The sequence below is a fragment of the Hakea prostrata genome, chromosome 10 (assembly GCF_041222555.1).
Source record: "Hakea prostrata isolate BN-2017 chromosome 10, UWA_Hpros_2, whole genome shotgun sequence".
Classification (NCBI taxonomy): domain Eukaryota; kingdom Viridiplantae; phylum Streptophyta; class Magnoliopsida; order Proteales; family Proteaceae; genus Hakea; species Hakea prostrata.
In genome coordinates, this window is record NC_142609.1 from 14,681,289 (window position 1) to 14,753,377 (window position 72,089).

Below are 72,089 nucleotides of genomic sequence, written 5' to 3' on the forward strand. Positions count from 1 at the left end.
TTAAGGCCCGTTCAGGAACTAGTTCTTTGGCCCATGAATGGCTAACAAATATGTCGATAACATAATTCAATAATAATATTTTCGGGGGGTTTTGCACTTAAACCCCCTGGAAGAAAACCAACGCTTTTTCTGCAATTTTTGGTAGATCTTGAAGTGGAAACACTGTCTGGGCTAGAATCCGATCACTAAAATGCACTTGTAGAGTCTCAAACACACGAACTGGAAAGTAAACTGAGGAAGATGACGAGGCTTTAAATTGGAGGAGAGAGAAAGCAAAATTCAAATGGATGCTGGAGATTGCCCAAAATGGATCATGTTGATTCAACTTTTTTTTTTTTAATGCTTCTTACTTCATGAACTTAAATGGTTCAGAAGGCCAGCCGTTTGTGGCAAACCATGGCTTGCGACAAGGAAGCCCTCTATCTCCATTCTTGTTCAACCTGGTTCTTCAAGTTTTACAGATCATTTGAGTGCTATGGCTGAACAAGGGTATTTTGAGTATCATCCCCATTGTGCCAATCCCAAGATAACTTCTATCTGCTTTGCAGACGACATGTTCCTCTGGAGTGACCCTTGGCTGCCAAGTGGAAGGTTAACCACTTCATGCAACCAAATAGTTGCTGCTTTGGGGAGAAATATAACTGATCATGTGGCAATTCTACAGGACGCAAATGATGGGTGGTTACCAACTTCTACGGATCAGTTAATTTCTAACCGACTGATGGAAGTTATCAGCACTCACATTTATTTGCAATTGCAAGTGGTTGCAGAGATAATAATGTGTTACGAATGGAACTACAGGCCATGGCAAAGGGACTACAGACTGCAATATACAAGGGTTTTCAATCTGTGGAAGTAAGGAGCGATTCTGCCTGGGCAATTACTCAAGTTAACAATCTTGATGCGGTGCTCTAGTGTGTTTGTGATCTTTTGGAATACATTTGGGAGCTTTGCGAAGCTTTTGTTAATTGTATTTTTGTTCAAAACCTACGTGAGGTTAATGCTGCAGCAGACTTCTTGGCTAACCATGTCCAAGAAGACGCTGAGATTTCTTCGCTTGTTAGCCACCTACCACGGATTTTTGTTGGCGCCTGCGCGGATGGATATCCACGCAAGCGTTAAAATGTGACCACGTGTTTTTATGAAAATAGATGGCTGAGATTTACTTGATCATTAATAAGTTTCAAATATTACAATCATACATCCTTAAAATATTTTAAATTTATGAAGTTAACTCACATGAAAGGAGAACCTAAACTTGCAAACAACGGCCGATTGGAAAATCTAACGATCCATCTAAATGCTAGGAATCGATGCTGAGTTCATTGAGAAATCGTTGACATCTGCTACCTCATCCTCTTCTTCCTCTTCTCCATAATCTTCTGTCTCTACCTCTCCAACGAACCAAAATTTGGGCGTAACCATAAAACGATTAAGATCGAGTTTAACATTCTCTTCCATCTCCGGTAGCCAGTCCCATCTTCTTTGTGTTTCACTCTTGATCGACGCCTCTCTTTTAATTTTGTCTCATCTTTTCCTTCGTTTCTCAAATTTGTGTTTGGATTCCTAAGCTTGAACTTTTAACCAAAATCAAAGCGTTCCTCCTCTTTTTCATTTTCATCAATCATTGCATCAATCTTGGTTTTCTTCAGTAGTTTCTATCTTAAGTGAAGAAACATAACAAATTTAGGTAGAGCTAGAAATCTTGGATGGGTTTCTTGTTTATTCTTGTTGAGTATGTATATGAAAACCTAAAGAATCTGCTGCAACTTTTTTGAGTTAGATTTGGCTATCGAAATGTGTATTTTCCGCTGAAAGCAAAAGTGTCCGATTAATTTAAATTATTTTCTGTTTTGTCCCAAAATTTGGCCTTTTCAGGAATTTATTTTAATCAAAGGGTGGTTGATTGTAAATTAAAAAAGTTTTTAAAAACTAAAGGCATTTGAAACCACTCAGATTATTTTAACAACAGGTATCCGCAACCCAGTGCCACGGACGATATCCGCATAGGCGCCAACAAAAATCCACCTACCACACTGTCTGAGCGACATCGTTCATGATGATAGGAGTGCACATGTTTACTATAGTATAGTTTGTAATTTACTTTTAAATATATATTAATATATAATACCTGCTTTTTTTTTTTTTTTTTTTTTTTTTTGGGTAGAATGTTGATTCAACCGACAGTATATCATCACTAAATCTAACCATGTCAGGCAACGTGGCAATCCATCGTAGACCAACGGAACGATTAATAGTTAATTCAATGCTTGGAGACCAACCGAACTCAAATTTCCTACCGACAACTTATCTTAATTTCTCACTCAGATGGCAACCACGTTGGCTATTACAACCTAGGGCCTCTACGTTATTTTCTTGGTGGTTGGTGTTGACTCCATTTCAAATGGTCCTTCTCTCCCCCCTTCAAAGGCAATACCTCCTTGATTTATTGGCCAAGACAAACATGTCTACACGCAAGCCTGTGCAATGGCCACCACTTCCGTGTTCATTCAATACTCAAAGTGTGAGCTTTGTCGACATGTAACTGGTGCTGCTGCCTATGTCAAAACGTACATTTCATCCATCATGGTCTTCATGCAGCAATTAAATTTGCTCTAATGACAACAGGTACTTTTCCATCTTCTGAAGGTAATATAAAGTTTAGAATTTGATATCTGTTCTTGCTTTAATTCTTGTAGCTTCTCCCACGAATGCTTCTTACAATCAAGAGGCTGAATTGGTTTATGGTGCTGGTAAAATTGATCCATTGAAGGCTATAAATCCTGGTTTTTGTGTATGATCTCCAGATGATTGACCACATACAAGAGCTGTGCAACATGGAATTAAATCCAAAAGATATTAAAACCATCTCTTGAGAAGATGTCAATTGCCCGAAGGTTATTAAACAATCGAATTCCCTTTTAAACTACCCTTCCATTGGTTCTAGAGTTGAAGCCAATTCATCCTTACACGCTACATTTCCCAATGACAGTAATTAATGTTGGCATACCCAATTCCACATACAAGCTGAAGATAGGCTCTCAACCACTTCTGAATGTCACTGTTTATCCTAAAGTCTAGTCTTTTGAATCTTTGAATGAGAAGCAATAGTTCAGTGTCAATGTTAGAGGAGAAGCAATTCCCGATGGTTCAGTTGTTTCAACATGGATATTGTGGTCTGATGGGATGCACAATGTAAGAAGTCCCATTGTTGTAGTTTGGTCTTCATGAGACTCATGTATCAATTCTAACTACCTTGTTTCAGAAACCATTAATTTAATAAATTTCTTCTGAGTTGATTCCCCCTCTCCCAACTGTACAAATAATGAAAAATGGAAAAAGGAGGGTTGAGGGTTCTTCGAATAATGTTTGTATAGATGTGGTGGTTGTCATCTGTGACAGCAAAGTGGCAATCCATTTGTTAAATGCGATTGAATAACTAACAACAAATGCGATTGAATAACTAATTCACTTGAATCTCAAGCATTTTCAATGTTGTTGTAAGTTTTGTTTCACAGCCATCTACCCTTTCAGATCCTTGTTTTGAAAGAGGTAATCCATCTTTTCCAGGAGATCAAATCAGGATCGTGGTAGAAATGTAGATTTTTATTTTTTTTCTCTCTTTTCTTATGCTTTACCAAGTGGGTTTGTTTATATCTAATATGACATTGTGTGGTAATCTTATAGGGAGACAAAAGAGTTTTGAATGAACATACAGACCCAGTTATTGGGTTAGTGTAAGAAGAAAATCCCACGCTCTTGCTTTTTGACTCAATCGCACATCTTAGATTTGTGGAATAGAATAGAGAAACCAGTCACGCACAATGAACATAGAGATTTTTTAATTACTTGGTTTGGAGATCTTGCAATCCTCCATCCAAGGCAGAGGTAGAACTTCTAGTTTTCCACTATAAATCTAATAAAATATACTTTCAAATCACTCTTTACAGACTTCTCTTTACAAGGATCATAATGTATAAACCTAGAGAGATACAAGAATTAGCATAACAGCCCCAAAATACAAGATCAAAATAGCAAGAAAATTGCAGCAACAGAGAATTGCAACACTTCACACAAAAGAGAAGAAGAAGATGATTGCACCACACAGAATGATAGCAACACCTAATGCAAAGAGATAAAACTCTAAAACTAAAATACCTGGAAAATGACAATTATGCATCTAAACTACAATGCAAAACAAAATATCAAGAATGCCCTCAATTTAATGCATGAATGCCAAATATACCCCTATAATGATGCGTGGATTTAAACCACATTACAACAGTTAGTGATTGACTACAAGAAAAACCTAAGCTATTTTGTTGATGTGAGAAACATTAATGGACTATAATTTGTTATAGCCAGGTGGGAAATTTTCAATGTTCATAATTAGTTACTCCAATGTTTTAATGTTATTTTTTATTCTGAAGCCTCAACATAATTGTAACCTAAGGTAAACAATTTCTCAACAAAAATTATTACGTCAAGATAACATAGAAAAATCCCCCCCCCCCCCCTCGGGAGTCTACTTGTGCAGAATTCTTTGGCATTGGGTTTGTCCTTTATTGTTAATTTGGCGCATGAAAACCTAGCAAGCTTCTTATATATAAAATTGGTCATACCTAAGGCACATAGCTTAGTTTCCACGTTTCGAGAGCTTAATATAAATTAAACATCTTTTAACCAAAAAAAAAATCATTCAAATATGGATTCCATGCCCTATGAATGGTAGTCATTCTTCAACTATTGTAGTGCCATAAGAAAATTTAAGTCATTATATTCACCCACAAATAATACATTCTATTTTGACTGAAGCTTATAATATAACTAAAAGATCTAGATGTACCATTCATGTCCACAAACTTTGTCTAATTTGTAAAGTTGCACTTAAATACAAAGACTAGAAAATTTCCACCTTAGCAAAAAGAAAAAAGAGTTTCCTCCCTTTCGGTCAATCAGAATAGACCTATAAATGGACAATCAAAATTTGTCTCTTAATTTACATTCGTATTCACTTAAGGGTGTCTGAACCCAACATTTTTTTTTACCAAAAAATATCATATCCATCAGGTAAACAACCATAATTGGAATTGGATAATATCCAAAAAAAAAAATTATCCAGTTAGAACAATATATTAAACATTTTTCCCCCTAAAAATGGCTGATAATTGGATTCGAAACCAGTAATTCATAAGTGGAAAATCGAAAGTTGGAAATAAAAAAAAATGACAATCAGTTACCCCCGACACCTTTTCTCCCCTAAGTCTGAGTTGGGATTGTGCTTCCCTCCCTCACATTTCTCTACCACACGTTAGGAGCGTGGCCCAACTCTGAATTTTGACAAGAAAAACCGAAGGTCAACCTCCAATGGATCTTCCTACTAATGTGTAATAAAAAAGTATGAGGAGAATATAAATCTTTAACATTCTAAAAAGAAAATCTAGACTCTTTCAACTGTCTCTCTATAGGGAAAAAGAAAGTGATGCACCATTATTAAACAGCTTAAGTTTTGACATTCCAATTGCAACTTGATATAAATTTACTCAAATTCTTTATACGCGTATGCATTTCTTTATATACATATCCATTCATAGTCCGTTAGTGCAATTCGACAAAAAAAAATTAAAGCCTCAAAGCAAATGTCAACTCTAAATTCTAAGTTGTTTATTGGAAGATCAAACCATGCATATAGATAGAGTGAGTCAGGATCACCTCTTTTGTCAAGAGAGAACAATGAATTCTCATGATACTTCCTCACTACGAATTAATAGTGGGGTCCGCTAGTAAATATTGAAAAAAAGATAAGAACTAGAATTTTAGTGGAGCAATAAACGTGTTTGTTTGCATTTCCACTTTGTGGTGTGTTCTAAGGTTTTATTGGGTTTGACACATACCATAGCCTGGAAGACCTTGTTTATTACGTATATGACAGTTTGGTCAATTCATCTCCTTGATTTCAGATGTTTTGTTCAAACCTTGTATTGCATGCATTTATCTTTTCTTTTTGGCGTGTTTCTGTATTTTTCTTCTTTTGTGTGTTCCGTATTTTTTTCAGTCTTTTTGAATGAAGATTTGTTTTTTTTTTTACTAAAAAAGAAAAGAAAAAAAAATAATTAATGGAGTGTTTCCTAAATTATGTCTTTATTGTATATTTGTATTTTTCAAAAGTGTTAAAGGAGCACAAGAATTTGGATCCACATCATTTGTAATTTCATTTCCTAAAATACCCTACAATTCCCTTATAGGATTGTGCCATATGGCATTTAAGTAATCTAACGGTTACCTAACAAACTAGAGTTTAAATAAAATTCAAATTTAATTTAAATTGGATAACCATTGGATTAATTAAATGCCACATGGCACAATCCTATTAGGGAATTGTAGGGAATTGCATAGAAATGAATTACTGAGGATGTGAATCCCATGACCAATCCAAACTCAGAGTGTGAGTTTGGCTTGCCAGAGCAAACCTAGTCTTAGTCTTGACGCTTGACTCTTGACTTTCCTAAAGTTTCGCATCTTTTACATGGACGATAATGCCCTTGAGTAAAAAATGGTTTTTCAAAGATAGGTGTGGGACCCACTGTCATATCAATTGAAGAACGTGCAGAGATGATACAGTGGACAACACGCGAGCAACACGAACGCAACCAATTATTACAGCAAAAGTTTTTTAATAATTTAACTATTAATCGTTATTATCTAGTTGAACTTTGGATATATAAATCCCCCTTAACGCTTTTTCTGTTTCCACATATGTTCGCTTTCACTCTTTTGTGGCATTACGAGCAAATTTATAGAAACTCTTTCGAAACAAGGCAAAAAAGAAAGAAGAAAACGAGTTACGTATGAGAAATGCCAACGACCGATCTTTCAGAACCCACTATCTTCACTTCTGAAATCTGTTCTTAACTTTCTTCTTCATCTGTATTCTCCTTTTTTATCCAAATTTGGTCTGTTTCTGCAAAGGTATGTAATCTGCAATAATCATGCCAAATGATAATCATTTTATTGTGATCAATTCTGGGTTCTCATCTAATTTTCTTCAATTTTGCAGCCCCGGATTTCTGTACCTCCACATTTGGGACTCTTATTTCTTGCATTTAATTATCAGCCGGGTCTTGAAATAACAAGCTCGTGAGAAAACCTGCTTGCCCTTTCTAGAGGTGTTTTAGATGATTGGGTCTAAAATTCTTGGGGTTGTAATGACTCCTTCGCGGGGAAACTCAATTGGCAACCACGCTCACAATTCTTCAGGTGATTTTGGATGTTTTCAATTCTTCTTTTTGCATTTTCTTGAATATTTCTTCTTCTTTCGTATGCTTGTATTTCTCGGATGTGATTTTATATGAACTAATGCCAACAAATGTTTTCAAGTGGAAAGATATAGCAGAGGGTAGATGGATTTTGAATTTCCCAATAAATTAGTGGAGTTAAAACCAAGTTATTATGAAAGTAATAAACCAGTGGATGAACAAATAAATGCCAAATAGTTGAACAAGGCTGGGAATATTGATCACTAATTTGTTGTTGAGGTAGATAAGTTCTTCTGCATCATTGGTGAACCACTTTCCTTAGATAATTTTGGTTGAATTGGTAGTGGGTGAGTTCTTGGTGAACTTAGGACCAAACATTTAAAAAGTTGCTGAGTTAATGTTTCTCTCACAGTGACTCAAAAATTATTACATCAAGGGAAATCTTGAAGTGGCAGTGATACTTTGGCCGTATTTTTTTGGATGAATAAAAAAAATCCCTGACCACTGATAGAGGATGCTAGGTAAACTTGAGAAATAAACAGACTTTGATGGAAACTGAAAATTCTTGAATTTTGAGAGAAAAGTATGTATTTACTTAGGTGAATGATGGATGAATTATCTTCATTCACCATCCCCTAGCCCAAAGATTAAGGAGAGGAATTCTCAGGTTTATATTTAGTTTTGTGGTAAGAGTATATATTCATGTACTTTCATCCCATCCTTCCTCTGTGATTTCCTTAGTAGTGCAGCACAGAAAGCATCAAAAGGTTTGGCAAGGAATTAACAAACTACAGTTCCAGGATTTAAGAAACTCGTTTAGCTGTCATTTAGCCAACAATCTGTGTCTAGCTCCTGTATTTTTGTGAATAAGAAGCTGCCATTGAATTGCTTAATTATCAGAAATTTAGGACCACGTATAACTAGTAGATTTATGTCTTAAGAGTGACCAAACCTGCTTTGCTGTAACATTTCCTTTTATTTGTACTTTGCTTCCACCTAGTTCATTATGGAAGCTAGCTGGACACAGTATATTATTTTGAATGCTGTGATTCTGGCTTCACATGATGTGTGCATGTTGCATTTTATTCTTCTTTTTCCTTGTTAATATGAAAATCATGAATCAGCGGATCAGTCTTTTCTCCTTTAATACCCAAACTATCTATCTATGCAATATTTGATAAGATCCTATTGTCCACCAACCACTCCATTACTGCAATGGTCATTCTTCCAGCCTCGGGATTTCTCTAGATTGCTGCTTATCAATGACCATAAAACATCCAAGTGAAACATTACTTCTAACAAAACAAACACAGATTTAGATGCTTGTATCATTTGCACCATCTACACTTCATCTTTGCTAGAACTTTTTGGACAAAGTTTAGAATGTTTTTTCCTTAATTTTCCATCATCTGTTGGGGTCATTAGTCATTCATTCCTCTTCTTCCTTATTATCTAGTTTTCCAACTTTCGCCTTGGCTTCCACCTCCTTTTATTTCAGTTCAATTTTTGTTATCTTGGTCTTGGGTTATCAAACTTTACCTTCATTTCATAGGAATGATATACTTTGTACATCAAACTCTTCAGATATATCTTTCTTGGCAGCAAGATGGAAGCCTACGGCTAGCTCTTCCATCTTAACTTCTAGTAGGTGACTTTGATTTGACCTCCTTCCCTTTTTAATTAACAGGAGGTCAATCAAAAATGAGATGTTAATTTATCAAAGGTCCAACTGATCACTGCGTCTATATTATAGACATGCAACAACGATCCTTAGCCTATTTTCTTCCAAATAATTTATTTTAAAAGTATACTCAAGATATTTTATCTTTCTTTAGCTAACCAACTGTCCCTAACAATCTACTGCATTCCTGTGAATCAGGTGATGACTATGAATTTCTAGGTAAGAGAATAGGCCTTTCATTATCAGTCTATCATCTAGACTCATAATTTATTTATGTGTAAATGCACTGCTTTTTGAAGTTGATGATTCATTACTAGTCGACTAATTCTTCATATCAGACTCATAAAGATTCAAAACTGTGCTGCTTTTTGTCAATAACATCCATATAAGTTTGGGATTAATCGTTCCTTGGGATTAATTCATTCCTTGGTTGTTTTGTTTTTGAAAGCTCATTGCCCATTATCTCCTTGCAGCTGCCGACTTAAGTTAATCAATTAGCAACCTTTTTCGTTTTTAGTTAAATTTAATGGTGGATAGGAAGATGTTTTCCCATGACTTCTGAGTGCTTCACAAATAGTGACCCAATTAACTTTTAAAGTGGAAATATTAAGGTGAGCTTCTCTTAAACTGTTTTCATTCTGATCATAGGGTCAGGATCTTCTCTGCGGGACCTCCTGTTCTCAGACCCTTCAACAGGTTGGACTTCTGAAGATAGTGATCATTGTTCTATAGGTAATTCGCATAACTGTCAGAAGTTGCTTTTAATTTATATTGCATCATATTTGTCCCTAATACACTCTAGTAATTTCTCTTTTTGAGAAATTTGATTTTCCTTTTGACTCAATTTGTTTTTTATGTAAACTTACTTGAAGCAAATTAAACCAGGAAATTCCATTTTCATATGCACTTCATTTTAACCCCTTGTGCTATTGTTACATAGTCCATCTCCTTCAATGTGGAGACAAGAATTCAATATTCTGAACCAAAATATCTCCAGTTTAGAGTAGAGTAATCCCAAGTCATTGCTTGAGGATGTGTCACTGCGTTCAGCTTTACCTCAAAGTGGCCTGATTTGAAGCTTTATTTTTGTTGTCATTTGCTTCAGTTATGACATTTTTTTGTTGTTTAACAGGTCCACTAGAGAGACTTGAATGTTTGATGAATCAGTCAGGGAATATGTTTTGCGCAGATTGTGGCTCCCCAGATCCTAAATGGGTGTACGTATCTGACTTTGCATCATGATGAGTACTCTGTTCTAGTTATTATAATCATCAAGTCACTGTCGAAGTAGATTTGGAAACATCAAGAAGGATTCTAGCAATTGGGATATGATCTGCCAAAATCGTCTGGTATAGATCTGTGATCCCAATTCTAGTCAATTTGGAATGAGGTTTTAGTGCTTTTTGCCTGATTCTCCCAATTCAGATTGGAATTGGCAACAGAATTACTGGTGCTGATTCCAGTCTCTTGAACTCTGAGATCAAGTTCAGCTACTTATTCCATTAATAATGTTTTTTTGTTCCGTTATATGTACATGTATTTCTTCCTCTACCTAGCAGTGGAATTTTAGTACTGAAACTATTTTGCAAAATATGTTGGTATGTTTAAACTTTAAGAGTAAGCCCCAAATCATGTCCAAGACAAATGCCTGGATTCTTCTGCCACCTTGTCCCCATGTAGCAGTCAAGAGGCAGTCCCATGGCCTGATGGTTTACAGGCTGGAAGATCTTCATTGAATGATCACCAACAAAGAATATGGCACCGGTTTATGGAAGAAGTTACTACTGGCCATGGCAGTAAAAGAAAAACAAAAAATGAAATGTCTCCATACTTTTTCTAATCACCCAAACACACTTTCTCCAAAAAAAGATGAAATTGTACTTGAATTTTACAAATACTGTTAGAATCTCCATGGCTTTCACTTCGTAGGCATGAACTCTAACATCAATATTCAACCTTGACAATAACTATGATAATGAAATGATCCATCAGGATAACCAAGAGAGAAGGACCTATCCATGTACCATTGTCCTAGAATCTGAGACTATTGAAGTGGACATATGCTAGTAGTTAGTGTTTGGAATTTTGTAGGAGTTGTTCCAGATAGTCAATAATGCATCTCAGCTTGGAAGATTCTATGGGAATAATGAAAATTAACTAGACCTTATAGATTTGACTAATGAGTTCCCAAAATTAGAAATTGGTAATACATTTCCACCAGCATTAGCAGGAGTTTATGGTTGACCCTCTAAGCTTACGTAATTAAGTGTAATGGAAGCATGAAAACTTTTGGCCAACTGGTTAACCAGACAGACATAGTGATGAGTCAGGGACTCATCGTATCCAAGCCACAGTAGCCAACAGGTCACTGAGGCACAACGTTGGCATCCAAGCTCCTGGTTGAGCTTGCACTGATATAGTTTATTAATGTTAATGAATATGCTTATATTATATCCTGTTATTGTTTATTATATGTTGATTTCTCATTCTAGACCATTACTCACATAGTTATGTCCTATTGCAATTACATGAACATGCATTTCTTTAGTCATTTGCCATGTCTTTAAAAAATATCTCTTTATCTTGGTGGCTGCTTGGACCTCATTGTTCTACCACCAAGCTCTCTGGGGGCACTGCAACTACCCCCACTTTCCCTAGCACATCTTCCACCACCCTTGATACAAATCCTCATCTCATTCCACATTGCATTGGTGGCAATTGAGCTTCCATAATAATTCATTCCTCCTGGTAACCTAATTATGCATGCAGTATGATCAGGTATCCTATACAAAGATAATTTATATGAAATTCTGTTAAAGAAGACTCCAGATTTTATTAATCAGCAGATGATTTTCATGTATTGGTTATGTGAATTGCTTCATTTATTGTTGTGTCATCTATGCTATTACATTGTCTGATGAAATCAATTGGTGGTTATCAGGTCAATAAGCATTGGAGTATTCATATGTATCAAATGTTCCGGTGTTCATAGAAGCCTTGGAGTGCACATATCAAAGGTATAATTTAAAGTTTTCATGCATTGAGGTAGAAGTTGAAAGTTAGCACACACAAAACTTGGTGTTCCAATAAGGAGATATGAGACCTTTACACTGTTTATGAAAATTGGCTTAATATATTTCCTTCAAACCTCAATAATTGGATATTTGCTTGCATATACACATACGCGCACAAAGTTTCTAATAATAATTTTGAATGTCTAGGATCTTGATCATATATATGCATGTGGACTCCTAAGACATTGTTAGAATGATTATCCAGGCAAAGACTGCTTTTATTTCATCTTTAAAACCTCAAATAACTGGATATTCAAAAATGAAAAATCCTAATAGAAACCCTATTAATCCATGTTCCCTTGAATATGTCTAGTTATTAATCATACCTTTGCATGAGAATCCCTATGGACACTGTTTGGATGATTATCCCACTTGCATGGACATTAGTTCTAATCACTGGGCTAGTTTACTGAACTATATTCTTTAGTATGGATTCCACATCCTTTTGGTGGGATGGTGGCCTTTTAGGTCAGCTGTGCAGACTGTTGGCTTTCAGCTTCTGCTTTCCACATGAATTAGAGTGTCATTTATATTTGATATAACAAAAGAAGGAAAACTATTTCCATCTCACCTGAAACTTTTCAGCCACGTGGGCTTATTATTTGGCAGGTGGCTACCTGTAAAATTGATGTTCGATCTCAACCATGTAGCTCATATATATGGTTCTCTCATTAATCTTCAACAGTTTTTGTTTAAGTTGTATAGGCACATCGGCCACATAGCCAGTTCAATGGGGCTGAATTTTTTTTAGACAGGTAGAACTCTAGTACCCTGCTCATGTATCGAGTTTCAAGTTAGAGCCATAAATATCGTTCACAAGTGACAAAATTAAAACACTAAAAAAAATCTTAGACAACCAAGAGGCAACAAGCAATACATGAGGAGTATATGGTTCAATTGAGTATAAAATTTGACTTGTAACCGGCTAGAGCATCCCCTAAATACCCAAATGTGAGAATTCTCACCCTTATATGTGGTGGAACTAGGTATTCCATCCACATAGCTTATTGGCTATGAAACAATGTCATTAAATGAATAAAATTTATGTTCATCAAAACAACGTTGTTCATTCAGCATTTATTCCTCAGGTTCTATCTGTGAAACTAGATGAATGGACAGATGAAAGGGTTGACGCTTTGGCTGAAATGGGCGGAAACCTTGCAGTCAAACATGAAATATGAAGCTGTGCTGCCAGATAACTTCAAAAAGCCAACACCAGATTCAACCATAGAGGAGCGTTCTGATTTCATTAGGTAAGCTGAGTACCATAATTGCCTAATTGGACTGAGAAAACAGTTCAATATGAGAAAATCTGACTGCAGAAAAAGCTACATCACTCTGAATCAAAGAATTTTTTCTTGCCTAATCAGGAGAAAATATGAGCTACTACAATTTTTCAGCTCCAATCTAGATGATTATTCTACCATTAGTAGTATGAGCGACAGCAATTCTGACCCCTACTCATCGGATCTGAGTTGCCCTTTTCCACCACCTGCGAGTGTATCATCCTCTCAAAATAATAACTCATCCAGAGACAAGAGAAGTGAAGAGAAACCTCCCACTGGACATCGTATTCATGCACTTGGGTTTGCATTCCGCAACAGTTGGAGAAAAAAGGACAAGGAAAATGAGCACAAAGCTCCAAAGAAATCAAATGTAGCAGTATGTCTTCATGCTATAAATCTATTATATTCAAAACCATGCTTCAGTCTACCCTGTTTCCACATTTTATTTACTATTTAGATTCTGATTAATAATCTAATTACTATGAATTAACTGTTTCTAGGCGGGCATGGTTGAATTCATTGGATTGATAAAGGTCAACATCATTAGGGGCACCAACCTAGCCGTACGAGATGTAATGAGTAGTGATCCTTATGTCATCCTTACACTGGGATTACAAGTAAGTCAATTTTGCTGAAAATGCTGTCAGCATTATTAATGCTGTACTTGACAAATCTATGTGCTAACAAATGAAGACTTCTTCTGAACTTTGCTGCAGTCAGTGAAGACGCGTGTAATAAAGAACAACCTGAATCCAGTCTGGAATGAAACCCTAATGTTATCAATTCCAGAACCCATTCCCCCTCTAAAGTTGGTAAGTTTTGTATATCCATCTGAACACTGCAATTTGTTGTCAAATGAACGCAACAATACTTATAGACTGAATCACTGTTCTCAATTAGAAAAAAAAAAATTGAAATAAGAAAGGACCTTGACCATCATTGGTTAGAGAATCTTTTAAATTTCTTTTAAGAGTGAAATTTTGTGGGTTCACTTTCAGTATGAGTTTGAAAAGGCAACTTATATGTAACAGTTTCACTCCTCCAAGCACTTCTGACTTCAAGAATGACATTAAAAAGTCCAAATTGGAAAAAAAAAAAAAAAATTACTTGCACTGGAACACTGGTCAAGTCCATGATTAATTCCTCCATGCAAAGTGAAAAAGGCAATGCTTTTTTGCCACAAACTGTTGACAAGCAGTTTTGAGTCTGGCCGTCGCTCAAGCATGGAGAGTGACTGAGGAAGACACTCCTAATAGATGCTATAGAAGGGAAGATGATTGCTCTATGGATCATTTGAACAACTTCAAAAAGTCGGTCTTGATTTAGTAGAAGTGTAAAACAAAGCCCCTAGGACAATGCTGTCTCTTTCTCACGCGATTTAATGTCAGTCACTCTGTTGTATGAGATGCTCATGATTTCCCTTTGGTCTGGTACTTTTGAGAGCAGCATATTTCACCCTTTTTCAGTACAGCAACTTCCTCAGTTCTATTTGTCACCAGTGATGCCTCAGTATCCACCTATGACTCTTCCATTCCACTGGAAGCTAGCAGATCCACTGTCCAAAGGGTTGCAAGACTGAGAGACTAGAGAGCTTATTTGACCCTTGCAATTATCTAAATAGATAGTGGAGTCTTTTCAGAACTAGTTTTTAAAACCAGTTACTAGGAAGACTGAAACAATTTGAAAATGTGACTGTTTATTGATGCAATAAGTGTGCTCCACGGCCACCAATGAGAGGGGAGTTTACCCCCATAGCAGTTGAGTAGTACCTGGCAGTTTGGTTATGATCTTGGGAAGGGCCTGTCCAACTTGAAGCTTGGTCTTTTGGGCTGAACACAAGCAGTTTGAATGGTATGGTATACTGTGCTTGTGCTGCAATTAATTGGTCAGAGATTATATTATCATTCCAGAATAGTGGTAGTGGTTTCATACCCCAATGTTCTCCTGGAGAGATTGCCTTCATGATTGAGATCTTTATTGATGTACAGATCTTGAGTCTTCAGATGAGTCCCCCAACCACTCCCCCCCGCCACTTCTCTTTTCACTAGGAGTGCAGGCAACAAAGCAACTACAGAGGTCAAGCTTGGCTTTTAAGATTCTTTTTCTTCCTTATTACACATCCAGCTTTTTAGGTGATAGCTAAAAATCCAGTGCATCTTTGATACATTTGAGCCCTCATAATTTAGTAGGTGACAAAGAAATGACTAATTCTATCTGTGTGCATATGGCTGTGCCTTGTGTTTAGATTGTAAAATTACTAAATAAGTAACCCCTAGGGGTTATGTCAGTTGGCAGAGACTAATACCCTGTAATTTAGTGGTTATGACCCCAAATCTCCTTGCCCTCCTCCCCCCACCCCCACCCCCACCCCCCCCAAAAAAAAAGAACCCAAAACACACACACACAAATATATAAGCTCCCTCTTCCAAAAAAATGGAATTCACTGAATTAGTCTGACTCATTTAGTTGGGATAAAACTTGTGTTGTTGTTGTTGTTGTACTGAATGAGTCTGAATCAATGCTATTAGGCAGGCTAACAATAACAGCGTTGTTAAAGACAAGTTGAATTTGTTAGAACTTCCAGGTTGTAGTCTGTATTTGAGATCTCATTATTAAACATCACAAAACTGAGATGCAGAGAACCCTCTTGATAATCATTAACTAGATACCACGTTTGTTTGCCAACAATTTTTAACTGCAGATCTTCCATGTCATAACCAGTAAGAATGATCTATAACTCCTTTTTATAGTTTCCTGATATACCACATTGAAGAGATGCCGGGGGATCACATTTATCCAGTCCCTCGTTTAGATTTCTAAGCTTTGGCCTGTCATGGAAACTGGTTCTTTAAGCAATTGAACAATACCTGTCATTTATATGAGAAAGTGTTGTTCTCCTTAAAGCAAATAACTCCTTTAGCTTGATATTAACAACAGCAACTATGTGTATTGTCTTAGCATGTGAAGTGCTTATTCTAGATGCAACGCGCTCTTCAGCCCACCCCCACCCGGCCCCCGCTCTCTATTCCTCCTTTTCATGTTACAACATTCTTATCTGTTGATTTCATTGCTTCCCTTGTTTGCAGCTTGTTTTCGACAAGGATACATTCACATCAGATGATCGCATGGGAGAGGCTGAGATTGACATCCTACCCTTGGTCACTGCTTCCAAAGTTTATGAGAATTCCACCAACACCAACTCCATTGAGCTTGGGAAATGTATAGCTAACAAAGAAAATGGGTTGGTTAAGGACAGCATTATCAGCCTAGTAGATGGGACGGTAAAGCAAGAGATCAAGGTCCAGTTGCAGCACGTTGAGCGTGGAGTTTTAGAGATTGAGCTTGAATGTGTTCCTCTTACTCAATGAAGCCAAATGTATTATGTAAAGGAAGTCAAATACACAAAATTTTGTACAATGCTTACACTGTAATTTGCATCAATGGATGCGTTTTTTAAGATGAGTCGACCCTACAATTGTGTGCAGTTGAATCATATGCTTGTTTCTGTTCATAATCTTCCATTGGCTGATTGCCTCTAAATATTATCAACTAAACAGAAAATCAATTTTCCCTTTTAATCAGAAGTTCAAAGCTTCAGCGATGTACTCCCATGTTCTGTTTCAAGAGGAACTAAATAAGTAATACAAGTTCTTAAGCATTGAAAACAACTACTCAGCATTATCCAACCAAATAGGATGAGCTACGGATCATTGCCCTCTAATCAGCTCTATTCAAGGTCGTATTCGGTTGTGGTGCTTAGGCTATGCATGTCTTTTCTTACACTTCACCTTGCCCAAGGTCTTTTTTTATGGTCAAAAGGAAATTCATACAATAAAAGCAACAGGGGAAATCCTTGAATCAAGGAAAGAGCTGTTTACATAAAGGGAGGGGGAATGAATCCACCACAACCTGTTCAAACCTAAAGACCAAGCCCCTTGGGCAGCAAAATCTGCCAGAACATTTTTCAGTCCTAGGGACAAACTGAAAGAAAACCTTGCTGAAGCAGGATAAAGAGGTCTGAAATTACTCTGCACAGACATAGAGAGGGATGATCCAGAATTGACGGATACCCATTAAGCTGCTGAACTACACTTCTGCAATCTGAAAAGATTCTGCGTTTCTCAATACCCAGAGCTGAACCGAGCTGAATAGCATCGCGAATGGCTTCCACCTCGAATGCAGAGGTTGATGAACACAGGGATTACTTGCATTTTTCTGCCTCATTCAATAAACCATTTTTCCAAGGGAATGTAAACCCAAGGCTCAAGGTAATGTCAACCAAAGCTATCTTATTCAATAAACTATATTGCCACATAGAAATGATTCAGAATTTTGGATTCCACAACAGATTTAACTATCAGAGCAAATGAAAACTTCAATTTCTGTCTTCCAGGAATGGAAAACTAACCACAAACTAGTTTTTCATAATAATGACAAAGCCACTGAAGTGAGAAGAAAAAAAGAATTTATTTCTTTGATATGTTCAGAAAGATGATGAACAAGAATGCCCTGTTGGAAATCAATTTACACAGAGAAAGAGAAAACCCAAGAAAAATTCTAGTCACCATCCCAGATTAACAGAAATCCACACTAAAAGCAATAAAAACAACAATCTTCTTCTCCTTTTCTTCCAACATTTCTCAACAGCAATATAGAGCCATTAATTGCTAGAAGCATTCAAGAATAAGTGATATATACGCCATTAATCACTAGAATCATTCAAGAAGAGCAACTAGGGCAGCGTATCAATCCATTCTCATTGCATTCTGGACACCTGCGCAATTGTTCTTCCTCTTCATCGAAAACCTTGCGACTGCCACTGCAATTCGGGCAAGGAACAAACCTCGCATCACCACAACCTTCGCAGACGAGCCTGGGATCACGAAGAGGGAACCCTTCCAGAAGCTTGATCAATTCACCGATCTCATGAAGCTGTTTAATCTCTTCAGACCCTCCAATGTGTCTCCCACGAATAAAAACCTGAGGCAAGCTCAATGTCTTCTCACCCAGAACACTCTGAAGCTCTTTCCTATAAGCAGAATCCATAGAAATATCTCTTTCATCCACATAAACCCTAAATCCTTTCAATATAATACGAACAGCACAGCAATCCTCGTAAGTCCTTCGAATTCCCCGTAAACTGGTGAAATACACAACAATCTTGTCCTCTGTTCCTGGCAATCGCATACGATATTCTGCCAACGGTGAAAACCTTGAGCTCGAACCCACAGGGTGTCTACCGATCTTCGATTGATTCAAACCCAGTTGTTTAGCAGAAATAGCCCTTCTGAAACTATTAACCACATTGGAATCCAAATCAGCTAAAAGCGATTCCTCCGACATGTGCTTCCAGAGAGGCTTCATCGATGAATTACGATTATTCTCCCCAACATCTGGCGAGGCTTCAAACGAATTGCATAATTTCTTCACCTTCCCTTCTCCACTCGAATTCGACTCCGAATTATCTAACCTAACGGCTTCGAAGGAGCTGCAGAGCTTCTTGACAGATCCAGTGAGACCAAAAAAGGGTTTTTTAGAAGAAGACGAATCATGACGCGCGGAGAAGGATCGATCAAGGGAAGAACTACCCATGTTGGGTTTGGATGAGATATCAAAATCGTCAAGACCAGCCATGAGTTCCCAAGCGTTGATTACCGAAACAGGAGACGCACTTTCTTGGTGGGTTTTTCCCTGGGTTTCTTGGATTTCTGATTCTAGGGTTTGGGTCTTTCTCTGGTGATGATGATCTTGATCAAGAAGACGGAGAGACCCGTAGGTAGTTGAGGTGAGGGAAACTAGATGATGGGTATCGCCCTTCTTTAGCGGTGGATGGTGGATCAAAGGCGTTGAGAAAGAAAGGGTTCTCGAAGAAACACAATCAGACACAAAACCAGAAGAGCCAGAAAGGAATGAATCTTCAACGTTAATGGCGGTGGATTTGGAGCTGAAAACACCTTCTTCAGGTTTAGAGGCTGTGCAGCCCATGAATGAGAAATCCAAAACAGAAATGATTTTATCTCTCTTCTCTTTATTTCTCAATTTACCTTTCTGTGACGGTTCCGTTAAAGAGGAAACGTGGTTGAAAAACAAAAGCATACGCCACAGGGATGACTGCGTGAGAAAGGAAAGAAGTTGAGAAAATCTCAACAAGAAAGAGTTGGAATTTGAAACCGCGTTGATTTATCTTTATACAGAGAAAGAACAACAGAAGAAGAGAGAGAAAAAAGAACGCGCTTGATTTTGAATTTACACCAAATCGATTTTTATATTTAGATTTTTCCCTTCTTTTTTTATTCCTACTTTAATTTTTATATATATCTGTATATTCTCTTTCCAATTTCTCAGTCCGGATTTAATGCCACGTGGATTTGTTAATTTCCTTTACACTAAGCTTATTACTAAACTTTGTGGGGCCCACCAAAGAAACAACTAATACTGCTTTTCTGCTTGGTCTCTGACTCGACTCGACTTTCGAGCATGGTTCAACGAATCCGGTTTGGTTCCCCATTAATTCGGGTTGTTTTTCGATTGGTATCAGTCTCGACCGATACGAGGTTATGGATTCAGTGACCTTCAAGAAAAAGTGAATAATTCAAACTTGTTTTTTTGGGTTAGTGGTAAGTTGGGGTAAATGGATAGTCAAATTCGCTCTCGAATTCATATCCTAATCCGTTCGATTATTAATAGGATGCAGATATGGTATATCTATTTCTTACCAATTACTATCCGTGCGATAAAATTATCCGATTATGTTATTTATTTATATTTTTTTATTTGTATCATTTTTTTACTTGTGAAATGTGACTATGTTTTTAAAATTTTCTACTAAAATAGCTACCAAAGTCGTTAAATTCTAAAATTTCCAAACTAGACCTCACAAATAAAAGGGTAAATATGTATACAAGTAGTCAAAAAATTATATTTAATTTGCATTCATGCCCATTTAGAAGAATCTAAATATGTAAACAGGTAGTCAAAAATTTTATATTCAATCTATATTCATGTCCATTTAGAAAAATATACTTAAAAATAATTATTCGATTATCATTCGAATCCGACTATATCCGTCCGAAAATCAATAGAATATTATCTAAATATCTCCGAATATAATATGATGCGGATATGGTATTACCACTATTCAATCCAAATCCAATAGTGATAACTCAATTGGACCAGATTATTTGGGTTCATGTTGAATCCGGTTGCACCAATTCTAACTCTTAAGGGGGAAAATGTAGGTTTATCCAAATAAGTTGGGCCAAATTAGTTTTTTCTTTATTTTGTTTTTTGTTGAGTCCTGTATGACCCCATTCTTTCTACCAAAAACCAATTAACCGGTTAGGTCATTCTGGTGCCGACTTGAATATTCAATCAAGTTTGAATAAATGAGTTAGAAAGTAGTTCTAAGATAATACTCTAAAGTTTGACCAGCTTGAGTGGTTGAACCAACATTCATAACCGGGGCAAATATTCAAGACATAATTACTGTTTTCCCGCTTTATCACAACCTTATCATCTATATATATTTTTGTAAATTATTTAATCAAAATTTTAAACTCATGATGATTGGAGAACTTTTCATTTTTTAAATACTCAAAATACCCTAAATAGTGGTTAATAATTAACTTAACCTTGATAAAAAAAAATATTAAAAAAAATTGTCCAAATCTTCTTTTTTGTTTTGGTTTGCCAACCTCGGTTTCATATCGACCTGCGTCGCACACCTGACTGCGGTGGGTGAGTCTCTCAACGAGGATTTTTTGCATCCACAAGGATTCGATTCCGAAACTTTACTTAAGTGAATCAAGCTACTTCCCATTTGGACCAACCCCCATTGGTAATCGTCCAAATCTTTATCTTGACAAATAAAATACAAAATATTTTTTTGCAATTTTCCTCTAAATTGAAGTTTCATTAAAGTTGATGACTTGACATTGAATGTATATATATAATTTAAATATATAATTAAAGTTGATGACTTGACATTGAATGTACATATATAATTTAAATATATAATTAAAGAGAGTCGAATTCATGACCTCTTCAAATCAGTGATTTCCAACTAAACAATTATTTCAAAATATTTATATTTTAATTTTAATAAAATTATAAAATGATGTTTGTATATAAACATTTGAGGGGGAAACAATAATAATTTTATAAATACAAGATTGAATATGTAATTTTACCATAAATTTTTTTTTTAGGTAATCTAAAATATAATATTTTTAGAATCATTATTTTTAAACCCTAGGTCAAAAGTAAGGGTGGGCCGGTGGGTGAAAGGTACCAAAGCTTATTGTTTGTGGTCCACAAGAAAGTGGTTCAAATTCCAAGTCCAACCGACAAAGACAAGTATCGATGGAAAAAGCAAAGAGAAGGTCTATGGTGTGGATCCAAAGGAATCAAAAGCACTTTTTGAACCTTTTAAATTACCAAAAACGAGATTTTGAATTTCAAAAAGTTTATATTGGGGACCACTGGTCGTGTCAGACATGACCGGCCACACGTGAGCTCCTCACCGGCCTTATTCTGTCAGGTGATATTTGTAAGGTTGACAAAGGACTCATCTAATCCATCACGTTTAATGTATTAGATGTCTAATTAAATATTAAATGATGATTAGAGTATTTTAATTAATAAAAGATTAAAATCAAACAGTAGGATTCATGATTTGACCATCAATTCTATTTTTTTTTAAGAGTTAAGAGTTTTGACTATCAGTTCGTGCCTACATTTTTGAATTTTCGTTTATGCAATGTGATTGTCGTTTCTACCTTGAAAAAAAAATGGTGAGTGTGGTTGACTCTCAACGGTCAGTAATGGATTGGTGACAAGTGATCGATAAGTAAACCACTCGCCAATTTCACATCCAATTATCAAAATTGTCACAATTCTCTTTCGTAGATAAAAATGTGATGGTTTGTGGATTCATCATCTTCTCGTAGTGTTCGTGGAGGAATTATCACAACATCCTTTGGATTCTTTATAGCTGTTCGTATGAAATCAGGTTGGGCTTTGTCTGCATTGCAAACGGAGCTGGAAACGATATATGACATTCTTCAAGTTGCCCCTCTACGATAGGGATCAAGCATGTCAAGCTTTTTTTCTGATTGTCAGGCCGTGGTCTCTAGTTTACATGGTGACTCTACTACTTTGAATTGGAATTGTTCAAACTTAGTTAAGCTCATTAGGAGCTTGTTGTTGGGGTTTGACACTTGTGTAGCAATCCATATTTCGAGAGCATATAATGTTTTTGCAGATTTGTTAGCTAGAGGTGCTCGTTATTTAGGTATGTCTAAAGTTTGGTGGATGCGACCACCACAAGGTCTAGATCCTTTGTACTCTGTTCCTGCTAGGAGGATTTCCCCAGACTTATTTCTTTGAATGCATTTCTTTTTCTGTGTTTGGCCAAAAAACAAAGATAAAAATGTGATGACGTAATTTAGTTACATAGCTTTGTGACATTCTGAACTTCAAACATCTATTATACTTTGAATACCTAAATTTGATCAGGGATATATGATTATCCCTTTTATTTTCCTGATGAATTTTACTTTTGTGTTTTCTTATTTTCGGTGAATTTAACCCATACCAAAAACAATGTAGGTGAAACCCTAAAACTTTCAATTTTTTTTTGCAAATTTAGGTTGATTTTCTTGAGGCCAGGTCGAGCTTCATTCATGTGAACTTATTAATGCATGCAACGCTCCTCAAATCCAAATAAATTTCAATAGGATATGTTGAGGGAAAGATGATTCTCCTTGCTCTGGTTTTGGTTTATTTTCGATCTGGTTCTTTTGAAATAAAAAAAGAAGTGAGAGTGGGCCGCCTCTCAAGATCGGGAAGTCACCTCCAATGATTAAATCAATCCTTGAAAGAGAAATTGTGGATTACTACACCTTGAGAAATAAATGCCCAAGGAGGATGTATGAGAATGAAGAAGAAAATGTTATTTGTGGATTTATGAAAGAGAGTAATGGCTGGAGAGCTACTCCCTTTTACCTGCGTAGCCACTTGCCATTTATACTGCAACTGCAAGCTCCTACCTTCGGAAATCCTAAGATCTGTTTATGGCCTTCAATTGGGATTATTCTTGCGAGTGGTTGATATAACTTTATGAGGTGGCAAGCCAAGCTGTCAGATGATTTAGCCGTCGGAATGTCTCGTCAATAAGAGGTAGGTCTGTGTTTTTCCTACTATTGACGTGACCAAAGCTCATAAAAGACGGGTCAATCGAGCCGCCAGCTCTGGGCTCGAGAGAGGCTTTGAGTGCATTAGAAGTTTCCGCTATCCGTAGGGGGATAATGAGGATCTTAGGAGCATTTAATGCTGAACCACTATGTGAAAAACCTTTTTATCTCCGTCAAGTCCCACGTTACCAAGAGGGATTCAAACCTACTTTGCTCTTCATGTAACTTCTCAAAAATATGATCTTGGATGAGTGCCCAAGCCGAGAAGTGCTTGATCTAGATATAACCTATAGAGGTTGGCTCTGAAACCAATCCTCCGGTCCAAGGATCGTAGGCTAAATTCTAATAACAGCACACAGTCCCACGTTAATGGATTTTGAACATATTATGCAATTTCACAAACAAAAATATTCATTAAACTCAAGGACTTGACTTAATTGCCAAAAATTAACTTCTTATAGTATGAGATTAAGCTAAAGTTTGAATTTATTTGAGCTAAGGTACAATCCCATCAAATATTTAAATTGCATAGGTAGAAATCTACTGCTTGAGGTCAGTTCCAAAAAGAAAATTCATTCAACTCCACCAGTATTGATCCAAATATTAGGGTTCACAAAGGCTATCTTCATCAAAATACTTTAACAAATTTAAAATTTTTGTGTGGGGTATATTTGCATTAGAGCTAGTGACCAGAAACCCAACTTCTATGGGTAAGAGAATACATTTTTGATGGGTTTGTTGTGGACAATCAACTGCACCAAGTAGTTACCAACAACAATTCACACATTCTCCACCCACCATGACTGAGACAGATTTGATTAATTAATTTAACTGATTTAACTTAGCGGAGAAGCCAATCATGCACTCTCATCTTAAATAAGCCCGGTCTATTCTAAGCTATTAGACCGGATAATTAGTACTATAGTTTTACCCAGCAAAAAACCAAATTCTGGTTGAACTTACTGTTCAACAAAGCCAGACATTGGAACAATTTTTACAAAGGAGAAAAAAATAGAAATAGAAAATAACCCTGAATCGATTGGAAAGAATCTAATTAATTATGTCATTTAAACTATAAATATTTACAAGAGAAACTGCCAAACCAGGCTCTATTGATTACCTCTCTGTATCATGTAGTTATGTTATGGCTTAACTGTATGTTTTCTTTTACTAAAACATTTTCTTTATATGTTTTTCTTTGAGATAGTTATTATTGCCTTTTGTGGCTATAGTTTAATTACTAATCAAACTCTGCTTTTTATAAAATTACTATCACTTTCCTTGCTTCTGACGGGATTAAGAGGTCGTTAAGGTTATATATGTAATATCAATTTTGCCATTTATTAGAGTTATTGATGCTCCTTTGCACTATATAGCTTGAGTACTATCTCATCTCATGTACTTTATTAAATTACTAACCCAACCTTAGACTTTGCATTAGGTTACTGATGTCCCTTTACCATTAAGCTTTATTAGTTAATTGATGATGTAACATCTTTTTTCTTTTTTCAACAATACAAAATAACTTTGAAATTAGTTATTACTTATTTTTTACAACATTTCATCAAGATTCGACTACTCTTTGAAATCCAAAATGACTAGAATATTAGGACTGTTGGAATTTTTATTAATATAATTAATAAATTAGATGCCCAAAGACAAATCTGGAAACTCACATATTAGGGCGGTTACAGAATATAGGTTATATATTTGTAATCACCACATCACTTGAGTAAGAGTGATTTCATTCGTACAAGAGTTTTTCTAGAAAAGAGGCGGCTCTATCTTCTCTCTCCTTTCTCCAAGAATCGCAGGAAGGAGAAACTCATTGGAGGTTTCCTTCCTTTGTTTTAAATCACTCATCTATCATTTTTCCACACGGCATTTGGGTTGTGGAAATAATTCCCTTTCCTAGTGATTGTGGAATCTCCCCGATAGATCTTTGGTGGTTGAACGAGAACGTGAATCTAGATTTACTTCCGCTGCGTATGCTTCATATTTGGAAAAGTGAATCCAGGTAAGGATCTTTCCCTTGTCAATTAAATTGAATTGATATATATGGAATATTACTAACAAGGACAAAATTGGTATTCTACATGGTTTTTTTAAATGAATGTAATGTCATCTTTTGGCTTCTTAATTCTAGTAAAGGGTAAAATGAACATTGCACACCTAACTTTAACAGTTTTCAAATAATGTTATAAGTGAAGGAGATAATAATAATTTTATAAAAAGCAGGATCCAATTAGTAATTAAACTACAATACAAAATGGTTTCAGTAATTATCCCTGTTCTTCTTAAGGTAAATTCTGATATGAGTTTCATGGATATGGATAATTAACTATATCTTGAAAAGATTATTGTATCATTCCAAATTTGAAAATTTGGGCATCCCTAAAATGGCAGATTCACGGTCAAGTCAGCAAATGATATCCCCTACAAAAGGACATGAAATAGAAAGCTTATTCTTCTTGACAAATATCTTGCCTTCAAGTGGAAGACAAGTTCTATAAGTTCTAGAACTCAATTTGGTCATGTACAGCTCCACCAAAAACGAAACAATTAACTTGGCCGGGTAGGATGGAAAGTGTGGCTTGGGCTTTATGGTTTGAGATTCAAAATAAGGAGTGCAAACTTGTTGGTTCAAAATCAGCATAGGCCCAATCCTCTCTTGTAGAGGTCCTTGCCATGAGAGAGATTATATTGTTCTTAAATTGGATTATGGAGCCAACGCAAAGCTGTTCTAATGGTTGAAACCAACACCTCTTAAGCCCTTGTAGTGTGGTTATGTCTGCGTCGGTCCGCCTATGTGGTGTGTCTCCGCGGGGGGGGGGGCGGGTGGGGGGGGGGGGGGCGGGACGGGGGGGGGGGGGGGGGGGTATTGATTTGCCTCAACCTCCGCCCCTTTTTACGTCGGGAACGGTATTAAGACGCGGTACGGTTGTGGTGGTTATGTTTATCATCTACCCATCATGTTTTTCTAGTTCTGTCGCCGGTCTTTATGGCGTTCTTGCTTTTTTTGGGGGGGGGGGGGGCCCCCCCCCCCCCACCAAACCCACCCCCCCCCCTCCCTCCCCCCCCCCCCCCCCCCCCCCCCCCCCCCCCCCCCCCCCCCTATAACAGTTTGTGTTTTAGTGGGTCTCAACATGTTTTCTGAGGGTTTATTGGGCGAGGTTTATTAGGCTCGGCCCATCCCTTAGTTCTTGTTATTTTCTTTTTGTTTGGTGTTTGTGTCTGTGTTTTATTTCAATTATGAATGAAATGTTTGACCTTTTGATCAAAAAAATAAGAGGTCGTGGGTTCGATTCTCGCTGAGGCATATTAATATCCCATCCCCCGACCTAATAAAGCCCCTTTGTACCAAAAAATTGGATTATGGAGTTTTGATTTACTCGTGGGAGGCATATGAAGTTCAGGGCCCATTGGGCAATCTATCAGGTACTAGATGATATATACCTTTTATGATCCATATTTATTGATTGTAAAGCCCATCATGTACTTTGGAAAAGCAATATTTTTGCAAATTCCCAATCTCGAAAAGCACTATCACTTTGGAGCAAGATAGTATGGCCTAATTCCTCTTCTTAGATCCTCTAATTTTTTGAGAGGGATTCCTCGGCTGTAGCCCTTATTGGTGCTGAATGAATTAATTTCATTGCCCCCCACCCAAGGAAAAAAAAAAGAGAGAGGAAGATAAGAAAAGGATTAGGGACCCACCAACTCCAGAATTGCCTAATGTTCCCCAATCTGTTTTGAGTTTTGATTAAAGTTTGGGCTCAAAATTTTAGTCTTCAAGACGGTCAGATCGGAATCAAGGTGGATTAGGGTTGCGTGCTTGACATGACCATTCTTGACCCTGACCGTACCACCCTATACAGTAGATTCATATTAGCTAGGCATTTAATTTTATGTAATGGCTTCCAGGGTATCTTGTAACTCGTTGTACGTACATGTACAAGATTTGGACTCCATTTCTTATTTTTACGTCCAACTTATAAACTTTGTTTCTACCACGTTGTGTCTCCCATCTAGGGGTGTAAATGTACCGGATTCGGATTGGATAGTGGTATATCCATATCCGCATCCTATTATATTTGGACGGATTCAGATAATATCATATCGGTTTTCGGACGGATTCTGTCGGATTCGGATGATAATCGGATAGTTATTTTCTTAAATAGATTCTTCTAAATGGGCATTAACATAGATTGAATACAAATTTTCGACTACCTATTTACATCTTTACCTTTTTATTTGTGAGAGCTAGGTTTGAAATTTAAGAATTTAACAACTTTTGTAGCTAATTTTAATAGAAAATCTAGAAAAATAGTCACATATCATAGGTAAAATTTATAAAAATAAGAATAATAAATCTAAATAAGTAACTTAATCGGATAATTTTATCGGACGGATAATATTTGGTAAGAAAGGGGTATACCATATCTGTATCCTATTAATAATCGGATGGATTCGGATACCCCTAAACAGATGCGGATGTGAATTCGGAAGCGGATTTCGGTTATCCATTTACACCTCTACTCCCATAGTATTTCAATATGTAGTGTTTTTGAGATCTAACAATTGTGCTTATAAGAATGGGAAGATTGTAATTGGAACTTCTCAAAAATATCACATATCACGATCTAAGAGCCATGCAGGAAATATCCACAAAAAAAAGAAAAAAGAAAAATTTCCATTTGCAGCTACTTCGTTTGAGGTATATTAGGCAGCCCAAGGAATTATGGGCTTGGGCCTACATCCCCTCATTTTACCCCTAAAATTAAAAGGTGTTTTATGCATTTATCCCTTAAAAATATATATTATATCTACCTTTTCAGGGGTTGTCTTAATTGGAAAGACTAACACCTTAATATGAGGTAAGGAGTATGAAACTTCTCATGGCCGAGGGCAAAAGCACTATCTAATATATGATAGTTATTTTCCTCCCTCCTACTTGTCATCCAGCTTACATATAAAACTAACTCTAAAAATGTAATTGAGGTGCGCCTAAGTTGGTCTAAACCAAACTCATTTTAAAAAAAGCGAAAAAAAGGAAATTTGTGTATCTTCTATTCTTTTCCCAAAAGTTTCATAAACAATCACAACATGTCTTATCAAACTAAGAGCAGCTCTCCTTGACAAGACTCCTACATGAGAGAGCAGAAAGGCACACAATGTTCATATCTAAGAACAAACCATGACTACCCCAGGAAACAAGAACAACTAAACAACTAGCTTCAATTAATCGAGTTTCCCAACAAAGTTTATCTTTTTTCAATTATTCTTGACTAATGCAATCTCATCAAACCAAAGCACAAACAAAAATATTTTACTTTCAGTTCCCGTGATTTCATAGATATCAATGGCCTTAACCTCAGGCTTCTTCACTTCTTCCTTAAGAGCAGTCACATTGAGCACACCATTCTCCATTGCTGCCTTCACCCGATCCGTCTTAGCATTTTCATGCAACCTGAACAGGTGGTGGAACTTCCCACTGCTGCGTTCCACAAAGTGCCAATCATCAATCTTCTCTTCCTTCTCTTTGCTCATCTCTCCACAACGTGCCACTTCCACTCCACCTTCACTTCTTCATTTTTGCTCAGGGTCTCTTTCCACTGATCTGGGTGTTAACACAGGCCTTAGGGTTTAAGCCTTCCTCCACTTCCACCTTCACTTCTGAAATACCTAGACGGTTTCTTCCAACTAGTATTTATAAACCAACACTAGATTCTACGATTAGTTGGATTCTCCCAAAAAGCCCATTGCACTCTTTGAACGATTACTACTCCGATACCTAAAGTAGAATCATCCGTATTGCTCAAAAATACCTCACCATTTTGAGTATGACTCATATACCTCAACAATCTCCTCTTTGATTGATTTTAGTTGTCAAATAAATCTTTCTACCAAGACCTAGGATTGGATTCACTCCTCCATTTTCACCATCCATTGTAAATTTATCAAAATATGAATTCAATTATTTGCATAAGTATTTAGTTCAATCAAAAGAACTTATTACAACCCACATGATGACCGAAAAATCAATCGCATTCTCATCAAGTTTCTATACAATAACAATATCTAAATGGTTTCTCTTACAATGAATCATTCCATGTTTCTATTTGGAATGTCAAAGTTATCATGTCCGACATAATTATAGGTTATATCATCAAATATTGAATGATAAACCTTTCAATGGAGACATATCATCATCAGATGTGGAATGATATAAATATAGTAATAACATCATTGAAACATATCAACATATTTTTATATTCCTTATTTGGAATAATAATGTAATCAAGCTTCATACAAAGGTTGTTATATCATCAATGTGGAATGACTTCGCATACTTCTATACTTTACAATCCTACCAAATTATCTGAAATATGCAGATTGTCATGAATGCAAACTACAACTAGATGAAATTCAAACAATTCAAAATAACATAACAATTGGATTAATAACTACCTATATGGTCTTTAATCCCATCTCCCCATAGTTTTGAATGATCGATTTGTATTTTAATCCCTTAGTAAAAGCATCTGTCATGTTCTATTTTTTTTATCACACATCAACTAAAGTGATTACTTCTTGTTCTATTAGATAATTCAACACAACCTGCATTAGCCTAATTTGTCTCATCTTATATTAAAGAGTAAGTTATTAATTATCATCGTTGTTGTTTAATTATCACAGAACAAATTTTCAAGTTAATCATAGGAATGTCCATGATCAAATCTTTTTATCCACTCTTTGCCTTATATTCTCTTGAGGCTAGAGAATATAATCATGATTCCATAAAAGAAAGAACTCAAAACAATACAAGTTTATTTCTTGGATTTCCTTTTAATAGCTATTTCACCTAGTGTAAAAATAATAATCACGTAGATTTGTTGGTCATATTTCTAAGCAACAAGATGCATCAAAATTATCCCTCTATGAAAGATGTATGGTTTGGAAAAGAACATAATTTGAAGTACCCTTAAAGTATCTTATTAGCTTTTTGAAGACAAACCAATGCTCTCTACTAGGATTACTAGTGAATAAACTCCACATGCCTACTATATAGGCTAAGTTTGACTTAATACAACTTATTGTATACAAGAGACTACTAATCGGTCTAGAATAATCTAACTGATTCACAACTTTACCGTCAAGGAGTATAAGCTTTTTTTGGTATAATCATATGGTATATCTCTTAAAACCAATTCAGAATCGGTAAGAACCATCTCAGAAACTCCTTTAATCTAAGTAGACTTGAATTGAATCGGTTAAGATCCCGATTCAGATTTTTAAATCCTTGAAATTAAGTTTTTAAAATCATTGTATAATCAACACCAACAACAAAGAAAGAAGTAGTTCTAGTGGGATTAGAAGAAACAAACAAGAAATCTAAAACTCAAATATTTCGCTCTCAAGCACACACTGACTGAAATTCACAAAAAAATTCGTAATGCTTTAAGATTGTAGGGTTTAGGGCTTAAGTACAAGGTTGCTTAAAGCATTACACCTTGAGTATCTAGTTTGGAATACCCAGACCGTTGCTTCCAATTGGTATTTATAGACCAACACTAGGTTCTTTAGTTAGTTGGACTCTCCCACAAAGGCCCATTACACCATTAGATTGTAACTAATCCGATGGCCTATATTAAAACACATGTTGAGTATAACTCAAATACCTCAACCATATTTGAGTATGACTCAGATACCTCAACAACAAGGGCTTCAGTTTCACCATTTACCTAAGGACGAGCAGTTAAGGGGAAGTCGAAAAATGGATCCCAAATGTGAACACTGTTAAGAATGCTCCAAATAATAGGAGCTGATCGGGTCAAGTGATGTTGGTAGGCTGCTGTTAGGAGTTTGAAAGGAGTTGAACAGGTCAAGAGACCTTGGAAGGCAACTGTTAAAGAGTTTGAGTTTAATCACTTTTTCTACCTTATTTTTTCTGATATGTTTTTGCACGTTAGGAGTTTGTTTTTCTAGGTTTGTTATTTGCACGTTAAGGTTGTTTCTTTCCGTTCCTTTGCATCAAATCCATTTTGTAAAAATCCTATTTATAGGATAACTTATCTCCAATAAAAGTGTGGTAAGTATTCAGTCTAGAAGTCCATTGAGTACCAAAGATAATTGTAGTCCTATGATGATTAAACCCCCCAAACACAACCAATGGTTTATTCTCCTTATTTGTGCAGAAAGTAGTATAAAAAACAACTACATCACTGAATAGTTGATAATTAAATTACATCTATGGGTTACCTAAAATACATTTGTCAACTTATCATCACTGTCCATCTATACAGAATACACAAAAGCAGGGTTTAAGTTCCGTTGATTGTCTAAATAAAGCATCAAGCTCCTAGCATCACCATAAGCCAAATCACGTTGTCGTTTGGTATTCAAATAATTTTGCAAATCTTTCTTGGTGAAACCAAGGTTTTCATTGCCCTCTACTTGCAAACCCAATAAATTATATGTAAATATTGTCCCCATTCCAGTTCTGACAGCCAATTCTATTTATGTAGCTTGGATGCTTGATATTGCACACTGAGAGCGTAATAAATGTAGAATTTCTTCTTTCTGAAGATCATTGTTGTGTTCATCACAAAATTTATCAACTACTAATCGCCCATTGTGATCTCTTATTACAATCATCCTTGCTAGACAACCAATTCTAGTCTCAAGACGTTGTAATTTTAGATTTATTTCTTTTTCTCTTCAACATCCTTCTTTGCTACAAATGTAACACCTTTGCAAGATGATACTCTTATCTATCTTACTCCTATGTAAATAATGTCTCCTAATACTGAACCCACAAATATGATCATATTTGTTATAAAAATCATAAACTTCTTCATAGGATTGAAATTCCATACCAATTTGAGGTGTCACCTTATCTTCATTATCATCCATCTCCACCAACTTTGAAAACTCAGTACAAAGACACATTTATAAAAGTTAGGTATGAAAAATAGTAAAGATTATTCAACAACAACAAAGATCAAGCCAACAAACACTTAAACACAAACTTTAAGTGCCTTTGGAACCCACTAGTTACAAGCACCATTAATGCCTGATATAATCATGTTCCATGGCCCTGTGATACATGCTAATGAACTCGCCTATTTTTGGTAGAACTCTACATCATATCACAGGCCATGCAGTTTTGAATGATCTCGGGTGTAAATCTTTTTGTTAAATAGAAACCCAATATTCTTTTTTAATTCCTAAGATTATGTAAATTATTACAGATCAAGTAATTGTAAAATATAACCAATGGAATAGTGGTCCATCCTGTTATATAGCATAAAACAAGTTAAGTTTACCAGGTATATGTTACAAGCAAATTCAGTTTTCTTCATAAAGCTGAAAGCAGCAATGTATTACATTATAATACTTTTTTAGGACATGAATTAACATACTTTGAGATCTGGTACTATATTACATTGTTATAGTTTTTAAAGACTTGAATTTACCCTTCCTCTAAATCCATCCCTTGGCCCTTCTTTTTTGGGTTGCCCTTCTCTCCAGTCCACCCACAACACTTCCCCTTGATTCACCTTAGGCTAACCCATCATCTCTCCCCCCCCCCTCTCAGCCTAGTCTTTCCAACCCTTCCTCTTCTGTCTACCCTTCTCTCCTCTCTTTTGTCTCTCCTTGTCTCATCAGTCCCCCCCCCCCCTAATTTGTTCTCATCTACCCTCTCCCCCATTTTGGGGATTTACAGCTACCTCAAGTGCATTGCCAGCCGGTTCTCCTTAACCTGTTGTGGGTAGCCTAAAGTGGGCCACTCTTTGTTATGCGATAATCATGATTTGACAGTTGTGCCCAAGATTGAATTCCCTTCCCCTTAGTCCGATCCTGATTGTGTTTACTGCAGGAAAAACAACCATATCCCTAAAGATTGCTACCAAGATGATGGAGATTTTATTGTTGAACTCAAGTCGCTTAGAAAGAAAAAAAGTAGACTCACCTCTAGTCTTGCTTTTTAATTCTATTATTTGTTCAGACTTATGTAAGGGTTTCTGCCAATTTGAGCTTTTGTTGTTTGGGTTTAGCTCTGACATTCTCTTGCTGGTTTTTCCTTCCTTCCCCCTCATCCTATCTTTAGTAATGAATTCTTTATTCATCTCCAAAAAACCGTGACTGATTTACGTGACTTCAACCATTTTGGCCAGATCATATATATAAACAAACCTTCTTTGTTTCATACCTTTACCCCTAGGATTATAGCAAATAAGCAACAAAAAACAAATACCTTATTTAGATAGCTGAACGACTGTTGCTCAATTTTTTTTAGTCATCACTTGGGATGGGCCAATGCCTCCAAGACATACTGACACTTCACTTTACAAGTTTTGTCCAAGCCTATTTGGCATTATTTGTTTCATCATTGAACTTGGATATTTAGAAATGAGAACATAATTCCGGGAAGCGAAGCCATAGGCCAATTTCTTGCCCCATTGTCATCTTTCTAGGCTTGGTCTAGAGGCAAGTAGGCTATCTTGGCCAATGGGTAGCTTCATCACACACAATAATAAGGTTTATAATGATTTGTTGGTAAAGTCTTGGTCTGGTCCTATTACAGTGGGAAGTCATTCAATATCAAATTACAAGGCACAACTAATGCATAAGTTGCATACATACTAGTGGTTTCAGAGGACTTTGGTACTAGCATTGCTTGAATAGGCGAAAACTCGAAGTTAAATTCATACAATACAACACTAAGCTTTTGATGTAAATAACATTTATTCATATGAACAAGCCATTATGGCTATAGGCTTCATATTCTATTTACTTTGTAGGAAGATTGAGATACGTCCACTGCGAAATTGTAGACTGGCAAACTAACTTGGTACTTCTTTCAGGATCATTTACTTTATGTATATGATAGAGCCATATACCTATAATATACATTTTGTTAAACCCCTCCAATAAATTTTGACCACCTAGTCCTAGTGTAACTTAAGATTGATCCCTATAACTCCAACTTGGTGCTAATCCCTACATTTTGTCTCATCCACTAGAACAAATAAGGGCTTTAAATTAATATTTGATGTCAAGATGGAACTCAGTTGTAATGGGTAAATATGTGGGTGTAATTCTCTTACTGCACAATGCTGGATATATGTGGCTACCTTGAGGCTTCAATGATTGGAGAGCATGTACAATCTCAGATCCAAAAGTTGGGCCTTCTTTTTTATATATGCTTGATGAATTCTTTATTGACCACCATGTATGCTAGTTGTGGATTCATGGATAAGGCACCCAAAGTCTTGAAAGAGATCCCTTTGGTTGACTCTATTTCATGGAATTCAATCCTTTGTGGTTATGCACAAAATGGCTTCAATGAAGAATCTATCAGATTCTACATGTTAATAAATGAAAATTTCTTAGGACCTAACCACATAATGTTCACGAGTTAATGAACGAGAATGGCTTAGGACCTAGGACCTAACCACAAAATGGCTTCAATGAAGAATCAATTAGATTTTCCACAAGTTTGTACTATTGACTTTGTAAATTAATCTATTCAAGATCATTGAATAAACAGGTAGCACATTTATATGGAATCGATTCAAAAAAATTACAATGCAAAAAAATACCAAATATTAAAGACAAACAAAGCAAAGAGAGAACAAATCAAGAAAACAAACTTTGATAAACTGATACACACATATACATAATCAATTAAAAAAAAAGTTTTCACAACGCTACTACGTACTCTTAGAGGAAAAAACACAAAACAAAGGAACGGAGCTCACCAAATGCACCACTTGACTAGAGCTCAGCTGATCGACTCAGTGATTTTACATCACAAGAAAGGAACACAAGCCCACAAAAAGAAAGGGCGGAGAAAACCCCATAAAAAAGAAAACCGAGAGAAGATATTGGGAGAGGGGAAGAGGCTTCTTTTATAGCCTCTTCCTCTCCACATATTCCCACATGGTCGATGTGGGCATATTACAACAAGCTCAAATGTACAAATCAGCTCAAATGGAACAAAATATCAAAATGGAGGGGTTCACTTAAACAATCGTGAGGGAGAAACATGGGAGCACAAAAAAGATAAGAGATAAGAGATTTATTTTCTTTGTGGTTTCATCTAAATTGATATTGAAAAACTTTAAATTGTAAACTGATTGTTTTCACAACGTATTTCATCCAAATTTGGGTTTTCGATCAGTGGATTGAGAGGGAGAATCACACCTGAACGAAGAACAAGAGAGAGAACGAGGAAGCAGAGCTGGATGGTCTTTCGTGCCGTTGTGATCGAAAACTCAATTTTGAAAATGTATATGTTTTTGAATCGTATGGTTTTTGTAAACGTATGGTTTTGAAAATGTATTTTTTATTAGGTATGATTTTTGAATCCAACCACTGGACCAATCAGTGTAGGCGGTCCGAAAAGCAAAACCGATTGCTTTACGACAAGATTGGACGGTTGACTTGAATGCGCAGGACTCAAGCAAAATCCGCTTTTAACACTACACTTACGTGCAACGCCGGAGTTGCTGCCAGCTCAGCTTTTTTTTTTTTTGGTAAACGCTGCCAGCTCAGTTTACTCTTGCAAAAAGTAGCATCACGAATGAAAAGAAGCCCTCCATAACAACAGAAGCTACAATCTTCCAACTTGTAAGTCAGGTTTGGAGTCTGACTTACAAAATTATACGCAAATGGCGATTTTCTCTGCAAAAGATGGTTAGTACTTGTTCATTTCTCTTTCCATTATTTACTTGAAGTGTCGATTTACTTCCATATGTGGTGTCTCTGCCATTTGTTCTATTATCAATTAACTACATTCATCATGATCCTCTCGTTTTTTTTGGTAATTTGATCTTCTTCATTGAACAGCACTGTAAATCAGCAGAGCATAAGATCACAAATAGGATAATACGCCTTCCTTAAGCTCCTAGGGCTATCATTTTTCGTTCCTCAAGTTAATCTCTGTCTACTTAATTGGTTATTTCATTCCCAGCTTAAGAAGCCGGAGAACCCTTCCCATTGGGAAGAAACCGACATATACATTCTTCTACATGATCGAAGTATTTATCAGATAGAATTTAGAATGATGAAACACAATGATCATGCACCAGCTTGCTGGTGATGGAGGACTTAGCTAAGCTTTTGTTGGAGATGAAGATCTCAAGAACTCTATTTTGAGCTTTATCATGACTAGGGCATCGAGTGTTTCCCTAAATGGTTTTGTGTATGTTGATTTTGAAAATGGCGTTATACAAGTGAATATGATAAATAAATGGGAGCTTGAAGTTATAAATTTATCAGATAGAATTTATACTGATCAGGCTATGGCAGCTCAAGAAGTTCGATTATGTGGAGAATTGCTTGGGGAAAATAAGCCACCACGGCTTTTTAGTTTCTCCCTTCTCTTTACCCTGCATATAACAATAGAAACAAAACTAACCTTTTCACCTACACAACAATAACTTCGAACTTGCATAGAAGAAGATTTGTATTGAGTAAAAGAATTAGACACAGATGACCATTTACAATAGCATATGCCAATAATTTCACTCAATTCCTCTCTCCTGTACAATTCCTTTTACTTCTATTTCATGCATGTTCTGCAGAGGTGTTAAGGACAATAAGAGACGAACCCCCAACTCACTTCACATTGGGGATCAAGTCATTTTCTTTACTCTCAAAGTCCTCCCTTGAACCGTATGACTCTGGAGATTTCGAAGCTGGTGGCTACAAATGGTTACCCTATTCTATTCAACTTGTTAAATTTACAGTTTCTTCATCATTTTATTTGTTTCAATGTTTTTTTACTCTTTATTTTTTTGGTTCGTATGTTTTATCTTAGCTTTAAATTGATGCATTGCAGGAAACTCCGTTTGTACTCAAAAGGAAACAAGAGTCAACAAGGTGAAGGGTACCTCTCTGTTTACTTGGTAATGTCAGAGACAAATGCACTGTCTCCATGTTCGGAAGTCCATGCCTTTTTCAGGCTATTGGTGCTTGACCAACACAGAGACAAGTACTTAAAACACTCCAAGGTTGCTCTCTTCAACTGCACTTGTTGTCGAGCAAGTATTGATCAGAAACTTGTAAACCATTTTTATTTTAATGAAGTATAACATCTGTTATAAATGCCTAACAATTCATGACTACGGAGTCTAGTTGCCGATGGAAGAGTAAGACGATTTCGTGCATCAATGACACAATGGGCTGGATTCACCAGATTCATGACCCTTGAAGAATTCAATGATCCTTTCAAGGGTTTCTTGGTCAATGACAATTGTGTATTTGGAGCTGATGTGTTTGTTCATAAAGAGAATTTTCCAAACAGTGGGGAATATTTGCTGATGAAATCTGTACCATTTGAGTGCAAGCATACCTGGAAGATAAAGAAGTTCTCTGAATTGGATGAGGAATTCCATTGCTCCAAAACTTTTACTGCTGGCGGTTTTAATTGGTAACTTAAAGTTTATGCTTCTCTTAATTTTATACGTTACTTCTACATCATCAGCTTTCCGGCTGCTGAACGAAGAAGTGTTTTAAATTGTTGATTTCAGGAAAATAGTGATTTATCCCAAAGGATATGCTGAAGCTGAAGGCAAAAGCCTTTCTTTGTTCTTGGAGTTGACTGATTCAACTAAACTTCTTCCTGCCAAAGGAATATATGCAGAGTATCAATTAGGAATAATGGACCAGATCAACACCAAATTAACACATGGAATTTAAAGGTTTGCCATAAACATAATACACTGAAAGCACTAGTTTTCTTTCCTCCACTGCCAAGTATTAAATCCATCTAAAGTTGACGTAGATCATCGATCTGTAGTGTAGTCTCTTGATGGACCGTCGTTTTTGTGGTATCATTGATATCTAGTCTCATTTTAAATCAAACTCTTTCTATCATTTTTTTCAGATAAAATAGAAACCTGTTCCTTTTCTGTTTGTGCCTCCTACAAGGACTACAAAGTGAAAATAGGTATTTTAGATTTGAAATGATGCAATACCGTTTAAACCACAGGATTGTTTAGTGTCATGTGGCTACCAAAGAAGATCGCTCACAGTGCATTGCTGATATTGTGCGTGTGTAATTTGATGATCTGTTTTGAATCCTTTCTTTTAAGTGGTTGGTTCATTTTCTTGCACCTTCATGATGCCTATTTACTTTTTGATGCAGGAAAGCATTGGTTTAAGGATTCAACTATGAATTGGGGTCTCAAAAATTTCCTGCCTCTCAGTAGTTTTTTAGATCAATCAAATGGTTACTTGGTGAATGATGTTTGCATGATTGAAGCCCATGTTGAACTCATTGGTGCAATTGAAAAGTAAACATGAGAATTCAAGCTTTTGATGAGCTCAGTGTCGTTCTTCTCATTGGAGCAATTGAAGAGTAAACATGAGAATTCAAGCTTTTGATGAGCTCAGTGTCGTTCTTTGTCTTAATTAGGGTATTTTGTTATCTGCTTTTAAGCATGTAAAGTCTACCTGATGATGATTTGTTACAAGACTGATTGTTCTTTCAGGTGGTAATGGAGTTTACACTCCAAATGTTTCTTCCTGTCGTCTTTAATACTTGTTTTTTGGGTAGCCCAAGTTTGAAAGAGCAATAGCGTGTTTCCTCTTTAGAATGGAGGAGTCTCGTATCCTTTAAGTAAATTTAATGAGCTATAGGTTTATTCTAGCTTTAGAACTTCATTTCCCTGATTCATGACACACTAAATGATCATAGAGATTGATTCAAGAGGAGAAAGGAACAAATAGGCATGATAGTCTCGAGAAGGATGTAATAGTAAGTTTCCTGAATGGCTTATCATCTGGCTTTGTTCATACTTTCTCAAATGGCAATGTAATATTATCTATGGTCGGGGCCGGAGACAAGATTGAATATTGGGATTAGGGGGGGGGGGAAATAATGACTCTGGATCACCTCCCTCGGACAAGCACTAATGAATGGGGTTTTATTATTTTATAAAGGACAAATTACATATAGACCCTTGGATTTGCAAAATATATTTATATATATAGTCGGAGTTTCGCCAACACCACCATAAGCAAAGCGTGCATCTCGAGAACTGCTACACCAAAAGCCAAGAGAAGGACCCATGTCTGTATAAGAACCCGACCATGTCGGATGAAGTCTTTTGGATACTTCTTTCTATGGTTTGATCCCCCATATGTATATATATTGGTTCAGCATTCAATTATATCGATTACCCCCAAAAGAAAACAACTGCAATATAGACCCCTGTATTTGTAATATATATATAGTCGTTGGAGTTTCGCCAACACCACCATAAGCAAAACGTGCATCTAGAGAATTGCTACACCAAAAGCCAATCGAAGGACCCACATTAGTAAAAGAACCCAACCACGTCGGGTAAAGTCTTTTGGATACTTCTTTCCGCAGTTCGATCAAAATAAAATAACTACAAATACCCCCTTACTGTTAAGTAGATAGTAAAAGGGTATTTGTAATTGATTTCCTTTTAGAGATATTATATGTAATTGATTGTAGATCCATGGGGTCTATATGTAATTTGACCTTCTATATACATAAGCTGCTGATGGGTTTGGTTCCTTTAATTTCTGTAACATCTGACGAAACCTAGATCTTGACTGTACTCCTTGTACAAGGACTCTATAGTTCAAATTGGGGTTTTAACTTTCAAGTCTTTTTGTCCACTGTTTTTCTGTCATTTTCCTCTCTTGGTTGAGTCTTCAAGCTTGAAGGCCACTAGATCTTATCCATGTATTAGTATTAGGGATTTTTTTTTTATCAATTATTAGTTTCATAATTTGATGGATTTGCAAGACTTCAACCATGACAACTAGGGTGTTTTCAATTGTTGTTCTGCAACATCATTTAAAAGACACCTCTGTAAATTTAAATTAAGATGGGTGGATTTTAATTCTATAATTTTGTAAAATTTATAAACCTTACAAACCTAATTACCATATTACCCATACTATCTTAACTATAGAATGTTTTTAATAACAAGTGTCGTCATCTTGATCCTGCGCGGAGGATATCCGTGCAGGGGCGAAAAAAAATCCTTCAAATGGGAATGCAAATTTATTGTTTTAAAACTAGCCCAAGACCCAGACCACTCTTGAAGCAGAGGCCCTTGCCATGAGAGATGGGGTAAGGACTGTGTAGACTTAAGGACTCCTCAATTGTAGCTCGTGTTGGTGTTGAATGAATAATTTTCTTACCCTAAAAAATTAAAAAAAAAGGTTTGGGCTCGTGTTGGTACCCAATATATATTGAGTTTGAATAAGGTTTGGGCTCAAAATTTTAGTCCTAAAGATGTATAGAATGGAATCAATGACCCTACCACCCGTACAGTAGATTAAGATTAGGCATTGAATTTTATGTGATTGGCTTGCAAAGTATCATGTACCTCATTACACATGTACAAGATCTAGACTCCAATACCATCTATCTTGATTCAATCGCATATAACAACAAATGTAACATAATTGTTGTTTCTCCAATCTATTATTTTTATCTCCAAATTATTGACTTTGTTTGCTGCCATGCGGGTATTTCCTGTCTAGCTTTTGTATGTCAATACATGGTGTTTTTGAGATCCAACAATTGTATAACGTACTTATAAGAATGAGAAGATTACAACATAATTTCCCTTTGAAGCTACTTCATTTGAAGTATGACTAGACAGCCCAAACAAATTGTGGTCTTGGACCTGTCTCCCCAAGCTCTCAGCCCTTCTCAATTTTTTTTGCTTAAAGGTCATTCGTATTAATAAGAGAAAATGTACACAAGTATAAACAATTCAGATTACAAGGAACCTTCACTTAGTCCTGCAACATCAGTTGCCCCCTTTACACCCAAACTTACTGGTTCTTGGTCATAGCAATGTGCTTACAAAGAAGACTAGAATCTAAATCTTGGATGCATTATTGCATCCAGCTCAAGCTCCCTTAAGATTAACGTTGTCCAAGGTATATATCTACAGATGAACTACCTAACCTAGCTGCAATCTTTGCCAAAAAACTAGCATCCGTGTCAGTCTCCATGTAATAGTGCAAGATTTTCCATCCCACCTTCTCTAGATAAGAAGTTAGACTCTCTCTAGGGTTGCAAAAGAAACCAAGTGTTGGAAAATGCCATGTCAGCATTGCCACATCAGTCTCTATTAGTTTTGATGATAACAAACATAAAATACTAATGTCTATACTGAGTTGTGTATGACCAGTTAATATGAAAGCAAGTTGACTTAATCCAACTCACTGGATGCTAAAGCCCAAGCAAAGATGAACATGAAGTCTAAGTCAAAATGAGCATGAAAAATGAAGTATAAGAAGAGTCAAGAACATCAACTCAAGCTCAAGCAAGTTAGAAAATTTAGGACTTAGGACACCTCCATGCACACTCATATGTAATTGTACTCAATTGCATCAAAATCACATATATCATGTCACTAGATTGACATAGGACATGCTAGGAAAGTGTATGAGGACATAGTGTTGGCTAGAAATCCCTAAAAACCCCTAAGTTCCTTACATGTCCATATTTGGACTTCTGTGCTGTAGACAGACGACCGTCTGGTACCAGACAGATGCCCGTCTGGTCACAGAATGTTAGGGTTGGCTAGAAATCCCTAATCCCAACTGTCTTGAGTGGGAGTAATCCTCTTGAGTGACCTTCCTTGCCTCAATTTCAATGGCATATTATGCAAGATCAAAATGAATTTCCTGTAGAACCCATCCCTCTGAAAGAGAAACACCTTCAAATCTCTTTTTATTTTGTAGAAGGCAAATATAGTATAGCATGAGGAGGCATCCATTTAACCAAGTTGACTTTGCTTGCTGAAACCACCACTTTAAGCTCTCTTGGATTGTAGAATGAACTACGCAATTCAAACCAAATCTAGCTGCCAAACCTTCCCACAAGAGTGACTAAAAGGACAAGAAAACATTAGATGCATCAAGTCTTCCTTGGCTACCAAGCACAAACTACTACGACAAGGTAAAGACACTCCCTTAGACATTATCAAGTCATCCAAAAAGGACATTATCAAGTCATCCACAGTGAGTTTACTGTGGAAAAAACGCCAAACAAACACTTGTTGCCTTGGTAGTAAGTGCGACTTTCATAAAAGATTTGCCCATGCCACTTTCTCTTCTTTTTTCCTCTATAGATTCCAAGCTGATTTTAAAGAGAAATTGTTAAGAATAGTATCTTTCCAATGATAGATGTCCTCCTAATTCAAATCCAGAAGAGGGGTAGAAGGCACTAACTCTAGTACCTCTCTAATTGCACCTCAGTAATAATCCTCCACTTTTTGTCATGGATATAGTTTGCAAAAGGGAGCTTCACCTCATGATGCAGCCCAACGTAATAGCAATGATAAAGGGGCCTAACCATTGATTAGGCCAGAACTTTATTTTCTCCTATCAACAATAGTCCAGTGTTCTTTTTCTTTAACAAAATTCCACACCTTCTTAAGTCCAGCAAGAATGGAAGAGCATTGCCCCACAACTTCTAGATTACGTTTGGAATCCAACAACTTGCCCCTCAGGAAGTGAGTAAACAAGGAGTCCCTTTAAGTGTCCATGCCAATTTCCTAATGCAAGCAAAATTCACATCTCTCAATTGTCCAATGCTCAAAACACCTTCACATGTGGGACTATAGACGAACTCCCATTTCAATGTAATTTTCTTGATTGTTTCAATGCTGCTTGTCCAAATAAAATTCTATATCCAAGTCTCTACTTGTTTGATAATGTTTTCTAACCACCAACATACCAGAAAGTATGTATTGGCATATTGGAAAAATCACTGAGCGAACCAACTCAACTCTACCAGCCATAGGCAGGAGTTGTGCTCTCCACCCTAAAAGAAGACTTTTGATCTTTTCAAGCACCGGCACCAGCCTTTTGTGAGTCACTCTTCCTCTAAAAAAAATTGACTCCAATATATCTTGTAGGAAAGTAAGTGATTGGAATGTATAGGATCTCTACAATTCTGTGTTTTATGTGGGGAGTTAACTAACCCATAAAAAACTTACTCTTTTCCAAGCTGATTTGTTGTCCAAAAAACTCCTGATATTTTCCATAAATTTTACTAACGACCTGACATATCTTAAAGAGGCATTAGCAAATATAAAAATATCATTAGCGTACAAGAGAAAGGATGCAACCTCTACAACCCTTGGACCAGGCAAGGCCTTTAGCTTACCCTTAACCATCATAGCTCTAAACCCCCTACACAGAACCTCTGCTGCAAGCAAAAATTAAAAGGGGGAAATAGTCTTCCCTTGGCAAAGACCCCTCTCTACCCCAAAAAAACCAATTGACCCCCCACATTCAACAAGATAGAAAATTTTGGGGTTAATAACATCTCATGAAGCCACCCAACCCACCTCTCTAAAAAGCCAAAACTTCTCAAAACAACAAATGAAAAACTCCCAAGACTATGTATTATAGGCTTATTTAATGCTTAACTTCAACCCCATCCCACCTCCTCTAATCGAAGCATGCAACATGTTGGTAAGTTCTAATGCAACAAAAATAAACTTACCTTTTTGGAAGGCACCTTGCTCCTCTAAATAAGTTTTGGGAGAAGATCACTTAGACTGGAAGCCATAACCTTGGATACCACCTTGTAGAAAATTTTTTCCATACGTTTATGTCTAAATTTATCCAAAAAGATAACATTCTCCACTTTAGGGATCAAAGTGAGTTGTTATTCACCCCTTTTTGGCATTCTTTCCTTAAAATAAGACTTCATAGAAGCCTCCAAAGTCTTGAAGAAAAAGATCTCAACATTGTCTAAAAAAACTACTAGGAAAATTATCAGGGCCGCACTTTATGGATCAAGCTCTCAAACAATTCTTTTAATTTCTTCATCACAAGGGAGCGTTTAAAGAGCTCTATAGTCAGACTATATCATCAACTTAGAAATTACCTCTAGCAATTCATGGTGTATCAAATAAGATCCATTTTTATGAAAATCTTCAAAGAAATGGACAACATAATTTTTTAAGCCATCTTTCTGTGTTGTCCAGGAACCATCTTCTTTTTTCAAGGACTTGATAGAATTTTTCACTCTACGTACCTTGGTTGATAGGTGAAAAAATTTAAAATTTCTATCACTTTCTTTCAATAAACGCATCTTGGCCTTTTACTGAAGCAAGAATTCTTGTACTTCTAAGGAATTGAGAAGCCTTGTTTGCATTTCTGCCTCCTGATCGAAGAGCACATCAAATATCCCCTGTTGACCAATTAGTAACTGAATTTTTTCTAATTCCATTTCAGCATGCTTGACTTTTAGAAAGATATTGGTAAAGGTCTCCTTTGCCCACGCTTTCAAGATACTTCTTAACGTTCTCAGTTTTTGAAATAGAACAAAAATAGAACACCCACCACTGGTTAAGACTCCTTGACCACATCTAAAATTTTTTCACCACTAATCCAAAAAACTATTAAATCTATAAGGTATGTTTAGAGGTTTCTCACCTTGTGCAGACGTCACTAGAGTCAGATTATGCTCTAAAGCTTGCACAGGAAGAACACATTGTTTCGCTTCACTAAAACATTCCACCCATTCTACGTTACAAATATTGAAAGTGATTGCAAAATTGGGCACGATCTCTAGGAGTTGGGTCAGGTATTTCACGATAGTTTGTTAGTCAGTTACAGCAGATGTGTTTCTTAATTTGTTAGTCAGTTACAACAGGTGTGCTCTTTAGTTTTAGGTGGGTTTGTTAGTCAATTGAGGGATATGTATTCATTACTTTTAGGAGAGTTTTTATGAAAGAGTCAGGCCATCTAACCATTCAAGTGTGGCCTATTTTATTGTAAGTTCAGTTTAGTATTTCAGTTGAAGAAACAGAGCAAAAAATAGAGTGCAATAGCAGTGGTTCTATTTTCTTTTCAATACGTTTTGCCCAGTTTTATTTCTTTAGAGGTTCTTTATCATTTTCAGTGACTCATCTCTAACATTTGTGGTATCAGAGCCAGGTTAGTATTTTTTGAATATTTAGTTTATGGCTTCCAATGGAGTAATGGGGCAGCAATCCATGATACCGGTCTTCAAGGGAGAAAACTATGATTTTTGGATGATTTGAATGAGAACCCTCTTCAAATCACAAAATTGTGGGAAATAGTTGAGAATGGAAATCCTGAAATGAAGTGGATGAAGCCAAACTAAGGAAAAATAGAAAAAAAGATACCAAAGTTTTGTTTTTCATCCAACGAGGTTTACATGAATCAATCTTGTTGAAGTATACGTAAATTTGGGAGTTTTACCGTTCACATTACTGTTCACGTGAACAATATTATGCTATTGTTTTGATTATATTTTCTATTTTTAATGTGGAAGTCTTGCTACATAAGTTTTGGGAGTTTTTAGAAAGCATAGTTTCTATTTTGGTGGTAGTTTCTATTTTCAAAACTTTCTATTTTAGGAGTTAGGAAGTTACTAAAGCTGTAATATTTTGTTTCCTTCTTCTAGAGGATAATTACTTGTCTCTCAAGTTATATTAGATTCATTAAAATGTATAAATAAAAGTGTTTTGTGATTCTAGACTCTTTAGCTAAGAATCACAGGTCTTTTCTACTGGTTCTTAATCTCTCTTCTCTTCTTCTTCTTCTCTCTTTTCTCTGTTCAAGTTCAACTGCTATTTTGATTGTTTAAAGCTTATTTTCTAACATGGTATCAGAGCTTTTTTGAATCAAAATAGTGTTGTTCTCAATATTCTCTTCTGAAATTCTTTTTTTTTTTTTTTTTTGTTTCCTTGGTGTGCAGCCACCTAATGTTGTATATTATGGATTGTTAGATTAGATATTAATGTGAACTGATTTTCTCTATCTATTACCTTACTCTTACACGTTCAAGAACTTGGATAACTTTGTAACCTCCTTTTTTTCTCCTATTCTGTCCTAAGGTTGCAGAATTTTTTTTGTGTTCTTTCTACTTCAAGTTTTGGAAAACTGATTTGAGTGATATCTACCTAAGTTTAATGTCTTCACTTATACGTGACTCAATCATGAGTACGGCTGAATCAAAAGGATGTCAAGGAGATCATGTAAACGTTCAAATTACATCTATCAAGCTCAAAGATAGTTTTAATTACTTGTTGTGGTCACAAGCGATTCGGGTGTACATAATTGCAAAAGGTAAGCTTAAGTTCATTGAGGATGAACCTCCTGTTGAGACTAACAAATCTTATTTTAGTTGGATCCAAGATGATGCAATCATCAAAATTTGGACGTGGATAGTATGGAACCTGATATTGCAGCGAATGTTATGTTCCATAAGATTGCAAAGGGAATATGGAATGATTTGCAAGAGACTATTCCCAAGCTAAAAATATGACTCGAATTTTTAGTATTTATGAAAAGCTATTTCAATTTCAGCAAGTTGACAAATCTCTGCAGGATTATTACAACTCCTTTAAAGGCATGATGGAGGAGTTGAATGCCTTTCAACCTCTCACCACTGACATAGAGAAGCTAAAGGCCCAACGGAATGAATTTTTTTGTGTTTAAATTTCTTGCAGGATTGAACCCTGAACTGAAATCTGTCAAAGGACATCTTCTTGCTGGTGAGTTTGTCCCTAATCTTAGTGAAGTATATTCTAGACTTTAACGTATTGCTTTGCCTGGAGGAAGTTCTCCCAAAAAAAGTTCTAAAGGAGAAAATTCAGCCTTCACTACCTCTTATGGAAGGGGACGTGGTCGTGGTTCAGGGGGAGTTAGTAGGTCTTCTGGAGGTCGTGGTGTTCAACTGTCTGATAAGACATCTTGACTTTGTACTCATTGCGGTAAAACAGGGCACTTAGTGGAAGCTTGTTGGGCCAAACATGGAAAACCAGAGTGGGCCAAACACCTTGCCAATTATGCCGTTTTTTATGGTGGTACTGATACTGTAGCAAACAACGATAGTGGTTCTGGATCTTCTTCAGGGGACTTGTCTAAGACTCTAAGAGATGATGTAAGCCAAATCCTTCGCCGATTGCAAAATATTGAAACTGGCGCTTCCCCATCCACTAATACTTCTGCTGCCACACTTTCTCATGTAGGTAACATATCACTTCTCACTTCTACTCCCATCCCTTGGATCATCGATTCAGGGGCCTCTTCCCACACCTATTCTAGGCTCTGGAAGTGTTTCTCCTACACCTTCTCTTACTTTATCATCCTTACTTCATGTTGCTAACTTTCCTTTAACTTATTATCTGTTAGTCAATTAACTAAAGCACTAAACTTCTCTGTGACTTTTACTCCCACTTGTTGTGTTTTCCAGGACCTTTACACGAGGAAGACGATTGGTGGAGGGTGTGAAAGGAACGGACTCTACTATCTAGACTATGCTACCCCTATTGCGGCTTTTTCTGATGATTGTGTAGATGCTCTCCAGTGGCACTGTCGTTTGGGCCATCTATCTTTACCTAGATTAAAAATTTTATTTCCTTCTTTTAAATCAGTGTCTAGATTAAATTGTGAAGCGTGTGAGTTAAGGAAGCATCATTGTTCCACCTATCCTCCACGCTCTATCTCTCGTAGTGAGTCCTTATTTTCTCTTGTTCATTCCGATATTTGGGACCCTTGTAGAATTAGTAATAGGCATGGTTTTCGATATTTTGTTACTTTTGTGGACGATTTCTCCCGTCTTACATGGTTGTATCTTTTAAAGGATCGGACAGAGTTCTTAACTACATTTAAAAGTTTTATTCATGAAATTCAGACTCAATTTTCTCTTCCTATTAAAATTTTCGGTCTAATAATGCTTTAGAATATGTGCAACATGATATATCTAACTTGTGTGATTCTCTTGGAATGATTCATCAAACCAGTTGTTCATTCACTCCCCAACAAAATGGAGTGGCTGAACGCAAAAATCGTCACCTTTTGGAGGTTGCACGCGCTATTTTGATTCAGATGAATGTTCAAAGAGTTACTGGTGTGATGCAATTTTGACTGCTGGTCATTTAATTAACCGCATGCCTATGCCTTTGCTTTCTAAAAAATCTCCTTTTTCAATTGTTTTTCCTAATAGAGAACCGTTTTCAGTTCCACCCAAAATTTTTGGTTGTGTGTGTTTTGTTCACATACCACATCCTTTGGATAAACTTTCCCCCCGTTCTATTAAGTGTATTTTTCTTGGGTACTCACGAACCCAAAAAGGTTTTCGCTGTTATGATCCAGTTCTTCGCAAACAATTTACAAGTGCGGATGTGACCTGTTTGAAGACACTCCTTATTATCTTAGTTAATCTGTGTCTGTTGAAAACTGTGTTTTGGATGATACTCCTCCTATTCTCTCTTTAGTTCCTTCTACTAGCAATGTTCCTCTATAGGTTTATCAGCGAAGACATAAGTTGCCAGAACATATTGTGGATAGTAGAGTTCCTCCTAACAATATTAGCGGCTCTCCTTTAGTGGAGCCTGAAGCTGGCCCTACGGATGTTCCTTCTTCATCCTCTCCACCGGCGGATTCTTCTAGTGGAGATCCCACTCTGCCTTCAGATGACTTACCAATTGCTTTAAGGAAAGGTACTCGTACTTGCACTTTACATTCTAACATTGTTTATCCTGTTTCCAATTTTGTTTCTACCTCTCATCTCCCTCCTAGCTTTTGTTGCCTTGCTTTGTCTATGTCTGCCGTTCATTTTCCAACCCATCATACCAAAGCTCTTAAAATTTCTGGCTGGAAAGCCGCTATCGATGTGGAAATGGATGCTTTACATTCTTGTCATACATGGTCTTTAGTCAACTTACCTCCTGGGAAAGATGTGGTCTGCTGTCAGTGGGTGTATACTATTAAGTACCATTCTGATGGTACGGTTGAAAGGCTTAAGGCCCGCTTGGTGGCTAAGGGCTATACACAAACATATGGTGTAGATTATTTTGAGACTTTTTCTCCTGTGGCAAAACTTAATTCTGTCCGTGTCTTGATATCTTTGGCTGTGAATTATGATTGGACTCGTTTTCAGCTTGACATAAAAAATGCATTCTTATATGGTGATCCTCATGAAGAAGTTTACATGGAGCAACCTCCAGGATATGTTGCTTAGGGGGAGGACAGTGTTCATGTTTGCAGGCTTCATAAAGCCATTTATGGACTCAAACAGTCTCCACGGGCTTGGGTTGAGAAATTTAGCAAGACTGTGGAGTCTTGGTTTTGTACAGTGTTATTCTGATCACTCTATGGTTGTTAGACGACAGGGTGATTGTGTTGTCATTATGACAGTTTATGTTGATGATATTGTCCTTTCAGGCAATGATGTTGATGCAATCCATACAGTTAAGGCACAATTACAAAAATCTTTCCAAACCAAAGATTTAGGTGATCTACAATATTTCTTGGGGATTGAAGTGATCTGCAAGAAAAAAGGAGTAAGTTTGTCACAAAGAAAGTATGTGTTAGATCTTTTGATTGAGATTGGCATGCTTGCTTCTAAACCTAGCGACATTCCCATGGATCCTCAGTTGAAGTTAGGACGTGATGACGGTGACTTGTTAGATGATGTCCATCGTTACAGGAGTCTTATTGGGAAACTTATTTATCTTACTATTACTAGTCTTGATATTTCCTATTCTGTTGGTGTGTTGAGTCAGTTTATGCAGTCTCCTAGGAAGGCTCATTGGGATGCAGCAATGAGAGTGCGCCCGAAAAAGGGCTCATCTATTGACCAAATAGGAGTATGAACTTGGTTTCCTTTTCTGATGCAGATTGGGCTGGATCCGTCATTGATCGCCGGTCAACCACAGGTTACTGTACTTTTCTTGGTGGAAATCTTGTGACTTGGAAGAGTAAGAAACAGTCCACCATTGCTTGATCTAGTGCTGAAGCTGAGTATAGGGCTATGGCCCACACCCTTGCTGAATTGATGTGGCTTCATTCATTGTTAGAGGAAATAGGATTTCTAGTTTCTGCCCCTATGAAAATGTTTTGTGATAATCAGACAGCCACTTACATTGCTAGTAATCCAGTGTTCCATGAGAGAACGAAGCATATAGAGGTAGATTGTCACTTTGTGCGTGATGCAGTGAAGAAGAAGCTTATAGCAACTCATTTTGTGAGCTTTACTGACCAACTAGCTGATTTGTTCACCAAAGCTCTGTTCAGATCAAGTTTTCAGTCTATCTGTTGTAAGCTGGGCATGGGAGATTTGTATGCTCCAGCTTGAGGGGGAGTGTTGAAGTATACGTAAATTTGGGAGTTTTACTATTCACGTTACCGTTCACGTGAACAGTATTATTCTATTGTTTTGATTATATTTTCTATTTCTAATGTGGGAGTTTTGCTACATAAGTTTTGGGAGTTTTTAGAAAGCATAGTTTCTATTTTGGTGGTAGTTTCTATTTTCAAAACTTTCTATTTTAGGAGTTAGGAAGTTATTAAAGCATTAATATTTTGTTTCCTTCTTCTAGAGGACAATTACTTGTCTCTCAAGTTGTATTAGATTTATTAGAAGCTATAAATAAAAGTGCTCTGTGATTCTAGACTCTTTAGCTAAGAATCACTGGTCTTTTCTACTGGTTCTTCATCTCTCTTCTCTTCTTCTTCTTCTTCTTCTTCTCTATTTTCTATGTTCAAGTTCAACTGCTATTTTGATTGTTTAAAGCTTGTTTTCTAACAAATCTACTTCAGAATTTCTGATGCTATGACAGCAAGGGATGCATGGAATACTCTACTGGAGGAGTATCAGGGCTCAGCACAAGTAAAGATAGTAAGGTTGCAGTCACTTAGAAGGGATTTTTAAGCACTGCAGATGCAGAATGGTGAGTCAGTGTAGGATTATCTTTCAAGAGCCAAAGTTATTGTGAATCACATGAAGTCATTTGGAGAGCAGATGCCAGATGCAACGGTGGTGGCAAAAATTCTAAGGAGCTTGACACAGAGATTTGATCATGTTGTAGCAGCAATAAAAGAGTTTAAAGATTTGACAAAGCTGTCTTTTGAAGCACTTATGGGGTCACTGTTGGCTCATGAGGACATGATTAATAGATTTATGGAGAAAGGAGAGGAGAAGGCTTTTCAAGCCAGGACCACCACAGCTTCACAAAGCAACAGAAGCTCCTTTGCAAGAGGAAGAGGGAGATACAACAATCGAGGTAGAGGAAGGGGTTGGCAAGAAGACAATAGAAGATGCTTCAATTGTGACAAAATTGGTCATTTTGCCAAGGACTGCAAAGAAAAGCAAAATCAGGTTGATTTTGCAGAAGAAACTGGAACAGAAGAGGAGGAGGCCTATTTGTTTATGGCTGTTGAGGTCAATAACAGGGATGAGAATAGTCTTTGGTTCATAAATAATGGATGTTCTAGTCACATGTCAGGCAGCAAAGACATGTTTTATGAAATAGATGAGTTTCATAAAACTCATATTAAACTGGGAAATGACAGGAAGATCAAAGTAGAAGGAAGAGGTACCATTGCATTCAAAACAAATGAAAGCAAACTCAAACTCATTACCAATGTGTTATATGCACCTGAGCTTGCACATAATTTGTTGAGTGTGGGGCAACTTGTTTCTGGAGGATACTCAGTCTTATTTGAAGATAACATGTGCCAGATTAAGGAGAAGAAGACTAGAGTGCCTATCACTAAGGTGTTAATGACAGAGAACTATATGTTCTCTATGGAGATGAAAAACATAGAAGAACATGCACTCATTACCAAGCAAGATCAAGCGTCAAGGGTTTGGCACTTGAGGTATGGTCACTTAAATCTTCCAGGCCTCAAATTGTTGAAGGATAAGGAAATGGTGGAAGGACTCCCACAGATTGACACCAGCAGATCAATATGTGAAGGGTGTGTGTATGGAAAGCAAACTATAAGATCATTTCCAAGAGGACAGGCATGGAGAGCTCAAGCACCACTTGAACTTGTACATGATGATGTATGTGGTCCCATGGAGACAAAAAGCCTAGGTGGAAGTAAGTATTTCCTACTATTTGTAGATGATTATAGTAGGATGAATTGGGTTTATTGTTTGAATTGGAAGTTTGAGGTCTTTGAACACTTCAAAAAATTTAAAACCATGACTGAAGTGGAGAGTGGTAAGAAGTTGAAAGTCCTACGTACAGATAGAGGGGGAGAATTTACTTCAACTGCTTTCAATAGCTTCTGTGAGTCTTAAGGAGTGAAAAGAGAACTCACTGCACCTTATACACTAGAGTAGAATGGTGTTGCAGAGAGGAAGAACAGGACAGTTGTAGAAATGGCAAGAAGTATGATGAAGGCTAAACAACTGGCATATGTATTTTGGGCTGAGGCTGTCACAACTTCAGTGTACTTACTCAACATATTACCAACAATTGCAATTTAGAATCAAACTCCTTATCAGGCATGGTATGGCATTAAACCCTTAGTTTGTCACTTAAAAATATTTGGATGCATTGCATACTCTCTTCTACATTCACAAAACAGACATAAGCTTGATGACAAGTTTGTTAAATGCATATTTGTGGATTATTCATCACAATCAAAAGGCTATAGGCTGTATAATCCCGTGAGTAAGAAGACAATCATCAGCAGAGATGTGATCTTCAATTAAGAAGAAAAATGGAATTGGAAAGGAGAGAACAACGGAGTCTTAAATAATTTGGATGTGGAAGAAGAAAGAACAGCAGGAACAAAAAGTGGTTCAAGTTAAGAGTCGTCCCTTTCAACTCCTTCCACGCCAGCAAGCTCAAGTGAAATATCTAAAGGACAACCATGTGAGTCTCTAGGCAGTAGTCCAAAAAGCACTCCACCAAGGAAGATGAGGTCCCTTGCAGATGTATATGCAAGGTGTACATTTGCTTTATTTTCTGTAGATCCCACCAAATTTGTAGAAGCAATTCAAAAGGAGGAGTGGAGGAAGGCTATGGCTGATGAAATTAAGGCAATTGAGAAGAACAAGACTTGGGAGTTAGTTGAGCTACCAGAAGGAAAGCATGCAATAGGGCTGAAATGGATTTATAAAACCAAGTTTCATGCAGATGAGAGTATACAGAAGCACAAAGCAAGACTTGTAGCAAAGGGTTACAGTCAAGTAGTTGGCATTGATGTGGATGAAACATTCTCTCCAGTGGCAAGGTTTGACACTATTAGAATTGTTCTCTCAGTTGCTGCTCAAATGAGATGGGAGGTCTTTCAGTTTGATGTAAAATCTGCCTTCTTGAATGGGGACTTAATGGAATAAGTATTTGTTGAACAGCCAGAAGGATTTGGTGTTCCTGAAGAAGAAGGCAAAGTCTACAAGCTAAGGAAGGCCTTATATGGGCTAAAGTAGGCCCCAAGAGCCTGGTATATGAAGATAGATGCATACTTTATACAATGTGGGTTTGTCAAAAGTGAAAATGAGCCTACATTGTATGTAAAGTGCACTACAGCAAAGGAATGCATTGTGGTTTGTTTATATGTAGATGATATGATTTACATGGGATCTAATTATTCTCTTATATAAGATTTTAAGCAGAAAATGATGATGGAGTTTGAGATGTCAAATCTTGGGAAGCTTAGTTACTTTCTGGAATTGGAAGTAAGGCAGACAAAAGATGGAATATTTCTTTCACAAAAGAAATATGCAGAGGAATTACTCAAAAGAACAAGAATGACCAAGTGTAGGGTGGCTGGAACTCTAATGAACATGAATGAAAAGTTGAAAGATAATGATGGAACTGGCTATATAGATGGCAAACAATTCAGAAGTCTTGTAGGTGCATTGATGTATCTCACTCACAGTAGGCCTGATCTTGCTCATTCAGTGGGAATGGTGTCAAGATACATGCATAGGCCTAACAAACAACATTTTGGAGCAGTCAAAAGAATTCTAAGATATTTAGCTGGGTCAACAGATTATAGCATTTGGTATGCATAGAAGAAAGATCTTAGGATGATGGGTTTCTCAGACAGTGATTGGGTAGGGTCTTTGGATGATAGGAAGAGTACATCAGACAATTATTTTGAGCTTGGATCAGGGGTGGTGACCTAGAGCTTTAAGAAACAGAAGTGTGTTGCATTGTCTTCTTGCGAGGCAGAATATGTGGCACTGGCTTCAGCAGCATGCCAGGTAAAGTGGATGAAGAAGTTGTTGAATGCTTTGGGAAAATCATAGAAGGAAGCAACTGTAATTTACTGTGACAGCATGTCAGCAGTGGCTCTAGCAAAAAATTCTGTTCAGCATAGTAGGAGTAAGCATATTGAGATTAAACATCATTATGTTCGTGAATGGGTTAGCACAGGAGAGATTAAGTTGGAGTATTGCAGCATTGATGAGCAGCTAGCAGACATATTCACCAAGTCCTTGTCAGCAATGAGGCATTGTCATCTTAGGAGTAGGCTTGGCGTATCCAATTATGAATCAAGGGGGAGTATTGAAAGTGATTGCAAAATTGGGCACGATCTCTAAGAGTTGGGTCAAGTATTTCACGTTAGTTTGTTAGTCAGTTATAGCAGATGTGTTTCTTAATTTGTTAGTCAGTTACAGCAGGTGTGCTCCTTATTTTTAGGTGGGTTTGTTAGTCAATTGAGGGATATGTATTCCTTACTTTTAAGAGAGTTTTTTTTGAAAGAGTCAGGCCATCTAACCGTTCAAGTGTGGCCTATTTTATTGTAAGTTCAATTTAGTATTTCAATTGAAGAAACAGAGCAGAAAACAGAGTGCAACAGCAGTGGTTTAATTCTGTTTTCCTTTCAATATGTTTTGCTCAGTTTTATTTCTTTAGAGGTTCTTTATCATTTTCAGTGACTCATTTCTCTAACAACAAATGCTTCTATCCAAGACTGTTGATGCATTCCCACGGTGGTGATGGTTCGACCATGTGAATTTTCTTTGCATCGGCAGAAGCTCCAAAAGATCACATGCATCCACCATTGCCTAAAAGTCCATAGTAGCTTCCAAGTTGAAGCTTCCTAGACCTTTTTTTTGTGAGGGTCTCAAAGTCACATTAAAATCGCCCATCACCATCCATAGCAATCTAGATATATGTAGGCCAGCCAGATTTGTCTATGGTTTGCTCTAAGGCAGCTACCATGCACCAGAATCAACCCAAACATCGTTCCCTTCCATATGAACTCCATAGAAACATGTTGATCAGAAGAGGCAATAACCACAGGAAGATTAACTCTTCTCTTCATAACTTCGTAAAAAGGGCTCAAGAGCCAAATCTTTTTTTTTTCTTTCGTTGGGGGCGGGGGTTGGGGGACTTGGGGATACGATAATGCATGTTCAATCTATAGATTGGTTTTGGTTTGGGAAACAATGCCATGCCAATTTGGGGGTAAAAGTGACATAAACATTTTACCCCCAAAAACTATAAAGTGCTCTATGTATCTATCCCAATATATATATATATATATATATATATATATCCTCAAAAAAATATTTTACCTTTTCAAAGAGTTATCTTGAAAAGATCAAAGTCTCATAGTATAAAATCAAGAGTTTAAATTTTCTTAAGATTACGAAGAAACTCTAAATCATATTCATATATGTGATAGTTATCCCCTTACGTATAAAACCATTCTAAAGAAATTTGTGCAATCCACCATTCTTAAAAGTTTCATAAAACAAGACTGAGAGCAGCTTTCTTTTTTTTTTTTTTTTTTTTTTTTTTGGGTGAAACTGAGAGCAGCTTTCACCGACAAGACTCCAGCATAAGAAGCCAGAAAGGCACATAAGGTTCTTATCTAAGAACAACCCAAGCTACTAACCATTAAACTCGCAAAACAACGACAAATTAACAACCAACTTCTTAACACCCCCCTCCCCTCCCCCAAGCAAAAAAAAAAAAAAAGGAGAAGAAGAAAAAACCTACTTCGATGAGCTTCAGTAAATTTTTTTCTTTTTTCTAATTATTCTTGACTAGTGCAATCTCATCAAACCCAAGCACAAACGAAAATATTATTCTTCCAGTTCCCGTGACTTCAGCCAGAGATATCAATGGCCTTAACCTCAGGCTTCTTCACTTCTTCCTTAGGAACAGTCACAGTGAGCACACCATTCTCCATTGCTGCCTTCACCTGATCCATCTTGGCATTCTCAGGCAACCTGAACCGGCGGAGAAACTTCCCACTGCTGCGTTCCGTGCGGTGCCACTTATCAGTCTTCTCTTCCTTCTCTTTGCTCCTCTCTCCACTTATCTGCAACACCCTCCCTTCCTCTACTTCCACCTTCACATCTTCCTTTTTCAGCCCAGGAAGGTCAGCCCTGAAGATATGGGCTTCAGGGGTCTCTTTCCAGTCGATCCGGGCATTAACAAAGGCTTCAGTTTCACCACTGACCTGAGGGCGAGCGGCCAAGGGGAAGTCGAAGAATGGATCCCATATGTCAAGAGAGAGTGGATCGAACACGTTAGTTCTTCGATCACCAAAGAGGCTAGGGATCAGAGACATCTCTTCCTTTTCTAAGAACTCAGAAACGAGAGAAACACAAACTCGGAGTTATAGCAGAAAATCTAAGGTGATTGCAGGAAAGCCTTCTGTTGCATGAATGAAGAGGATCAGAATGGTATTTATAGGGACGCAGAAGCATTGTTTAGAGTGTTTCAGGAAGGTTTGAGGAAAATCTTGATGTTTCCAGGTGGATAAAATGATGAGATGGAAGATAACGATCCATTCTCTGATTAAAATATAATAATATGAGATAAAAACAAACAATTGGTAAAGTAATATGAAGGACAAATAACTGTTCATACATTAGATTGTGTTATTCCCCTATTCCAGCTCCTTCTAGTACTCTCTCATTCCTATATTATATTGAAAAAGAATCAAGAAAAGATAAGATGAACAGGAAGCGGTGATTTAAAAAAAAAAAAGAAAAAAAAAAAGAAAAAAGAAAAAGAGAGAAGGAACAAAGCAAAGTGAAACCTAAAAGGATAAAGCTTACTTAATTATACACCCTACAGTTGTCTTGATGGAATAATGATGGATGAAGAGATCAATTTCTTGAGTAGGCTTTGTCAACATTGATGACATATTTCAATCATGGAGAGTAATCTACAATGTTGTTGTTATTGATATATTTTTGTTAATATAATTCTGACATATTTTGGTGGGTACTTGAATTTATTTTGTTTCAATTATAATGTAGCTGGTCAGTTCAGCGCTGTAGCTCATCCTGATTTTGTTGGGGTGCACCCTAGTATGACTCAATCCGGTTCACTAAGATTTATATGGACACAACCACATCTAAAAGAATTTATTCAAAGGACTCAGAAGAGAATCTCCTCCCTCGAATGAAGGAAGGGTCAACAAGAAACTTAGATGGTGAGATCCACCAAACCTTGGACAACTTCAAACGAGATGAATCTAACACTAAATAGTCGACATATACATTGTCCTTCCTATTAATTAAAGTATCTAAATTGAACTAAAAAAAAACTTCCTTGACTACTTTGATGTGGGAAAGGATGGCATTGGTAGCCAATTCACCAACCTGTGATTTCCATTGAGGGATGAAATCAAGTCTAGACAATCATAGAAAATTGCAGCACCATTTCGGGTGAGAGGTTAAGACAATCAAAGAAGATTGATGCTAAATAGTCGGCATACACCCTCTTGTTTTAAACTATAAGTGAGAAGTTGGTCTATCCAATTTAGGTTTTAGGTTTTAGGTTTTTGTGATTATCACTGCTTTCTGTTGTGTATGATGCTTCTTCCCCTACTATGACTAACCTGATTGGGATGGTCCATCGTTCTCTGAATCAGACTTCTGTATTACTGGATGTATACACCTTTTATTTCGCTAATCTGAAAAGATGATGATCCTTTGTGCTTCAGACTTAAATTAAGTAGAGTTTTAAATTGAATATAATGGAAGCATCATTTAAAAACATCTTCAACTTTACCAGTGGATGCAACTCATCCCTTGTGTGTAAATCATGATAATTTTTTGTAGTAGTTTTAGAGCCATTTTATTATCAATTCTCATACTCATTTTCTGGCATTTTCATTTTTGTTGATGTGTTTGATATTCATTTTAAATCCTATTGTTGTCTAAGTCTATTATGGATTCTGTTAGAAGCCATGAGTTTGGGCTGGCGAGACACATTTTTGGGCGATGGAGAAAGAAAGAAAACGTGGGAGAGAGAGAGAGAGACTTAGTTTTACGTGGTTCGGTCGATCTTTGCAACCTATAGCCACGAGAAAGTGAATTTTTTCCCATGAGATTGACTGTAGTACATATTACATATTTATATTTACAAGAGTCCTACTTAACATTAATGTTAGACTTTTAACTCTAGAGTTTGAATTACTCAAGTTATCTATTTGTGTTTGATATGAATTGTCTCTTGTGTGTTTGAGTGCAACTCTGAGTCTGATCCACTTGTGGATAAGACGTAATTTGTTGGAATCTCTTGAATAGTTGAGTTTGAGTCTGGTTCTTGAAGTCTTGCACTCATGGAGGTAGTTGAGTTTGAGTGGAGTTCTTGAAACCTTGCATGCATGGAGTAGTGGTGGCTAGGGCAACCCTAGATTCGGCTAGGGTTACCTGTGATTTTCCTGTTTTGCCCTCAGATTGCAAAAAACCGTTATTATCCTTAACTGATTCAGAGTCAAAAACTCGTTCCACAGGGGGTGACAAGTAATTGCAGACAAATGGTTTTTCGCCTACATACTAGCCAAACTGACCTCACAGTCAGCATAACAGAGGGGATTTTGCTACTGAGACCCAAACAACTCATTTGTTGGCCTTTGACTCCTATAATAAGTGCCAATGGAGGAAATCCGCCTTTTCTCTTCCTCCTTTAACAGATACTCATAAGTTATAGCTTTATTGAGTAATTGCCCTAGGTTCGTGAACATTTGACCGGCAAACCTTTTGCGCAACTCAAAGTTTAGGCGTCCAAGGCCATGGCCTCAAATTCACTCTCACGTTAGGAACTCAGAAACCAATTGTGCATTTGCACTTCAGAGTGAAGAACTTGCAATGAACCTCTCCACTCGTTCGTCAGGCATTTGCTGCAACCAGGATAGGTCACTTACGTGTACCTGGGGTTCGGCCATGTAGAATTGTGCATGGAAGTTATCTTCCATGTCTTGCCAACTATGGACTGAATTGGCCAGCAAGTTATAGTACCATGTAAATGTAGTCACAATCAAAGAGTTAGGAAACAACCTTAACTTCATAATCTCACTTGTTCCAAAGGTGCCACACTACACAGTAAAACTCGCAACGTGCTCCACTGGGGACATATTGTCTTCTCCAGAGAATTTGGTAAACTCTGGTATTTTATAGTTTCGCCCTATGTCTAACTGGTCAATGATTGACTAAGGCTTCCTATAAACTAGCCTAATCATTGGTCTATAGGCCGGGTTAATCTGATCTTGAATTAACCTAATCAGGCAGTTATGGTCTACTGGCACACCAAAAGAATGTCCTTGATAAGCCCTAACCTTTGGTTAGTCAGGCTGCCCATCAAAGGGCCCAACTCTCTGGGGGGAGGGGATCCTCATTGGGTAGGACACGTGTCCGATCATAGGGCTCAAGTGGACTCAGCCAAAGATTCTAGGCATATTGGTTACTCGAGAGTATGCCCCTATTACCATTTTTCCCGCCAAACATTTTGGTGGTCATGATACTAACCAATCCCAAGAGGGACATCCTTGGCCCCCGTTGCAACTTGTGTAAGGAAGTTCGAACTTCCTACCTAGTGTGATTGCTTGTAATTCTCCTTTCCAGACGAGGATTCGGTGCCGTCCTAAAACGCTTTGTTTTCATCTTGACAGATCCATCGGCCGTCGTTCGAATAGGGAGAGGATGTGGTGGTAACCCTCGCAGCTTTGTCTAGAGCCGGGCGTCCAGCCATGTAGAAAGACTCACCTTAGCCACTATAGTGACTCCACCCCCAATTGACATTGGGAAGCACCCTCCATCCACTTCCCCTTTTCCGTGTGCCCAAAACCCGCCTGCTTGGTTTATGAGTTCCTTTCCGATTCCCTCACCCAATCTCATGAGAAGCAAGCCCAACAAGCCTTGCCAACACCTATCCCCAGACATCAATGGCATTGCTAAATACTCCACCACGAAGCAAGCTCTCCTGAATACGACAGATGTGGAAATGGCTAAAGAAGTTGGAGGAAGTGAAGAAAAGCCTTAGCCCTATATAAAATGAAAGCGTGCCAACCTAATAATTGCAAGCTAAAGGTTTGCTTTCGCCCAAAAAATGATTATAGCCGTTGGCGATGGTCATAGATCACCAGAACAACAAAGACAAGGCTTTTGTGCCCAATTATTAGTAAGAGATGAAATATATAGCCATTGCGCCTTAGTGATCGTAGACCAACGGCTATATATCTTGCTGAGTAAGTATTCATTTTCTCTCCCGGTGCCACATCCCTCAACAATGGACTCAGTCAGATTCATATTGGCCCTTGTTGAGTTTTGGTTTTCTTGCTGGGGCTCATCCCTTGCTTGTTTGCTCATGGAGTTTCTTCTTTTCTTTGCTCTAGAGTTTGTTGGGTGGAAGCAAGCGGCAAGGCTTGCAACATCGGATACATGGAATTGGGATCTCTCTCGCATGCAAATTTTTCTATCGTGAAACCCTCGAAACTTCTATTATCGTTGGTAGGAGCAACGGGTGATGATGACTATATAAATAAAGAAATATGAGACAAAAAATAATAAATGGCAAGATAAAGATATTGTATATCGATGGAGGTGCATTGCCGATGTGGAAAACAGGGCAAGGATTCTTTACAATGACATTATTAAAAAAAAAAACCTTCTCCTCTGGGCAGTAACGATGGGTCAATTGAGGTCAAAACAAATCAGACATAAATAACCTTTCATTTTATGATAGGCAATGCATGCAAGGATTTTTTGGGAAAAAAAGAATCCATTTCTTTACAATTTTATATTTGCAAATCACTTAAAATTTCAATGCAAGTTGAGGGTACAATAGTAAATAGACACTACTTTCGGGAAAACACTATTATTTTCCTTTTTTCACTCCAAGACCCTAACAATCGATCTGTTGTCAATTTTTTTATTATTAATTTTTAATCAACTTTTCATTTTGATATACCAAACTTATTTTTCATTCTACAATTTATTCTGGACAAAAGTTACCAAGCTAGTTTAATTTTTTTTTGCCAAAAATGTATCCTTGTATTCTTTTAATTTTTTTAAAATTTTTTTGATAAACAAAATAGAGAATGAGAATAATACTGACATAAAAAGGCCTTTAGTTAATCTCTTTCTATTTCTTTTCTTGCTTTTTTGATGTTTGTTTTAACAACCCTTCGTATCTCTCCTCCTCCTAAACATTTGAAAGCATAGAGGAAAAAATACCTCATAATTTGTATTTACTGGGATGTACAGAAATGCATGTCAAGAAGGGAAGAGTGTTCAAGGATATCAAGTAGGTGAAAATCCACTGCGTACGTGAAATATCCCACCTAAACTTTTCTGAAAAGCCTTTTCAGGTACCTAGTGGTCCTTGCTTTGAATGTACAGCACCCTTCTTGTAAAGACAACGGAAGAGTTGCATGGGGAGACAGAAGAAATCGTAAAACCTGTATAAAGTGTCATAAAATTAGGAATAGTCTCCTTATTTCTTAAGCACCTGGACAATATTGGACATCCTAGTCTTAATCCTTTCGTCCCTTCCATCAATCTTCTCCATGCCCATGTAGGGCTTTGTCCCAGCTTAGCCTCCACAAATGAAATATTAGGGAAGTAGATGTTTTTCAATCAAGTTTCCCACAGTGATGAGTTGGGAAGTAGATGTTTCCCAATCAACTATTTTTTATAAGACTTGATCTCTTTCCTCAACAAGATTGGCAATCCTAGACATCCTCAAATGGTAAAGTCAGTATATATATCCTTTGCAAACAGAACTTAGAGGACGTGAGACAGAAAGCTTCTCCTTCTTGACAAAAATCTTGGCTTCAAGTGGAAGACAACGTCTGGGACTCCATTTGGTCATGTACACCTCCACCAAAAATGAAACAATTAAATGTTAATTCGTGAAATTGCATGGGTTTTGTTCATTCGTGCTGCGTAAGGTCAAGATCAAAACAAGGTTCGAGATTTGAAATTCGACCGCTCGTTTTGCAGAGGTCGCTTTGAACCACTCATGCGAAATGAGCGATGGATACCAGACAGTTGTTTCTATCTCGACCGTACGCAGCAGATGCAGCATTTGGGGGCCCTTGATGTGAGGCCGAGGCTCAAATAGAGGATCACATCTTCTTGGTAGGCCCCTTCCCACGCGCTGTCCGGTTTGGCTCCGGATTAGAATCCAATTCCCAGCTTGGCGAAGCAGAGGCCCTTGCCATGCGAGACGGAATGCTATATGCATTGGGGGAAGGACATGATTATTTATGTGGTTCTTAAATCGGATTATGCAGACTTCATTTACTTGTTGGAGGCCCATAAAGTTCAGGGTCCATTGGGCAATCTATAAGTACTAGATGATTTATACCATCTACAGTCCATGTTTATTGATTGTAAAGCCCATCATGTACTTCGGAAAAGCAATACTTGTGCAGATTCCCTATGCGTAAAGGCACTATCAGTTTCAGAGAAGGACTCCTCTGCTGTAGCTCGTGTTGGTGTTGAATGAATTGCCTGATGGTCCCCAATCTACTTTGAGCTTGAATAGAGTTTGGCTTAAAATTTTACTCTTAAAAGATGAGTCAGAATGGAATCAAGTTGATTCTGGATTTGGATTAGGGTTGTGTGTTTGACTAGGCCATACTGGACCCTGACCCTACCACTACCACCCCATACAGTAGATTAAGATTAGCTAGGCTATGTGATTGATAGCTTCCAAGGTATCATGTACCCATCGTACGTACATGTACAAAATCTGGACTCCAATTCAATACTATCCATCTTGACTCACTCGCACATGACAACAAATGTAACAAAACTATCCCAAGACTTTTACTAGGGAGGTTGGGCCTTTAACCACTTTACTAACCCATCGTTTTTCCATCTCTTATTTTTATCTCCAAATTATAGACTTTGTTTGCTGCCACGTGAGAGATTGTCTCCCGTCCAACTTTCGTATCTCAATATGTGGTGTTTTAGACATCCAAAAATTGTGCTTATAAGAATGAGAATATTATTAAATTCTCAAGAATCAAGCAGGAGATATCTCCATAATACTAAACACAAATTCCATTTGCAGCTACTTCGTTTGAGTTATGACTAGGAAGCAACGAATTATGGGCTTGGACCTGCATCCCCTCATTTGACCCCTAAAACTAAAAGGTGTTCTATGTATTTACCACTTGAAAATGTATATTATATTTACCATTTCAAAGGATTCTCTCAAAAGACTAAATTATATGTCAAGAATTTAAATCTCCTTAAGTAAGGGAAAAGTCTTGTCATATATATGAAAAATTATCTCTTCCCACCTTTCTTCCAGCTTACACATATAAGTAAGCTTGAAAATGTAATTGAGATGCGCAAAAATCGGTCCAAGCCAACCTCATTTCTGCAAAAGAAAGAGGGAAATTTGTGTAATTTTCCTTACTTCCCTCAAAAGTCTCATAAACCATCACAACAGATCTGCATCAAACTGAGAGCAGCTCTCCCTGACAAGATTCATACATAAGAAAGCCGAAAGGCATATAACGTTCATATCTTAAGAGCAAACCATGGCTCTTATTAACCATCAAACTCACAAAACAAGAACAACGAACAACCAGCTTCAGTGAGCTTCAGTAAATCGAGCTTGCCAACAAAGTTTTTTATTTTTTTTCAAATTATTCTTGACTATTGCAATCTCATCAAGCCAAAACACAAACAAAGTGCAATCCCATCAAGCCAAAGCACAAACAAGAATATTATTCTTTCAGTTCTCGTGATTTCAGCCAGAGATATCAATGGCTTTAACCTCAGGCTTCTTCACTTCTTCCTTAGGAACAGTCACAGTGAGCACCCCATTCTCCATTGCTGCCTTCACCCGATCCATCTTGGCATTCTCAGGCAACCTGAACCGGCGGAGAAACTTCCCACTGCTGCGTTCCACACGATGCCACTTATCAGTCTTCTCTTCCTTTTCTTTGCTCCTCTCTCCACTGATCTGCAACACTCTATCTTCATCTACTTCCACTTTCACTTCATCCTTTTTCAGCCCAGGAAGATCAGCCTTGAAAATATGGGCTTCAGGGGTCTCTTTCCAGTCGATCCGGGCGTTAACAAATGCTTCAGTTTGACCATTTACCTGAGGACGAGCGGCCAAGGGGAAGTCCAAGAATGGATCCCATGTGTCAAGAGAGAAGGGATCGAACACGTTGGTTCTTCGACCACCAAAGAAACTTGGGATCAGAGACATCTTTCCTCTTCTAAAAAGAACTGAGAAACGATAACACAACAATGACAGAAAACAGAAAATCTACAGGTTATTGCAGGAAAGTCTTCTGTTACATGGACGAAGAGATCAGAATGGTATTTATAGGGAAGCAGAAGCATTGTTTAGAGTGTTTCAGGTTGGTTTGAGGGAGATGTTGATGTTTCCAGATAGACAAGATCAAGTTGGAAGATAACGATCCCGTCTCTGATCAGAATATAATAACATGAGATAAGAATAAAAAATTGCTAAAGTAATAAAAAGGACAAATATATGACCATACACTAGCTTGTACATGTCATTTTCACCTATTCCAGAAGTCCAGACCCTTCTAGCATTCTCTCATTCCTAAATTATATTGAAGAAGAATCAAGAAAAGATAAGACGAATAGGAAGCGGAGAGGGGAAAAAGAAAAAAAAAGAGAAAGAACAAAGCAAAGAGAAACTGAAAAGGATATAAAGCTTACTTATATCCCTAACAGTTTTCTTGCACGGTATGATTGAGATTCTAAGGTTTCCCAACTTCTACTTTGGGTGAGATCATACAATGTCATTTTACGGGTTCTTGAAATATCTTTATTGTAACTATTTTCCACCATATAGCTGGGTCATTTTCAACTTTACATGTGACATAGCATATTACATTTGTAGGTGTTAATGCAAAACCTCCCTATGAGGTTGACCTCCCTTTGAGGTTGATTTTGCAGATCCAACACTTTGCAACTCGAATCAGATCAAATTGGCTATTGGAACGGGTTCTCAGATCTTCCTTTAGCTGGATCTGCTCTCACTCTGTAAACAACTAAACAGAAACCATCAAGACACGGAGCCGATTACTATGATCAGCAATCCATCTCTAACGATCAAGTTAATATTGGATTCAAGGAAGAAGAAGCTGGAGCTCAAGTAGGAGAACACTCGTGCTCTCTGTTGCAAAGAGAGTAGGAAGATATCATTCAAAACTGGGAAAATGAGCGAATGCCTCACCTTGGTTCCTGCACTTGCCCTATTTATTCCTTTTGTTGCATAGATTGTCTTCCCTCAACCGTTGGATCTCTTGTTCTGATCATACGACTAGGATCAATTCTTTGACTTGACCGTCGGGTTATGTCAGACCAATGGTTGGTCCATCGGTTAGACCAGCTTGGGCTGACGTGTTAGAAAAACAAAGTAAAAACACAAGCACACAAGACAGAGTTTATGTGGTTCACCTGAAGGCTACGTCCAAGATAGAGCAGATTTGATGTTTCACTATAAGGAATAAGAAGAAGATATTATAGCCTAACCAATTTTTTTCTACGCGCTCTTTACATCTCTCAACGCAAATTAAGAGACTAAAATAGTTACATGAAAAATGGACAATGACAAATTTACTCCTGTACCCAAAAGGAATGCTTAAAATAAATACAAGAGTTTCTATAATTTTCAAGACCCATGGCAACAACTTCCTTGTGTGCATTGTGTATATACGGAATCCAAAGTCAACACAACATTTTCAATTGTGTTCAGGCCCTCAAAACGAGTTTAGGTTCATTTCATCTTATGCATATTCAACCATGGCAATAGTAGAATTTTCAAAATTTTATCTTGTCAAAATTATTTTTAATTTAATTTGTCAAGATACCTCAACATCTACCTTTTCATGAACAATTCAAATTTGAATATTTAAATTTAAATTTGAACCAATTTCCACATGTGAAAAAAAATAGTTTTCACCAAAACAATCTCCCATTTGAAGACAATTTTCAACTCCTAGCTTAAAGATCAACACCACTCAAGCAATCAAATAGATATCAATAATGATTGATAAGCATTGAGCAAAAGCTCAACTTCTCCTTGTTAACCACCTTTGTTAACATGTCCTGCAAGGTTCTTGCTACCTTTAATTTTATCAAGTTTCAATAGGCTATCCTCCAAAATTGACCGTATGAAATGATATCTCAATTGAATATGTTTTGTCCTTAAATGAAATGTTGAATTCTTTGCAAGATGAATTGCCCTATGGCTATCACTCCATAATTTGATATTCTCTTACCTTCTTCAAAGTTCTTCCATAAACCTCTAAAGCCAAATCATCTCTTTACTTACCTCGATAATTGCTACCTATTCTTTGCCTCTGTGGTTGAAATCACAACCACCTTCTATAGGTTTGATACCAACTAACTGTAATTCCACTTATAGTAAAAACATAACTAGTGGTGCTTCTTCCACTATCACTGTCTCTTGAATGATCTAAATCAACATAACCTTGCACATCAATGTTAGAACCTCCAAAACATAAACAAGCATGGGAAGTGCCTCTAAGGAATCTCAAGATCCATTGGGCAACTCTCCAATGTTCTTTTCTTAGGTTGTGCATAAATTTGCTAATAGTTCTCACTGCATGTGCTATGAACTCCCAACTGTTGAATAATATTGTACTTTGCCATAAACTCATTTCCTCCTTTGTTGAAGGATATTAATCCTTTCAAAGCTTGAAATGATTTGTCAATGAAGTAGAAAGTGATTTTGCTTTGTCCATGTTGAACCATTTTAAAACCTTCTCCACATAATTTTCTTGAGAAAGCCATACCTTTCTCTCCTTTCTACCCTTCTTGATTTGCGTGCCAAGAATCTACTTGCTTCTCCCAAATCCTTCTTATCAACGGCTTTGGATAGACTCTTCTTGAGATTATTAATTCTCTCCATTCTTGAATATTTCTTTTGTGCAAATGCTTCACCACAAGTCGAGTCTTGTACCTTTTCCAAGCTAGTAGCTTTACCAAATCTTAGGTTTTGTTTTGCTTTAGTGAGCTCATCTCTTCTTTCATGCCTTGCTCCCACTTCACTCTGGATTTATCATGCATATATAGCCGCATCAAAACATCCTAGCTCGATAGCATCAATATATAAAACATAGTTTAAAGATGGGGAATATTTTTTTAGGGGTCTTGTTCTCCTAGATCTTCTTAGAGCAAGGGTTATTAGTTCCTGTTGTTGAAGATCACTACTATTATTACCAATAGTGCTTTCAAATTCATTATCAGAATTTTTATTTTTTCCATCTGAACCATCATTCAAATTTTCTAATCCTACCTACAACTTCTTCAAGTTCTAAAAACTCAGTTTCATCCTCCTTTTGTTGTTGCCTATCCTTATACATGCAATTCTCAATAAAAACAATATCCAACATTAACATGCCCAAAATCACCATTTACATAATCATAAAAATAATTTCTATATGAATTGCAGTGAAATGAAACACCACAATCAATAAACCAAACATTAGATTTAATGTTTACAGATGCAAGTAAATATAAATCATTGTATACCTAGTCATTTGTGGTCACCATGTTCCCATGTTCCCATCTTCCTCATCTTTGTTTCTATTTTTCTTCCTTCTTTTTCCCACTCTAATAGTCCTTTGTCATAGGCCCTACCTTCCTACAGTTCCAGCATCTTTTGGTGATTTTGCCTTCATATTTTCTTTTTCTCTAGACTGCGATCTGCCTCTTGACTTTGACTTCGTTCCACCGAAACTTTTACCCTTTTTCTGTTGTCTCCCCCTTGTTTTAGCTGATAATATAGGTCCAAATGAGGCCTCAGAACTCTTTCTTCACATCTATTACTGAGTATACAATTGACAACATGAATAAAGACTAACTTTAGTATGATTGTATTACTAACAGCCATAGCCAAGTTACTCAACCTTTTTAGGTAAATAACACAAAAATAGTAGGGCTTTAAGTTCATCATCAAAAGTAGACCTGTAAATGGATAACCGAAATCCGCCTCCGAATCGCATCGACGTAAGGGTATCCGATCCGAAAATTTTCTACCGAAAATATCCGACCGATCCGCAAGCAACCGGATTCGGATTCGGATAATTGCTTATCGGATCGGATAATATCCGGATAAATTTTTATCCGGATAGAGTAAAGTATTTAACATTTTTTCTTTAAAAATATATAATAATTGGATTCGGATACCGGTAATCGGATTCGGATACCGGTATTCGGTAATCGGAAATTAGAAATTTATAATAAAAAGTGTAAAAAAGTGACAATTATCAATCAATAATCGGATATTTTATCGGATCGGATTATTATCGGATATCCGATAAAGTTTCGGATTCGGATTCAGATGCCTTCTTTAAATTTTTGCCAGATTCGGATTCGGATTCGGATAGCGGATTTGCTAATTGGATTCGGATTCGGATACTGGTGTATCCGAGCCGAATCCGGTCCGTTTACCGGCCTAATCAAAAGTCACATCCACAGACTATAATTGACTAGAAACTATATTAAGCTCATTCAAATGATCAACAATAGATCTAGAATCAGACATGGTCATATTAAATAGTTTTTTCATAAAGAAAAACTTTATTAAAGGTAGAGGGTTTTTCATATAACTTAGTTACTTCTTCCATCATTCTTGCCGTTGTGTTCTCTTTTGTGATGTTGAAGGCTATCTGTGACATGTGCGACAACCGCATCGTTGACAATAGTTTTCGATCAAGAATCATCCATTCATCTTCCTTTATATTATTTGGTTTCTTTCTAGATAATGGGAGATATAGATCTTTCTGGTACAAAAGATCCTCCATCTGTAACTTCCACCACATAAAGGTTTTCCATTGAACTTCTTGGTCTTTGTCTTTCTGTCTTCCACCATTGCTCCCACTAAATTTAAAATCTCCTTTTAGATCTACTCTCGAAGCCAAACCTCTAATACTAGTTGTTAGAAAATCAGAGCAAAAACATAAACACACAAGACATAGAATTTATGTGGTTCACCTGAAGACTACGTCCACGGCTTAGTAGATTTGATGTTTCACTATGAGGAAGAAAAAGAAGATATTACAACCTAGCCAATTTTTTTCTATTTACTTTCTACATCTCTCAACCTAAATTAAGAGTCTAGGTTCATTTCATCACATGCGTATTCAACATTGGCAATAGTAAACTTTCAAAAATTTTATCTTGCCAAAATTTTACTTTCTTTAATTTGTCCTGACACCTCAACGCTTTCATCTTTTGGTAAACAATTCAAGTTTGAATCAATTTTCACATGTGATGAAAAATACTCTTCACCACAACACGGCAATTGGGTGATTTACCCATAATACAATCCCCCAAGCCTACTGATCAAGTCGAGCATCATTGAAGACTCTAGTAAGGAGGTTTTTCTAATCCATAGATAATTTAACATGCCATAAAACTTCTAATGACGTGGCCAATTTGAATTGCTAAATCCAATTTTCCTTGAGAGCATCTCAGGATGGGTGATCCCCTAATCTACAGAAAGTATGAGGTTGATTTTGCTAATCCAACACTCTACAACTCTAATCGGATCGAATTGGATCAGATTGGAACTAGTTCTTAGATCTTTCTCTATCTGGATCTACACTCACTTTGCAAATAGCTCAACAGAAACCATTAGACACGGAGTTGATCACTACGATCACCGATCCATCTCCTACGATCAAATTAATTTTGTACTCAAGGAAGAAGAAGCTGGAGCTCAAGTGGGAGAACTGTTGCTGTCAGTTGCAGCATGGGATGAGTTGCAAGAAGCTAGATCTAACGTTGTCATTGTATGCAACTCATTCGTTGTGTGTAAATCAAATTAATACAAGAAGCTGGAGTTCAAGTAGGTTAGTTGAGCGGTTAAAAGCCCAAATTCCCATGGGGAGGTCTTGGATTTACACCCATCCTATCCCCCCTCCATATAAAACTTGCCAGCTGCAATAAAAGAATTAATTAAATAAATAAATATATAGGGCAAGTGCAGGAACCAAGGTGAGGCATTCACTCATGTTCGATTGATATCTTCCAGGTCCCTCTGCAACTAAGAGCAAGAGTTCACGCACCATTTTGATTGTTTTTGAGATATCTACAGTGAAATTCTCTTTCACCGCATGGTAAAAGCATTTTCTAACCTTGTCACTGTATGCAACTCATCAATCCTTGTGTATAAATTAAGATAAATTTCTGTATAGTTTTAGGGCCTTTTTGGTATGGATTCTCATTCTCTATTTTGCCTATTTAAAAGAAATGAGAACAATAATTTATTCTTGATCAGAAATGAAAAATGGTTTGGCAACTTTTGTACAAAATCAATTATGGAATGAAAATAAGTCCGGTATGTTAAAATGAAAAATTGAAAAAAAAATGTTAATGAAAATGGAAAATGAATTGTTAGGGTTTGGAAGTAAAAAAAAAAAGAGAAACAATATGATTTTCATAAAAAGAATGTATATTTACTATTGTACTCTCAATTTGCATTTAAATTTAAATGACTTGCGCAAAAATGAATATAATGAATTTTGGACCGAGAATACACAACAAACACAAAGTCTATCATGGGTTTTGGGAGTTTCTATTCCTTTAAATACTCATATAACTTAAAATAGATACCAAAACACATTAAAAGAATGAAAAATGTCAGAAAATAAAATGAAAATTGATACAAAAAAAGGCACTTAATTAAATTCTTTCTGTTTCTTTCCTTGCTTTTTTTATTTTGTTTTAACAATTCTTCGTATCTTTCCTGCTAAACAATTGAAAGCAATATAGAAAAAATACCGCATAATTTGTATTTACTGAGACAGAAATGCATGTCACGAAAGGAAGAGTGTCTAACAATATCAAAGAGAAAATACTATGAAGAGTTTTTCCACTGAAATTAGGATTATTTTGCTTATAAAAGGATTCTATGTCAGCCGTATAACAAGTTGAAGCTTGAAAATTGAATGCTTTATTGAAAATTTCAGATTGAGATTTCCTTCTTCTAAGCTAATTACCATTTCCCCATGCTTTGCCACACTGCTTTAGGTCTGTCTGTGTAGGTCGAGACATGAGAGCATGGTTAGCTTTGGGCAGAGGATTTGAACTCTTGAAATTCTACCTCTACACATTAAAAAATACCTAAAACAAATCAAAGTCTTGAGGTAATATTTCTCAGCAACTGAGGAACCAAAAACAGATTTTTCAGATCTAAAACTACTCTTGTGAAAATTTTCAGTTTCTTGGCGGGTATCTAATACAGTCGTAAGAACTGAAAATAAAATAATACTCATATTTTTCAGATCTAACCGTACTTGTGAAAATCAATTAGGAAAATTAATTAGAAAGTTATCGATTCCAAAAATCAATTAGGAAAATTTACGGAAGACTTCAAATTTGGTATGGTTTCTATTTGAATTTTGGATTGATTTCATACTTCGGAGACTGCAGAAAGTTTGTCTTGCTGGAGAAGGGAGAGGAGGAGGTACTATGGGAGCAAAGAGTTTGGCTCCACTACCCAAGATGCAGCTTCAGTTTCTTGACATGCAGGCCCTACTCAGCATCATGGCAAGAGCATCAG

The 72,089-nt window shown here is 36.9% G+C and overlaps 4 protein-coding genes and 1 pseudogene across 6 annotated transcripts; 2 read left to right on the top strand and 3 right to left on the bottom strand.

Annotated features, from left to right (window-relative positions):
* The first annotated feature begins 10,168 nt into the window (after positions 1–10,168).
* On the top strand, positions 10,169–16,916 carry LOC149002105 (putative ADP-ribosylation factor GTPase-activating protein AGD11). 2 transcript variants are annotated; one of them, XM_089137065.1, is made up of 6 exons: positions 10,169–11,954; positions 13,100–13,264; positions 13,382–13,673; positions 13,798–13,914; positions 14,014–14,109; positions 16,384–16,916. In XM_089137065.1, exons 2-6 carry the CDS (start codon positions 13,119–13,121, stop codon positions 16,663–16,665), a joined length of 933 nt encoding a protein of 310 aa, XP_088993191.1. In that variant the 5' UTR covers positions 10,169–11,954; positions 13,100–13,118; the 3' UTR covers positions 16,666–16,916. The 2 variants fall into 2 exon arrangements, with proteins under 2 accessions (XP_088993191.1, XP_088993190.1); XM_089137064.1 differs by lacking the exon at positions 10,169–11,954 and having other exon boundaries at positions 13,157–13,264.
* Positions 16,917–17,515: 599 nt separating this feature from the next.
* LOC149002106 (uncharacterized) lies at positions 17,516–19,461 on the bottom strand. The gene has a single exon (XM_089137186.1). It carries the CDS (start codon positions 19,391–19,393, stop codon positions 18,017–18,019), a length of 1,377 nt encoding a protein of 458 aa, XP_088993312.1. The 5' UTR covers positions 19,394–19,461; the 3' UTR covers positions 17,516–18,016.
* A 16,694-nt stretch (positions 19,462–36,155) lies between these two features.
* On the top strand, positions 36,156–38,802 carry LOC149002107 (uncharacterized; annotated as a pseudogene). Its single transcript, XR_016170404.1, has 6 exons — positions 36,156–36,195; positions 37,086–37,215; positions 37,343–37,514; positions 37,639–37,933; positions 38,034–38,204; positions 38,651–38,802. The product of XR_016170404.1 is annotated as an uncharacterized LOC149002107 (transcript).
* A 17,398-nt stretch (positions 38,803–56,200) lies between these two features.
* LOC149002108 (17.8 kDa class I heat shock protein-like) lies at positions 56,201–56,930 on the bottom strand. The gene has a single exon (XM_089136571.1). It carries the CDS (start codon positions 56,824–56,826, stop codon positions 56,359–56,361), a length of 468 nt encoding a protein of 155 aa, XP_088992697.1. The 5' UTR covers positions 56,827–56,930; the 3' UTR covers positions 56,201–56,358.
* A 7,329-nt stretch (positions 56,931–64,259) lies between these two features.
* On the bottom strand, positions 64,260–64,742 carry LOC149002109 (18.2 kDa class I heat shock protein-like). The gene has a single exon (XM_089136625.1). It carries the CDS (start codon positions 64,725–64,727, stop codon positions 64,260–64,262), a length of 468 nt encoding a protein of 155 aa, XP_088992751.1. The 5' UTR covers positions 64,728–64,742.
* Between the last annotated feature and the right edge of the window lie 7,347 nt (positions 64,743–72,089).

Bases quoted from the DNA above. Each gene is read 5' to 3' on its own strand.
- LOC149002109 (XM_089136625.1), bottom strand. From the start codon at position 64,727: ATGTCTCTGATCCCAAGTTTCTTTGGTGGTCGAAGAACCAACGTGTTC.
- LOC149002108 (XM_089136571.1), bottom strand. From the start codon at position 56,826: ATGTCTCTGATCCCTAGCCTCTTTGGTGATCGAAGAACTAACGTGTTC.
- LOC149002105 (XM_089137065.1), top strand. From the start codon at position 13,119: ATGAATGGACAGATGAAAGGGTTGACGCTTTGGCTGAAATGGGCGGAA. The intron at 13,265-13,381 runs GTAAGCTGAGTA...TTGCCTAATCAG, and splicing joins GAGCGTTCTGATTTCATTAG to GAGAAAATATGAGCTACTAC. The intron at 14,110-16,383 runs GTAAGTTTTGTA...CCTTGTTTGCAG, and splicing joins CCATTCCCCCTCTAAAGTTG to CTTGTTTTCGACAAGGATAC.
- LOC149002106 (XM_089137186.1), bottom strand. From the start codon at position 19,393: ATGCTTTTGTTTTTCAACCACGTTTCCTCTTTAACGGAACCGTCACAG.